The sequence below is a fragment of the Staurois parvus genome, unplaced genomic scaffold, assembly GCF_062004578.1.
Source record: "Staurois parvus isolate SC_StPar_1 unplaced genomic scaffold, SC_StPar_1.0 ptg001427l, whole genome shotgun sequence".
NCBI classification, from domain to species: domain Eukaryota; kingdom Metazoa; phylum Chordata; class Amphibia; order Anura; family Ranidae; genus Staurois; species Staurois parvus.
In genome coordinates this window covers 11,699-83,787 of record NW_028319223.1, presented here as the reverse complement: position 1 = coordinate 83,787, position 72,089 = coordinate 11,699, and the positions used below count along the sequence as shown (strand labels likewise).

Sequence of the window (72,089 nt, the reverse complement as noted above, 5' to 3'; positions counted from 1 at the left end):
CCCCGCCCCCTAGTAAAACACTCCCCTCACACAGTTAACCCTTTCAGTGAATAATAAAGTTAACCCCTTCCTCCCCAGTGCCATTAGTACAGTGTCAGTGGGTTTTTTTTTGCACTGATCACTGTATTGGTGTCACTGGGGATGTCAGTGACCCCAAGTCAGTACCTCCCAATGTCAGAATGTCTGCCGCAGTCCCGCCATAAGTCGCTGATCACCGCCATAAGTCACTGATTGCCTCCATTAATAGTATAAAAAAAAATTAAAAATTCCAGTATCTTTCCCGCCATTTGTAAACGCTATAACTTTCACGTAAACCAATTAATTTACACGTATTGGGTTTTTTTTTTAGCAAAGACATGTCGCAGAATGCATTTTGGCAGAAATTTATGACTAAATTTGATTTTTAATTTTTTTTTTTCTGGACATGTTTTATAGCAAAAAGTCCAAAATTTTTTTTTTATTTATTTCCTCAAAATTGTCAGCCTTTTTTTTTTTATAGCGCAAAAAATAAAAAATGCACAGGCGATCAAATACCACCGAAAGCTCAATTTGTAGGAAAAAAAAGGGTAAATTTAATTTATGTACCGTATTGCATGACCGCACAATTGTCAGTTTAGCGCAGCGCTGTATAGCAAACAAATGGTGTAAATTGCAGTATCTATACCATAGTTTGTAGACGCTATAACTTCACACAAAGCAATCAATATACACTTATTGGGATTTTTTTTTTTACCAAAAACATGGAGCAGAATACATTTTGGCCTAAATTTATAACCAACTTTGAGTTTACTATATATTTTTTATAGCTCAAAGTAAAAAATATCGTTTTTCTTCAAAATTTTTGGTCTTTTTTTGTTTATAGCGCAAAAAATAAAAAGCGCACAGGTGATCAAATACCACCAAAACAAAGCTCTATTTGTGTGAAAAAAAGGACGTAAATTTAGTTTGGGTGCAGCATTGCATGACCGCGCAATTATCGGTTGAATTAGTACAGTGCCGAGTAGCAAAAAGAGGCGTGGTCATTAAGGGGGGTAAATCCTCAGGAGGTCAAGTGGTTAGTCAGCAATTCCAGGATTTGTAGCTGCTGACTTGTTTTGTTTGGCAGATTACAGATACTGGATACATTGTCATGAACACAATACAAAAACTATAGAGATCCAGAAATGTGAAACCCGCAGCGTGGAAATCTTCACAATCTGGAAGTGGCTACCGATACATTCCAGTACAGTCAGGTAATCGTGAAAACCCAAACAACACAATGTGGGACTCTACGAGGAATCTGGAGCACATCGGGAGGAATCCAGACCCTTGAAGAACTGAGGATGGAGTACATTCACTGCAGCTTTCTAAGGGCTCTGCTGGCTTTTTTTTTATTTTTTTTTTATCCACTTCCCACCATGTCATGTGACATCCTAGAGTTTTGGTGGTTATACTAGGATCGTATGTGTAGTTAGTTATTTGGCCAGTGATGCTCTTTAACTTAAAAGCGATCCTGGTGGCTAAATAGCCACTTGATCGCTTTTACGTGTGGCAGAAGAGTTCCCCCCGCCACTTTCCGGTGCCTTTCTGGGCTCTCCTGTCCCTCCAGGGAACCCCGGACTGAAGCTGGCGGTTGTACCAGCTTGCCATAGAGACGGTTGAGGACTGGAGGTTCCCCAATCAGTGAGATCTATAATTCTAGTGCCAGACCTGTCTAAGGGCTCGTTCACACATTTCTAACTCTTGCCAAATGCCCCTATAGCCTTAGACAGGCGTTTGGGAAGTGTTTTTAATGCTCACCAAACGCCTTATGCGCATTTTTGTGGCGTTTGAGTGTGAAAACCGCACCAGGAATGGTATTAATGCTCCGTAAACGTCTGCCAGGCGTTTGAGGAGCATCGCCATAGACTTGAATGGGAGGCTTCATCTCCTGACTCCACATGAGTCGTCAATTTTGCCCCGACGCTAACGCTTCAGTGTGTAGAATTTCATTAAAGCGTTAAAAATGCTTCCCAAACACCTATCTAGCGCCTGCTAACAAAGCTAGTGTGAACTAACTCTAAACTGGTAACCTGTAGAGGCTTTATAAAACGTCAACTATGGAGATTTTTAGGTACCAGAATTTGGTGCCATTCCACTGGCTGTGCAATTTTTGGTCGTTAACCTCCCTGGCGGTAATCCCGAGTGTGGCTTGGGGTTAATTTTCAGTGCAAAAAGCGGTAAACCCCGAGCCACACTCAAGATTACACTGTAATGTAACTTACCTTGTCCTGCGATTCCCCCGATCCTTACCTTGTCCTGCGATTCCCCCGATCCTTACCTTGTCCTGCGATTCCCCCGATCCTTACCTTGTCCTGCGATTCCCCCGATCCTTACCTTGTCCTGCGATTCCCCCGATCCTTACCTTGTCCTGCGATTCCCCCGATCCTTACCTTGTCCTGCGATTCCCCCGATCCTTACCTTGTCCTGCGATTCCCCCGATCCTTACCTTGTCCTGCGATTCCCCCGATCCTTACCTTGTCCTGCGATTCCCCCGATCCTTACCTTGTCCTGCGATTCCCCCGATCCTTACCTTGTCCTGCGATTCCCCCGATCCTTACCTTGTCCTGCGATTCCCCCGATCCTTACCTTGTCTTGCGATTCCCCCGATCCTTACCTTGTCATGCGATTCCCCCGATCCTTACCTTGTCCTGCGATTCCCCCGATCCTTGCCTTGTCCTGCGATTCCCCCGATCCTTACCTTGTCCTGCGATTCCCCCGATCCTTACCTTGTCCTGCGATTCCCCCGATCCTTACCTTGTCTTGCGATTCCCCCGATCCTTACCTTGTCCTGCGATCCCCCCGATCCTTACCTTGTCCTGCGATCCCCCCCGATCCTTACCTTGTCCTGTGATCCCCCCCGATCCTTACCTTGTCCTGCGATCCCCCCGATCCTTACCTTGTCCTGCGATTCCCCCGATCCTTACCTTGTCTTGCGATTCCCCCGATCCTTACCTTGTCATGCGATTCCCCCGATCCTTACCTTGTCCTGCGATTCCCCCGATCCTTACCTTGTCCTGCGATCCCCCCGATCCTTACCTTGTCCTGCGATCCCCCCGATCCTTACCTTGTCCTGCGATCCCCCCGATCCTTACCTTGTCCTGCGATCCCCCCGATCCTTACCTTGTCCTGCGATCCCCCCGATCCTTACCTTGTCCTGCGATCCCCCCGATCCTTACCTTGTCCTGCGATCCCCCCGATCCTTACCTTGTCCTGCGATCCCCCTGATCCTTACCTTGTCCTGCGATCCCCCCGATCCTTACCTTGTCCTGCGATCCCCCCGATCCTTACCTTGTCCTGCGATCCCCCCCGATCCTTACCTTGTCCTGCGATCCCCCCCGATCCTTACCTTGTCCTGCGATCCCCCCGATCCTTACCTTGTCCTGCGATCCCCCCTGATCCTTACCTTGTCCTGCGATCCCCCCGATCCTTACCTTGTCCTGCGATCCCCCCGATCCTTACCTTGTCCTGCGATCCCCCCGATCCTTACCTTGTCCTGCGATCCCCCCGATCCTTACCTTGTCCTGCGATCCCCCCGATCCTTACCTTGTCCTGCGATCCCCCCGATCCTTACCTTGTCCTGCGATCCCCCCGATCCTTACCTTGTCCTGCGATCCCCCCGATCCTTACCTTGTCCTGCGATCCCCCCCGATCCTTACCTTGTCCTGCGATCCCCCCGATCCTTGCCTTGTCCTGCGATCCCCTCGATCCTTGCCTTGTCCCGCGATCCCCCTCGATCCTTGCCTTGTCCCGCGATCCCCCTCGATCCTTGCCTTGTCCCGCGATCCCCCTCGATCCTTGCCTTGTCCCGCGATCCCCCTCGATCCTTGCCTTGTCCCGCGATCCCCCTCGATCCTTGCCTTGTCCCGCGATCCCCCTCGATCCTTGCCTTGTCCCGCGATCCCCCTCGATCCTTGCCTTGTCCCGCGATCCCCCTCGATCCTTGCCTTGTCCCGCGATCCCCCCCCGATCCTTGCCTTGTCCCGCGATCCTCCCCCCCCGATCCTTGCCTTGTCCCGCGATCCTCCCCCCCGATCCTTGCCTTGTCCCGCGATCCTCCCCCCCCGATCCTTGCCTTGTCCCGCGATCCTCCCCCCCCGATCCTTGCCTTGTCCCGCGATCCTCCCCCCCCGATCCTTGCCTTGTCCCGCGATCCTCCCCCCCGATCCTTGCCTTGTCCCGCGATCCTCCCCCCCCGATCCTTGCCTTGTCCCGCGATCCTCCCCCCCCGATCCTTGCCTTGTCCCGCGATCCTCCCCCCCCGATCCTTGCCTTGTCCCGCGATCCTCCCCCCCCGATCCTTGCCTTGTCCCGCGATCCTCCCCCCCCGATCCTTGCCTTGTCCCGCGATCCTCCCCCCCCGATCCTTGCCTTGTCCCGCGATCCTCCCCCCCCGATCCTTGCCTTGTCCCGCGATCCTCCCCCCCCCGATCCTTGCCTTGTCCCGCGATCCTCCCCCCCCGATCCTTGCCTTGTCCCGCGATCCTCCCCCCCCGATCCTTGCCTTGTCCCGCGATCCTCCCCCCCCGATCCTTGCCTTGTCCCGCGATCCTCCCCCCCCGATCCTTGCCTTGTCCCGCGATCCTCCCCCCCCGATCCTTGCCTTGTCCCGCGATCCTCCCCCCCCGATCCTTGCCTTGTCCCGCGATCCTCCCCCCCCGATCCTTGCCTTGTCCCGCGATCCTCCCCCCCCGATCCTTGCCTTGTCCCGCGATCCTCCCCCCCCGATCCTTGCCTTGTCCCGCGATCCTCCCCCCCCGATCCTTGCCTTGTCCCGCGATCCTCCCCCCCCGATCCTTGCCTTGTCCCGCGATCCTCCCCCCCCGATCCTTGCCTTGTCCCGCGATCCTCCCCCCCCGATCCTTGCCTTGTCCCGCGATCCTCCCCCCCCGATCCTTGCCTTGTCCCGCGATCCTCCCCCCCCGATCCTTGCCTTGTCCCGCGATCCTCCCCCCCCGATCCTTGCCTTGTCCCGCGATCCTCCCCCCCCGATCCTTGCCTTGTCCCGCGATCCTCCCCCCCCCGATCCTTGCCTTGTCCCGCGATCCTCCCCCCCCGATCCTTGCCTTGTCCCGCGATCCTCCCCCCCGATCCTTGCCTTGTCCCGCGATCCTCCCCCCCCCGATCCTTGCCTTGTCCCGCGATCCTCCCCCCCCGATCCTTGCCTTGTCCCGCGATCCTCCCCCCCGATCCTTGCCTTGTCCCGCGATCCTCCCCCCCCGATCCTTGCCTTGTCCCGCGATCCTCCCCCCCCCGATCCTTGCCTTGTCCCGCGATCCTCCCCCCCCGATCCTTGCCTTGTCCCGCGATCCTCCCCCCCCGATCCTTGCCTTGTCCCGCGATCCTCCCCCCCCGATCCTTGCCTTGTCCCGCGATCCCCCCCCCCCGATCCTTGCCTTGTCCCGCGATCCCCCCCCCCCCGATCCTTGCCTTGTCCCGCGATCCCCCCCCCCCGATCCTTGCCTTGTCCCGCGATCCCCCCCCCCCGATCCTTGCCTTGTCCCGCGATCCCCCCCCCCCGATCCTTGCCTTGTCCCGCGATCCCCCCCCCCCCCCGATCCTTGCCTTGTCCCGCGATTCCCTCCCGATGTCCTCCCACTGTGTCCCCCGGCCGATGCCGGCATCCATCTTCCGGATTCCCGCCGTTTCCGGGGTGGAACTGACGGGAGATTCAAAAAAGTAAAAACATGAAAATACATTGTAATCTGTTAGGATCTCATTACTGTATGAAACCATTTCCCCTCAGTTTTTTCCTGCGACCTGCCTGCATTTTTACTGTTCTTTCTGCCTTGAAACTGAGAAACGTCCATGGCGTCCAAAAAGCGTCCCTTTAGGTCAAACGCGGTTTTAGACCGGCTAGAGAACAGCGATAGTAAATCAGAACCACTTGCAGAATTGAGTGATAATGATTCGTGGGGGAAATTCCTCATCAGACACTGAAAACGATTCTGCGACTGAGCTCAGCGATGTGCGAACTTGGCGCTATATTTCACATTTCAGTGTTTTTTGGTTTGATTACATTATTGAATTACATTTATTATATTATTTTTTTATAATGATTTATTATACTATCATTTATTTTGTGTTTCAAACTTTATCATCCCCGGGATGTTTACTAGATTCTTGTTTGGACAGATTTAAGTGAGTGATTCCTAAGAATTACAGGCCTACAATATAAAACAACAAATTTCCATGCACAACAATGTACCGCTTTGATATTCAAAAATTGACATCATAATCAGACCTCCAGGGAGGTTAAAGGGCTCATGTACACTGCAGCTGATAATCTCACGTTCAGGAGCTGTTCAGCGTTTTTTTTCTGCAGCCCCTGAACTCTCCCTAATGTTTTCCTATGTGTCCATGTACAGATCTTCGTTTACAGTAGTTTACAGGCATTTGAGTTTACAGTCGTTTTTTGAACGCACCAAACTTGCGTTCAGCAGTCGATTGCAAACGCAAAAGGCTTGTAAATGCGGCAAATCACGTTTATAAGCATTTGCATCTGAAATTTTTTTTTTAATGCTTCCAGTTCTCGATGCTGTCCTGAGCCTTTTTTCATCATGAAAAATGCATGTAAAGCATTTTCAAGGTACTCAGATTTGCAAAACACTGAACACAGGACGTTCCTTCCCCAAGCTTGTCACACATTGTAATGACCAATTCACACCTCAGACCTCTCCCACCCTTGGAAACAAAAGATATGTTAATGACCATTCACACCTCAGACCTCTCCCACCCTTGGAAACAAAAGATATGTTAATGACCATTCACACCTTAGACCTCTCCCACCCTTGGAAACAAGATATGTTAGTGACCATTCACACCTCAGACCTCTCCCACCCTTGGAAACAAAATATATGTTAATGACCATTCACACCTCAGACCTCTCCCACCCTTGGAAACAAAAGATATGTTAATGACCATTCACACCTTAGACCTCTCCCACCCTTGGAAACAAGATATGTTAATGACCATTCACACCTCAAATTCCTCATGAAGACCCCCTGCCAGGTGACCTTAATGTCTCCCTCCACCAGACACCTTTCCCACCCTTGGAAAGAAAAGAAATGTTAATGAGCAACTCCCACCTAAGCTAATCTCAACACATACTGCTGTCTCTGCTTCTACTCTCTGTATTTCTCTGAAACAGTCAGAAATAGTTAATAATTTACCACTTTTCAGTGTATTCTGGGCATTTGGGAGGTTCTCCTGTGCTTATATTTAAAATACGCTTCTAAACGCAAACGCACATAAATGCGCATAAACGCGGCTAAACAGACGTTTTTTAACCTACATTTTCCAGCAGTCAGTTTCCATCGTTCAGAAGTGCCCCGTGTACATGGAGCAAAAGGGTTAAAGTGAGTTAAGAGCTTGCACAACCGTTTCTTACTCATTCTCTTTGTAATAAATTGTCCATTCACCTAGGCTGTGGCTGGCTTCCGTCATCTGTCACCCCTGTAAATGATGAGTGACTGTGGTGTAGTGTAGGCAGACCTGTCAGACTGGTGCAGCCGGTGAAGGAGGATTACAGTAAACTGCGGCTGGTTTTGTTCCGGGAGTCGGGACGCTCAGCCCATTCATATTCTAGTCTTCAGCAATGCGCTGAATTTTTTTTTTTAAACCTTTTGTGTAACATTGAATGACGTAAAGGCTTTATTCTGGATCTTCGAGTAGAATTGCTTAAAGGATAGGTTCACCTTTTGAACAAAAATAGTAAATGCATATTTTTTTTTGCAGGTAAAAAAAAATGTGCATTGATTATTTTTGGTTACAGGAGCTTGTAAAGCAGTGCTTCTCAACCTGGGGGGTCGAACGACCCTTTCACAGGGGTCACCTAAGACCATTGGAAAACACATTTCCAATGTGTAGAGAGCAGCTACAGTGTAGAGAGCAGCTACTGTGTAGAGAGCAGCTACAGTGTAGAGAGCAGCTACTGTGTAGAAAGCAGCAGTATTGGAGGTAAAACGACACTCATGAATTATAATTACTGAGTAAATAATTTTATGGTTGGGGGTCACCACAACATGAGGAACTGTATTAAAGGGTCGCGGCATTAGGAAGGGTGAGAACCACGGCTGTAAAGCATCACACCAGTACAGGCAAGCAGACAGGATGAATCCAATGAACTACCAGGGTGCTCCACAATGCCATGGTAGTTCATTGAGAACTACAAACACTAAGGCTGCTGGGACTTGTAGTCCATTCACAGAACACTGAATGAATGATGCGGTCATGTGGGCGGAGCTTTCACTTGGATAAGGTCACCTTTGGGGAAAATGTCACTCGTTTTTAGGGTGGAACATGTAACGTTTCCAATGTTGCCCCCCCCCTTTCCCAACGGAAAAAAGTTCCCCATACTATCTGTCACTTTTTAAAAACAGAGCGGCCGTGCGGAGCTCCGCCCACACTGCCGCGTCATTTATTTCAGGTATTATTATTATTATACAGGATTTATTATTATTATTATTATTATTATTATACAGGAGTTATATATTATTATTATACAGGATTTATATATTATTATTATTATTATACAGGAGTTATATATTATTATTATACAGGATTTATATTATTATTATACAGGATTTATATATTATTATTATTATACAGGATTTATATATTATTATTATACAGGATTTATATATTATTATTATACAGGATTTATGGCGCCAACAGTTTGCTCAGCGCTTTACAATATAACGGGAGACAATACAGCAACAATACAGTTCAATACAAGAGGGTTAGGAGGGCCCTGATCCTGCACTTTAGCACTTTACATATATGTATTAAACTGGATGGGCTTTTGCCTTTTTTTCAGCCAGACTAACTATGTAACTATATATTGTACATTCACATCAGCCCCTAACCCTCAAGGGGCATACAATCTAAGGTCCCTAACTCACATTCATATATACACATACTAGGGACAATTTAGACAGGAGCCAATTAACCTACCGACATGTCTTTGGAGTGTGGGAGGAAACCGGAGTACCCGGAGGAAACCCACGTAGGCACAGGGAGAACATGCAAACTCCAGGCAGGTGGTGGTGTGGATGGGATTCGAACCAATGACCGGAGTACTGCCAGGCGGAAGTGCTAACCCTTTAGCCACTGTGCTGCCGTATCATTACACAATATTGATACATCTTGATAATTTGGAGGAATAGTGAGTCCTAATATAGTAGTTTTTACGTCAAGTGATTTTATGTGATAAAGGGTAACAAAAACATTGTGTAAATTTATTTTATGTTCAAGTCTTTTCCGTACGTTGCCTTAGAAAGCCATGTGAAAAATTGGAATTTTTGGGTCTATAGTTATCAGGGGTTGGACTCCATTATGGAAACACCAGGTAAAAGAATGAAATCGTTACCTAATATGGTGTTCAACCGCCTTAGGCATCCAAGATGAATTGACAAATAGAAGTCTTGGATGGTGGATAATGGAATCTGATATCACTCTTCATGCAAAAAGTGTTCCAGCACTCTGAGATGCCGGAGGCGTAAAACGAGCCTGGACCTTGTTCTCTAAAATTGACCATAGTGGCTCCATGATTAGGAGGTTCGGCGACTACGTCGGTTAGGGAAGGTATGATACTTTGCTCACCAGACCATAATTTAATGACGCCAGAGGTCAATCCAGTGACAATCGGAGAATTATCGTCCTGGTAAATGGCTCTTCAGGAAGCAATGTCTGCACCATGTGGTGCCCATGGTTGGCCAACATTTGTACATAGTCGCCGGCAGTGACTCTACCTTTCAAGGTGATGATGGGGCCTGCAGAATACCAAGATACAGTGAAGGAAATGCGTATTTGTTCCCCTGCTGATTTTGAATGTCCACTCATTTGGTCTAAAAATCGAATGTTTGGTGTATTGTAACACTGAGAGATAGAATAGCAACAAAAAATTCAGCAGAAATGCGTCTAACAAATGATGACTGATCTGCATGTTCATGAGGGAAATAAGTATTTGATCCCCTTCCCAACACATGACTTAGTACTTGGTGGCAAATCCCTTGTTGGCTATCACAGAGGTCAGACGTTTCCTGGAGTTGGCCCCCAGGTTTGCACACATCTCAGGAGGGATTTTGGCCCACTCCTCTTGGCAGATCCTCTCCAAGTCATTAAGGTTTGGTGGCTGACGTTTGGCAACTCGAACCTTCAGCTCCTTCCACAGATTTTCAGTCGGATTAAGGTCTGGAGACTGGCTAGGCCACTCCAGGATCTTAATGTGCTTCTTCTTGAGCCGCTCCTTTGTTGCCTTGGCCGTGTGTTTTGGGTGATTGTCATGCTGGAACACCCATCCATGACCCATTTTCAATGCCCTGGCTGAGGGAAGAAGGTTCTCACCCAAGATTTGATGGTACATTGCCCCGTCCATCGTCCCTTTGAGGTGGTGCAGTTGTCCTGTCCCCTTAGCAGAAAAGCATTCACTGTAACGGCTGACCAAGCCATGAATGCGACGTCACCACGCTTTACCGTTGGCACAAGACGGTCCTGATCATAAGCTTGGGATGGTGTTGTCCACATGTAGACCTGTCCGGTGGTTGGGGACAGTGTGAAGCTCGATTCATCGCACCATATTGCAGTCTTCCATCAATCGATCGTCCACGGTTTCTGGGTGTTGCACCACTCTCTCTTCTTCTGAGCATTAATATCGCTCACTAGTGGTTTGGCATCTGCAGCTCGCCTGCGATTGTTCTGCTTATGGAGTTCCCTCCCCATCGTTTTTGTGGACACGGTCTTTGGAAGACTGAGATTGAGCTCTGCAGTCACTTTTGCAACAGTTGTTTTCTTACCGGGTCACAATCCTGCGCAATGTCCTTTTAGTCTTTCAGTCAGTGGACCGCGTTGACTGCGCTTATGTTTATCTGATGATGTTTTCCTCGGAAACTGTATAAGCCGCCATAACCTTTTGAATACTGGACCTCGCGACACACCAAATAAATGGGTGACTTCACCCTAGGTTCACATCTGTGCGGGTGGTGCCGATGCGGATCTGCACGAAAATCCGTGCATCCGCACAGAGGACTGCGGACGGGGGTCATTAGTTCTAATGGCAAGCCGCCCGCACTGGAAAATGCAACCGCACTGGGAACCTCGGCTGCGTTTTCCAAAGAAGTGCAGGGACTTCTCTGCATGTGACAGGGCACGGGAGTGCATTCAAATGAATGGGCTCTTGTCCCCGTGCAAAACACGGCCCGCACGGCCGCATGATGTGAACCGGGGGTCATTCACAGAGGCACCAGCTAAGCTGCACCAACAATTTTCTCTCTTTGAAGCTCAGTAAGCTCTGACAGGACTCCGTATTACTAGCAACGCATGCAGTGAATGAGGAAAGTGAGGCTCCCCGTTTGTTAGCTAGGTGTCTCATCACACAGCGGAAGCAAAAGAATGTTGCATCATTTCCGCTTTCAACGTGAAACATGTCACTGTGACACCTGCATATAATGTAGTGTTTCCATTATTTTTTCCAACCCCAATTATACTATGATTTTTTTTTTGTTTACAATCTATGGGATTAGAGTTTTTGTGTGTGGTTTTTTTTTGTTTTGTTTTTTTCCTTTTAGTTTGTGTGGGAGTGCCTCTTGATGATAATTTCCATCGTGCTCAAATTTCCCTTTAGATAGTAGCAGGTCAACCTGTATGGCCATATGTATGTTTCGATGTGGTTTAATAAACACAACAGTAAATCTTTACCATTTTTTTTTTTTGCTTACAATCTATGGGATTAGAGTTTTAATGTGTGCTTCTTTTTTTTTTTTTGTTTGTTTGGGAGTGCCTCTTGATAATTTCCATCTCGATGCGCAAAGTTCCCTTTTAGATAGTAGCAGGTCAACCTGTATGGCAATATGTGGGCAGTACAGTGGCTAAATGGTTAGCACTTCCGCCTGGCAGTACTAGGGGTCGTTGATTCGAATCCCAACCACGGCACCACCTGCCTGGAGTTTGTATGTTCTCTCTGTGCCTGCGTGGGTTTCCTCTGGGTTCTCCAGTTTCCTCCCACACTCCAAAGACATGCTGGTAGGTGAATTGGCTCCTGTTCAAGTTGGCCCTAGTATGTGTATGTATGATTGTAAATAAGGGACCTTATATTGTACGCCCCTTGAGGGTTATGGACTGATGTGAATGTACAATATATATGTAAAGAGCTGCGTAAATTGACAGCGATATATAAGTACCTGAAATAAATAAAATAAATGTTTCGATGTGATTTATTAAACACAACACTAAATCTTTACCATTTTTTTTTTTTTTTTTTGCTTACAATCTATGGGATTAGAGTTTTAATGTGTGCTCTTCTTCTTTTCTTTTTTTTTTGTTTGTTTGTTTGGGAGTGCCTCTTGATAATTTCCATCACGATGCTCAAAGTTCCCTTTTAGATAGTAGCAGGTCAACCTGTATGGCCATATGTGGGCAGCACAGCGGCTAAATGGTTAGCACTTCCACCTGGCAGTACTTGGGTCGTTGGTTCAAATCCCAACCATGGCACCACCTGCCTGGAGTTTGTATGTTCTCCCTGTGCCTGCGTGGGTTTCCTTTGGGTACTTCAGTTTCCTCCCACACTCCAAAGACATGCTGGTAGGTTAATTGGCTCCTGTCTAAATTGTCCCTAGTATGTGTATGTATGAATGGGAGTTAGGGACCTTAGATTGTACGCCCCTTGAGGGTTAGGGACCTTAGATTGTACGCCCCTTGAGGGTTAGGGACCTTAGATTGTACGCCCCTTGAGGGTTAGGGACCTTAGATTGTACGCCCCTTGAGGGTTAGGGACCTTAGATTGTACACCCCTTGAGGGTTAGGGACCTTAGATTGTACGCCCCTTGAGGGTTAAGGACCTTAGATTGTACACCCCTTGAGGGTTAGGGACCTTAGATTGTACACCCCTTGAGGGTTAGGGACATTAGATTGTACGCCCCTCGGGGGCGGGGACTGATGTGAATGTACAATATATGGTTACATAGTTAGTCTGGCTGAAAAAAAGACAGCATGTGAATGTACAATATATATGTAAAGCGCTGCGTAAAATTGATGGCGCTATATAAGTACCTGAAATAAATACAATAAATATCTGTTTCAATGTGATTTAATAAACACAACACTAAATCTTTACCATTTTTTTTTTCCATTGCAGTGGTGCTGATCGGTGATTCTGGAGTTGGAAAAAGTAACCTCCTTTCTCGCTTTACCCGTAATGAGTTCAATCTAGAGAGTAAAAGCACCATCGGTGTGGAATTTGCTACAAGGAGCATCCAAGTGGACGGTAAAACAATCAAAGCTCAGATCTGGGACACGGCCGGACAGGAGAGATACCGCGCAATCACCTCTGCGTGAGTCACGATGATGTGGGACTGGCAGGGTGGGGGCAACACGGGGTATAATTCTGCGCATTTAGCAACTTTTTTCCTTTTTTATTTGCTGTGTTCATGCCAGATTCTGCACAGTTCTGCCTGTTGTTTCATAAGCAAAGCACCCATTAGATTCACTCCTTAGGAGCTGACTCGGCGTCTCCTCTCCTTCCAGGTACTACCGAGGAGCTGTAGGTGCTCTGCTGGTGTATGATATCGCCAAGCATCTTACCTATGAAAATGTGGAAAGGTGGCTGAAAGAGTTGAGGGACCACGCGGACAACAACATCGTCATCATGCTGGTGGGCAACAAAAGCGACTTGCGCCACCTGAGAGCAGTGCCGACCGATGAGGCCCGAGCATTTGCAGGTTATTTCACATTTTTATACATTATTCTGAAATGTACTATATGGTTTAACCCCTCGCCTACCGGGCACTTCTACCCCCTTCCTGCCCAGGCCAATTTCTAGCTTTCAGCGCTGTCGCACTTTGAATGACAATTGCGTGGTCATGCAACACTGTACCCATATGAAATTTTTAGCATTTTTTTGTGACAGATAGAGCTTTATTTTGGAGGTATTTAATCACCTCAGGGTTTTTTATTTTTTCTTAAACCAAAAACCACTGAAAATTTTGAAAAAAACAATGTTTTTTTTAGTTTTTTGTTATAAAACTTTGTAAATAAGTGATTTTTCTCCTTCACTGATGTGCGCTAATGAGGCTGCACTGATGTGCGCTAATGAGGCTGCACTGATGTGCGCTAATGAGGCTGCACTGATGTGCGCTAATGAGGCTGCACTGATGTGCGCTAATGAGGCTGCACTGATGTGCGCTAATGAGGCTGCACTGATGTGCGCTAATGAGGCTGCACTGATGGGCACTGATGAGGAGGCACTGGTAGGCGGCACTGATGGGCACTGACAGGCAGCACTGACATAGGTGACATTGAAAGGCAGCTCAGATGGGCACTGATATGTGGCATTGATGTGCACTGATGGGCACTGGCACAAGGCACTGATGAGCACTGACACAAGGCACTGATGGACACTGACAGGTGGCACTGCTGGGGCTTCACTGATCATCAGGGCACACTGATCATCAGTGCCCTGATGATCAGTGTACATGTCCCCTCCGCGGAAAGCCGATTACCGGCTCTCCTCTCCTCTGTCAGCGTGACAGCTCGTGAAGAGAGAAATGCAGATAACCGGCATTTCCCTGTTTACATGTGATCAGCTGTGATTGGACACAGCTGATCACATGACTGAGCCGACATCATCGGCTCTTTCTGTGATCGGTGATCCGCTGTGTCCAAGGGAGACACAGCGCACCGCCGATCGCCGCGCTGCACGCTCCCGAAGCCGCGCATGCGCAGTGAGAATGGGAGGGCATCATATGACGTCCTCCCAGAAAGAGAGAACCACCTTGCACCCGTCATATTACTATATGGCAGGCGGTAGGCGGTTAAATTAACCTCTTTGCGCCGGCCGCACGCATATGGGCGGCCTCCCGGCGTCTGGGCCTTGACGCCGAGCGGCCGCACATTTACGTGCAGTTAAGAAAAACATATGTGCTGAGAACGCTTCCTGCACACATGTCCAGGCTGGGGAAAGATCCTGGCTTTAAAGTCGGGATCCACCCCAGAGCCTAGAGCGGCACCTGGCTCAGCCTCTCAGCGAGCCGCTCCCTCGCCTTCCACAGCCCAGCACTCCAGTGAGCGCTGGGGGGGGGGGGGGGGTCAGAGTAGACAGCGGCAACTGACAGTCCCACTCTGTGTTCAGAGCAGCTGAGAACTCAGCGATTGGCTGTCATGTGGTCACTGAGATCTCACACTTATAGCTGGCGGGGGACAGATGCAGCGTCGGCAGAGAGATGGAAAACATTTTTTATCTTTATGCAAGGGATGCATCGGGTTAAAATCGTTTTTAAGGTTTAGTATCACTTTAAATTGGCTGCAACATGGATCCTTGCTTGTGACATTTTAAGAAGCGAATAACAGCCATGGAGCTTACACAATGCAAGTTGGCAGTTCCCATTTTTGTCCTCTGAGGTTTCCTTTAATGGATTGCTGTAACTTTAAAGCACGGGTTGCCAAACCTTTTTTGCCCCATAAAAGGTATCAGTGGGAGGAATAGTGTCCCATCATTGGTGTCATTGGGAGGAATAGTGCCCCATCATTGGTATCAGTGGGAGGAATAGTGTCCCATCATTGGTGTCAGTGGGAGGAATAGTGCCCCATCATTGGTATCGGTGGGAGGAATAGTGCCCATCATTGGTATCAGTGGGAGGAATAGTGCCCCATCATTGGTATCAGTGGGAGGAATAGTGCCCCATCATTGGTGTCAGTGGGAGGAATAGTGCCCCATCATTGGTGTCAGTGGGAGGAATAGTGCCCCATCATTGGTATCAGTGGGAGGAATAGTGCCCCATCATTGGTGTCAGTGGGAGGAATAGTGCCCCGTCATTGGTGTCAGTGGAAGGAATAGTGCCCCATCATTGGTGTCAGTGGAAGGAATAGTGCCCCGTCATTGGTGTCAGTGGGAGGAATAGTGCCCCATCATTGGTGTCAGTGGGAGGAATAGTGCCCCATCATTGGTGTCAGTGGAAGGAATAGTGCCCCATCATTGGTGTCAGTGAAAGGAATAGTGTCCCATCATTGGTGTCAGTGAAAGGAATAGTGCCCCATCATTGGTGTCAGTGAAAGGAATAGTGCCCCATCATTGGTGTCAGTGAAAGGAATAGTGCCCCATCATTGGTGTCAGTGGGAGGAATAGTGCCCCATCATTGGTGTCAGTGGAAGGAATAGTGCCCCATCATTGGTGTCAGTGGAAGGAATAGTGCCCCATCATTGGTGTCAGTGGAAGGAATAGTGCCCCATCATTGGTGTCAGTGAAAGGAATAGTGCCCCATGGTCCGTTAGTGTGGGGAATAGCGTTTCAGAACTGTGGGAGGAATTCTGGAGGGCTGGATAAAGGCATGCAAAGGGCCACATCTGGCCTGTGGACCACAGTTTGGAGAGCTTTGTACTATAAATTTACCTTTTGTAACATGTTAAACCCGTATTTATGGTGTATCATTTTACTTTGGAACAGTCCCCCGCACTCACCTGATTGTGGGTAATGGGGGCGCCTTCTCCCTGCACCTGCTGTCATGTTTTAACCACTTGCCAACCGTGCTATAGCTGAATTATGGCTACAGCGCGGTTGTCCAGGTCTGGGAGGGCGTCATTATTATACAGGATTTATAGCGCCAACAGTTTGCTCAGCACTTTACAATATAAAGGGAGACAATACAGCAACAATACAGGAGGGCCCTGATCCTGGGAGCTTACAATCTAAGAGGGAGGGGCTGGTGGTACAAAAGGTAATAACTGTGGGGGATGGACTGGTAGGAGGAGTAGAAGATTCCATTATTAGCTGAGGGCAGGATAGGCTTCCCTGAAGAGATCGGTTTTCAGAGATCGCCTGAAAGTGAGCAGAGTAGGCGATAGTCTGATAAATTGGGGTAGAGAGTTCCAGAGGATGGGGGAAGTCATATGATGTCCTCCCAAAACGCGCCCTCCCATGCAAACACAGCGGCCTTTTACCACGGGATCAGCTGTGTCCAAAGACTTTCATTTCCAGCAGTTGTACTTGCCTTTCCAGCAGTGCGTCCCAGCAGTGACACCCATCATTGCTGCCCAGCAGTGCCGTCAGTGCAGCCAGTCAGCGTTGCCCATCAGCGCTGCATATTAGCAGCATCATCAGTGCCTCCTCATCAATGCCCATCAGTGCTTCCTATCCATGCCACTTCATCATTGCCCATCAGTACTGCCTATCAGTGCTTCCTATCCATACCACCTCATCATTGCCCATCAGTGCTTCTAATCCATGCCACTTCATCATTGCCCATCAGTACTGCCTATCCATACCACCTCATCAATGCCCATCAGTGCTTCCTATCTGTGCCACTTCATCATTGCCCATCAGTACTGCCTATCAGTGCTTCCTATCCATGCCACCTCATCATTACCCATCAGTGCTTCCTATCCATGCCACCTCATCATTACCCATCAGTGCCGCCTCATCAGTGTTTCCTATCCATACCACCTCATCATTGCCCATGAGTGCAGCCTAATCAGTGCTTCCTATTTGTGCCACTTCATCATTGCCCATCAGTACTGCCTACCAGTGCGTGCTATCCATGCCACCTCATCATTGCCCATCAGTACTGCCTATCAGTGCTTCCTATCCATGCCACCTCATCATTGCCCATCAGTACTGCCTATCAGTGCTTCCTATCCATGCCACCTCATCATTGCCCATAAGTGCAGCCTCATCAGTGCTTCCTATCCATGCCATTTCATCATTGCCTCATCAGTGCTGCCTCATCAGTGCTTCCTATCCGTGCCACCTCATCATTGCCCATCAGTACTGCCTATCAGTGCTTCCTATCCATGCCATTTCATCATTGCCCATCAGTGCCGCCTAATCAGTGCTTCCTATCCATGCCACCTCGTCATTGCCCATCAGTGCCGCCTAATCAGTGCTTCCTATCCATGCCACCTCGTCATTGCCCATCAGTACTGCCTATCAGTGCTGCAAAATTTTATAACAGAAATAAAGAAAATCGTATTTTCTTTCCAATTTTTTTGCTATTTTTTTTTCTATAGTGCAAAAAATAAAACCCCCAGCGGCGATTAAATACCACCAAAAGAATGCTCTATTTGTGTGAGCAAAATGATAAACATTTCATATGGGTACAGTGTTGCACGACCGCACAGTTGGTCATTCAAAGTACGACAGCACTGAAAGCTGAAAATTGGCCTGGGCCCCGTGGGGGTAAAAGTGCCCAGTAGGTAACTGGTTAAAAACAGAACTGTGTGGGGCTCCGCCCAGACAGCCACGTCATTTATACACAGAGATCGACGAATGAATGAACTACAAGTCCCGTCTGCCACTGTGGCAGTCTCCTTGTTCTAAATGAACTACAAGAGGGCTGGTGAATGCTCTCCTAGTTCACTGACTCTTCCTGCACTTCAGTAACTGTGCTAGTCTGGCGTTGTACCTGCGATCCAATCCCCTCCGGTGCAATGCTTTCCAGGCTGCGGTGTTAATAATTATATGCACGCTTTTTTTTTTACCTGCTAAATTATGTGCATTTATTATTTTTTTTAAAAGGTGAACTTATTCTTTAACCACCTCCAGCCCGCCATATAAGGAAATGATGGGCGGTTCTCTCGTTCTGGGAGGACCTCATATGACATCCTCCCATTCTAACCGCGCATGCGCGGCGAGCGGCGGTGCACTGTGTCCCTCAGACACAGCGGATCGCCGATCAACAGAGCCGCAGATTTCGGCTCGGTCATGTGATCAGCTGTGTCCAATCACAGCTGATCACATGTAAACAGGGAAATGCCGGTTATCGGCATTTCTCTCCTCACGAGCCGTCACGGTGATAGAGGAGAGCCGGTAATCGGCATCCCTCGGAGGGGACATCTACACTGATCATCAGGGCATTGATGATCAGTGTAGCCCCAGCAGTGCCACCTGCCAGTGTCCATCAGAGAAGACAGGATCAAACAGCATTTTTACACAATGCAGAGGATTAACCCCTAAGGTTCCACAATGAGAATAACAAGCATGCTTTACTGCAGACAAATGTTACTGTTGTGGGTTCAGTAACACTTTAAGGTATGCCAGGTTAAGACGGAGCCAAATTTCGTATATTCGGGCACACTTTAGGGCTCATAGGGTGTTGTACAACTAAATGATGAGCGGGCACTTATTGGCTGCCTGCTATAAAAGTCCCGCTTTAATCACACTTTAAATTGGACATCTTCACATGTAAATAGCCGTATATTTCCACACACGCAACTCCTGTGTGAATGGATTGTTCAGAGCTTTTCTTTCACAATTCAGGATGTGATTTGCAGATTCTTTGCTCGCTCTTCGCTTGTGAAAATCGCTCACACCATGCCCAGAAGAACTCTACCACACTGCCTCTAGTGGCAGAACTTGTCTTTGCATGCTGTGTTCGTGTTCTAGGAAAGCTGCTAAAAGTCGATGACATCATCTCACTACCATGCTTCCGAATGACCTTACCTCCTCCTTTTTTTTTTGTCAGGCTATGCTTTTTATTTATTTCAGGTACTTATATAGTGCCGTCAATTTACGCATCGCTTTATTATTATTATACAGAATTTGTATTATTATTATTATTATACAGGATTTATATTATTATTATTCAGGATTTATATTATTATTATACAGGATTTATATTAATCAGGATTTATATTATACAGGATTTATATTATTATTATTATTATACAGGATTTATATTATTATTATTATTCAGGATTTATATTATTATTATTATTATTCAGGATTTATATATTATTATTATTCAGGATTTATATTATTATTATTATTATTCAGGATTTATATATTATTATTATTCAGGATTTATATATTATTATTATTCAGGATTTATATTATTATTATTATACAGGATTTATATTATTATTATTATACAGGATTTATATATTATTATTATACAGGATTTATATTATTATTATTATACAGGATTTATATATTATTATACAGGATTTATATATTATTATTATTATACAGGATTTATATATTATTATTATTATACAGGATTTATATATTATTATTATTATACAGGATTTATATATTATTATTATACAGGATTTATATATTATTATTATTATACAGGATTTATATATTATTATTATACAGGATTTATGGCGCCAACAGTTTGCTCAGCGCTTTACAATATAAAGTGAGACAGTACAGCAACAATACAGTTCTATACCAGAGGGATAGGAGGGCCCTGATCCTGGGAGCTTACAATCTAGGTTTACATATATATTGTACATTCACATCAGTCCCTAACCCTCAAGGGGTGTACAATCTAAGGTCCCTAACTCACAGTCATACATACACATACTAGAGACAATTTGGACAGGATTCCATTAACCTACCAGCATGTCTTTGGAGTGTGGGAGGAAACTGGAGTACCCGGAGGAAACCCACGCAGGCACAGGGAGAACATGCAAACTCCAGGCAGGTGGTGCCATGGTTGGGATTGAAATGGACGACCCTAGTACTGCCAGGCGGAAGTGCTAACCATTTAGCCACTGTGCTGGATTAGGTTCTTAAATTTCAGGCATGGTGGCTTTTTCTATAAGTAGATGGTATGTTGTAACAAACAAACGTCTTTTATATCTAAAATATACTTTATAATAAACAGATTAGCCAGTTTTCTCAAAGTTTTAGGAAGTTTATAATGACATTGTGAGGTTTTTCAAAATGAGGAACTGTCTGATAGTTAATGGTTGAGTTTAGGACACTTCCTCTTACTAAAAGCCTTTGAATTTTACCGTTTATGTAAAAACTAAACCCACACCCGCCATCTCATCTATGTTACAATCGTAACCACTTCCCGTCCGGCCCCTGTATATAAACGGCCAGACGGTGGCAGTGCAGGGGCGGGTTGCCATTCATAAACGGCGCCCTCCATTTTGGATTGTGCGCGCTCCCTGGGAGCGCTCGGCACCGCGATCGCTGTACGGGACCTCTGTGTGAGGTCCCGATCATGTGATCACTGATTGGCCAATCAGTAATCACATGAATAGGTGTAAGCAAGATGTCACTTCCTGACATTGCTTACTACGTGTGAAATCTGTGAATGATCACAGAGGTCACATGGTACAGGGCTATTCACAACAGCCTTGTACCATGTTTCAAGCTGTGACCAATCACAGCTCACACAGTATTTCTCAATGGCTGCAAGAATGCAGCCAGAGAGAAGGAGAAATGTTTGCTTTTACAGCCTTTATGGGTGTAAAAGCACTCGGTGTAAAAAAAAAAAAAAAAAAAAAAAAATCTTCATCACCCTCCACAAGTAGTATGTGAAAAAAATATTAATATAAAAAAAAATAAATGGAAATTTTTTTTGAAAAATTATGATTTTTGGTTATAAACTAATTTGGGTTATTTATTTATTTTACTAAAAAGACAACTGAATAAATTTTGGTCGAGATTTATGATGAAATATTATTTATTTGCAAAATTTTATCAGAAAAACTTTTTTTCTAAATTTTTGGATTTTTTTTCATTTACATAGCAAAAAAAATAAAATTCCCAGCGGTGAATAAATACCACCAAAATAAAGTTTTATCTGTCTCAAAAAAAAGGGTACAATGTTGCATGACCGCGCAATTGTCATTCCAAGTGTGATAGCGCTGAAAGCTGAAAATTGGCCTGGACTGGAAGGGGGGGAAAGTGTCCGGACTGGAAGGGGGGGAAAGTGTCCGGACTGGAAGGGGGGGAAAGTGTCCGGACTGGAAGGGGGGGAAAGTGTCCGGACTGGAAGGGGGGGAAAGTGTCCGGACTGGAAGAGGGGGAAAAGTGTCCGGACTGGAAGAGGGGGAAAAGTGTCCGGACTGGAAGGGGGGGAAAAGTGTCCGGACTGGAAGGGGGGGAAAAGTGTCCGGACTGGAAGGGGGGGAAAAGTGTCCGGACTGGAAGGGGGGAAAAGTGTCCGGACTGGAAGGGGGGGAAAAGTGTCCGGACTGGAAGGGGGGGAAAGTGTCCGGACTGGAAGGGGGGGAAAGTGTCCGGACTGGAAGGGGGGGAAAGTGTCCGGACTGGAAGGGGGGGAAAGTGTCCGGACTGGAAGGGGGGGAAAGTGTCCGGACTGGAAGGGGGGGAAAGTGTCCGGACTGGAAGTGGTTAAGTAGCCTCTTCTATAAAAAATGGGATTTCTATCCCTGGTTTCTGTTCACCCTGTAGGCCCTGCAGACTCATAATTGTATCAGAAATCTGAGCAAAACATCCCCCCCCCCCCCTTCAAAAAAAAAAAAAAAAAAAAATATACTGCACCTAATCTAGAGGACAGACTCAGAACATCAACATTCATAACCACCATTGCCCCCTTCACACAGGAATCCCCTATTGGTATTCCAGAATGTAGCCGGTGAATTACAAAGTTATAAAGATGTACAATGTTTCTATTTTATCATTATAAATGACCCGATACAATGTAACAAAAAAAAAAAAACAATCCATAACCGAGCAAGCATCTCTAATATAGCCAGATTTCCAATAATTCCATCCAAAAACAGGTGAAAAGTAATCTGATATACAGACAGATCCCGAGTTACAAACATCCAACCTACATATGACTCAAAGAGGAACTTGAGTGGAACCCCTGCAGCAGTCACAGATGTTGGTGATGACATTTAGGGAACAGGCTGTATTTTTCATGTCATTCCTAATAGCACACTGCTCACCTGTGCTGTGTGGGCGGCCATTTTAGGTAAGGGCAGGTGAAGCCAGTGGCTGTTTCTTCCGGGATAGGTATAACATGTATGGCACCTGCAGATCTTATCCTACAATGACAGAAGTAGCGATCTCCTATGCTGCCAAAGACCTGACTGTTGGAGCTCTGTCATGCAGGCAGCAATATGCTTTTTACCCGACTGGTGCAATCCACCCCCAACAAACATGCGGGGTGACCTGTCAGTGGTGCGTTGCCTTAGAACCCAACTCCTTTCTTCCAGGAAACTGCACCTCGGTTTTGCATAGAAGTGGAAAGTCTAAAGGCCACATATTTATTTATTTTAGTTATTTCAGGTACTTATATAGCGCTGTCAATTTACGCAGCACCAGGGGCGGACTGACCATTTGGAAACTCGGCACTGCCCGAGGGCCCGGGGTCAGTAGGGGGCCCCATGAGATGCCCCTGGTACCTTTTTTCGTAGACTTTTTAGAGTTTGGGCAAGGACACAGGGACCCCATGATCCCCTATTGCCCGGGAGCCCCATGATCCCCTATTGCCCGGGAGCCCCATGATCCCCTATTGCCCGGGAGCCCCATGATCCCCTATTGCCCGGGAGCCCCATGAGTTGTCAGTCCACCCCTGCGCAGCACTATATATAGATAGAGAGAGAGAGAGAGAATAGAGAGAGAGATAGAGATAGATAAGAGATATAGATAGATATATAGATATCGCATTCCCATCAGCACACTACATGCGTTTCAGTTGCTTTTTTTTTTCTGCATCCAAAACGCACAAAGTAGGTGATATGGTGGTCAGTGTCATAGTTCACATCAGTGCTTGCCGTTCTGGGTGCAAAAAAAAAAAAGAGTAGAATAGGCTGAATTTTTCCTGCTCAGAACTGTACTGGAATGCGGTAAAACGCATCAAAACCGCACCGGAACACATTTGTCTTTATTTAAATTAAGAGAAAGGAACAGGGCAAAAACGCACTAGAATGCGCATGCTGAAACGCATCCAGAATGCATCTGGACTGCGGTTTCTATAGTGTGAACCAGCCCTAAGGGCCCATGTACACTGGGCATTTGGGAAAACTCTTCTGAACGCTGGAAACTGACTGCTGGAAAACGTAGGTTAAAAAACGTCAGTTTAGCCGCCTTTGCATACCGCGTTTATATGCATTTGTGTTTAGAAGCTTTTTTAAAAGATAACCTCAGGAGACCTTCCAAATGTCCAGAATGCACTGAAAAGCAGTAAATAACTATTTCAGACATTTTGAGAGAAATAGAGAGAGCAGTATGTGTGGAGATGACCGGTCTTTTCTGGTTGTATTCACTATGGATCCCATCATGAGTATAATGCGGCGCGTTCTACCATTTTTTTCCTTCACGCGAAACCTGGAACTGACTGCGCTGGTGTACCGGGTCCATTTGAATACATGGAAAACACTTTGCATGCATTTCTGATGATGAAAAAAAGGCTCTGGACAGCATCTGCGGTTAGAAGCGTTTAACTGTTCCATATCCAAACGCGGTGAGCCGCGTTTACAAGCGTTTGGCGTTTGAAACGGCGGTAAAATCTACTCCTGTACGCAAGTTTGGAACTGACTGCGCTGGTGCACCGGGTCCATTTGAATACATGGAAAACACTTTGCATGCATTTCTGATGATGAAAAAAGGCTCCGGACAGCATCTGGATATGGAACAGTTAAAAAAAACGCTTCTAAACGCAAACGCGGTGAGCCGCGTTTACAAGCGTTTGGCTTTTGAAACGGCGGTAAAATTACTCCTGAACGCAAGTTTGGTGCGTTCAAAAAAACAACTGTAAACCCAACTGCCTGTAAAGGACGATGTGTACACGGACACATAGGAACACATTGGGGAGAGTTCAGGGGCTGCTGAAAAAAACGCAGAAAAGCTCCTAAACGTGAGTTTATCACCTGCAGTGTACATGGAGCCCTAAAGCTTCCTACTCATTTTATGACTTTTATTTCCATATTTTATGAACGGTCAAGTCCAAGAAGAATTGTCTGTTTGTATTGCCTATACCAGCCAATCCGTTTGTTTTGTTCTCCAAGTACATTATGAGAGAATGACAGGAAGAACGCACTCAGCCATAGCACAGCGGCTAAATGATTAGCCTTTCCGCCTGGCAGTACTCGGGTCGTTAGTTCGAATCCCAACCACGACACCACCTGCCTGGAGTTTGCATGTGCTGTCTGTGCCTGCGTGGGTTTCCTCCCACACTCCAAAGACATGCTGGGAGGTGAATTATCTCCTGTCTAATTTGTCCCTAGTATGTGTATGTATGAATGTGAGTTAGGGACCTTAGATTGTACGCCCCTTTAGGGCGGGGCCTGATGTGAATGTACAATATTTATGTAAAGCGCGGCGTAAATTGACGGCGATATATAAGTACCTGAAATAAATAATAGCTGACAGACATGGTTTCTTCTGTAGTTCCTAACTAAGGACCGGTGTTATGAAGGCAGTAAAGAAGTGTGCTGAAGGTTAATCAATAATGATGCCATCTAATTGGTGAGCCTGGGCCGGCAGTCTGGGTAGGTGGGTGCGTCTTTTGGGGAAACCGGCGCAAGATATGTCATTGTTATGAATCTTAATGATCTATTCAGTTGTGAATTCTGAATGGTGACATTTATTACATTCCAGCAACATGTAGAAGATTTATTATAATCCCCCTGGCGGTATTCCCGAGTGTAGCTCGGGGTAAAGTTTCAGCACCACAAGCGGTAACCCCCCCGAGCTACACTCGGGAATACACTGCAGCGTTGCTCCGGGATCTCTTCTTCACTTACCTTGTCCTTCACTCCCGCGATGTCCCTCCTGCAGTGTCCCCGGCAATGTCCTCCGGCCGATGCCGGCATCTGTCTTCCGGGTTCCGTTCCCTGCGACATCGGGACGTACGGGGGACAGAACTGGCGGGAAATTTTTAAATTTTAAAAGTGACATTCACTAAATACACTAAAATCACATAGTATAACATTCCTGTATCAAACCATTTCACATACATTTTGTCCCGAGTGCTTTGTCCGGCGCCCTGCCTGCATTTTTACTGTTCTTTCTGCCTGGAAACTGAGAAACGTCCATGGCGTCCAAAAAGCGTCCCTTTAGGTCAGACGCGGTTTTAGACCGGTTAGAGAACAGCAATAGTAAATCAGAACCACTTGCAGAATTGAGTGATAATGATTCGTGGGGGAAATTCGTCATCAGACACTGAAAACGATTCTGCGACTTTGCTCAGCGATGTGCGAACTTGGCGCTATATTTCACATTTCAGTGTTTTTGGTTTGATTATATTATTGAATTACATTTATTATTATTTTTTTTTTTTGGATTATTTATTAAATTATAATTTATGATTTCGTGTTTCAAATTTTAACATACCCGGGATGTTTACTAGACTCTTGTTCGGACAGATTTCAGTGAGTTATTCCTAAAAATTACAGGCCTACAATAAAAAAAAAAAGACATATTTCCATGCAAAAAAATGTACCGCTTTGAGCACAGAAATACTGACATAATCAGACCGCTAGGGAGGTTAAGAACCCGAGCTTGTCCTGTATGTTATAAAGTAGAAATGCTGATTACCGTCAGTCGGGGGTCCTATGCAGGGGGCTTGTGCTTTGTTGCTGTGAATTCCTGTTTTATCAGCACTATTAATGTATTCTCTATGTTCTCGCTTAATCTGGCTTTCAATCTTTCTCTTGTACAGAAAAGAATGGTTTGTCCTTCATCGAGACTTCAGCCCTGGACTCTACAAATGTGGAGGCTGCTTTCCAGACCATCCTGACAGGTAAAGACATAAGAGCACTGCTTCCATTCAGCTGGACACTTGTCAGCTATGCTCTGGGTGCTCGTATTTGGCATGGCACCACGGAGGGCAATATAGTTGCATTAAACAAAAGGGCAGCACAGTGGCTAAATGGTTAGCACTTACACCTGGCAGTACTTACACCTAGCACCACCTGCCTGGAGTTTGCATGTTCTCCCTGTGCCTGCTCCGGGTACTCCGGTTTCCTCCTACATGCCAAAGATATGCTGGTAGGTTAATTGCCTCCTGTCTAAATTGGCCCTAGTATGTGTATGTATGAATGTAAGTTAGGGACCTTAGATTGTACTCCCCTTGAGTGTTGGGGGCCTTAGATTGTACACCCCTTGAGGGTTGGGGGCCTTAGATTGTACTCCCCTTGAGTGTTGGGGGCCTTAGATTGTACGCCCCTTGAGGGTTGGGGGCCTTAAATTGTACGCCCCTTGAGGGTTGGGGGCCTTAGATTGTACTCCCCTTGAGGGTTGGGGCACTTAAATTGTACGCCCCTTGAGGGTTGGGGGCCTTAAATTGTACGCCCCTTGAGGGTTGGGGGCCTTAGATTGTACGTCCCTTGAGGGTTGGGGGCCTTCGATTGTACGTCCCTTGAGGGTTGGGGACCTTAGATTGTACTCCCCTCTAGGGTTGGGGACCTTAGATTGTACTCCCCTCAAGGGTTGGGGACCTTAGATTGTACTCCCCTTGAGTGTTGGGGGCCTTAGATTGTACCCCCCTTGAGGGTTGGGGGCCTTAGATTGTACGCCCCTTGAGGGTTGGGGGCCTTAGATTGTACGCCCCTTGAGGGTTGGGGCACTTAAATTGTACGCCCCTTGAGGGTTGGGGGCCTTAAATTGTACGCCCCTTGAGGGTTGGGGGCCTTAGATTGTACGTCCCTTGAGGGTTGGGGGCCTTAGATTGTACGTCCCTTGAGGGTTGGGGGCCTTCGATTGTACGTCCCTTGAGGGTTGGGGACCTTAGATTGTACTCCCCTCTAGGGTTGGGGGCCTTAGATTGTACGCCCCTTGAGGGTTGGGGGCCTTAGATTGTACGCCCCTTGAGGGTTGGGGGCCTTAGATTGTACGCCCCTTGAGGGTTGGGGGCCTTAGATTGTACGCCCCTTGAGGGTTGGGGGCCTTAGATTGTACCCCCCTTGAGGGTTGGGGGCCTTAGATTGTACCCCCCTTGAGGGTTGGGGGCCTTAGATTGTACCCCCCTTGAGGGTTAGGGACTGATGTGAATGTACAATATATATGTAAAGTGCTGCGTACATTGATGGCGCTATAGAAGTACCTGAAATAAATAAGAAATCCAACAGCAGTCTCCACTTTTAGGCCCCCTTAGGCACCAGTTACATCTGTACAAAAATGTGCAGGGCACTAGCGGTACCATTAATGACTCCCCAAATGCCGGCAGCAGATGCATGTTTTCGCATGCGAAAAACACACGCAGCTTAAAGTAGGCAACTTTTTTCATTTTAGAGTAAGGGAGGGTTATAACCCCGATCAGATTTTTTTTTTTTTTTTTTTTCACCATTCGCGTTCCTTTGCGGAGGAAATCCCTGCAAATTAAAGGAATTGGGGACCCCCAGGTCACAAGATTTAGTGTCCCCTTTTGCAAGATTCCCCCTCTATTACTTTTCAGGGATATCCCAAAATTTTGAGGATTTTCTTTTACTTTCAGTGATCATAATAAACAGGACAAATAGAAAGGGGGAACCTCCCTAGCGGGGGCACAGACAGTAGTAATTGCTTTAAATTGATTTTAGGTTTAAAAAAAAAAAAAAAAAAAAAGATACATTTATAATAGTGCCAAATGCCTGTTATTTCAAAGAATATAAAAAAGATTTATGATTATTATAATACAGGATTTATATTATTATTATTATTCAGGATTTATATTATTATTATTATTCAGGATTTATATTATTATTATTATTCAGGATTTATATTATTATACAGGATTTATATTATTATACATGATTTATATTATTATTATTCAGGATTTTTATTATTATTATTATTATTCAGGATTTATATTATTCAGGATTTATATTATTATTCAGGATTTATAAATCCTGAATAATAATAATAATATAAATCCTGTATAATAATATAAATCCTGTATAATAATATAAATCCTGAATAATAATAATAATATAAATCCTGAATAATAATAATATAAATCATGTATAATAATATAAATCCTGAATAATAATAATATAAATCATGTATAATAATATAAATCCTGAATAATATAAATCCTGAATAATAATAATAATAATATAAATCCTGAATAATAATAATATTAATCATGTTTAATAATATAAATCCTGAATAATAATATAAATCCTGAATAATAATATAAATCCTGAATAATAATAATATAAATCCTGAATAATGATGATAATATAAATCCTGTATAATAATATAAATCCTGAATAATAATAATAATATAAATCATGTATAATAATATAAATCCTGAATAATAATAATATAAATCATGTATAATAATATATTATTATTCAGGATTTATATTATTATACATTATTTATATTATTATTATTATTCAGGATTTATATTATATAAATCCTGTATAATAATAATAATATAAATCCTGTATAATAATAATATAAATCCTGTATAATAAATCCTGTATAATAATATAAATCCTGTATATTAATATAAATCCTGTATAATAATAATATTATTATTATACAGGATTTATATTATTATACAGGATTTATATTAATATTATAATACAGGATTTATATTATACAGGATTTATATTATTATAATACAGGATTTATATTATTATTATTATTATACAGGATTTATATATTATTATTATTATTATACAGGATTTATATATTATTATTATTATTATACAGGATTTATATATTATTATTATTATTATACAGGATTTATATATTATTATTATTATACAGGATTTAATATATTATTCTTATTATACAGGATTTATTATATTATTCTTATTATACAGGATTTATTATATTATTATTATACAGGATTTATATATTATTATTATTATTATTATACAGGATTTAATATATTATTATTATTATACAGGATTTAATATATTATTATTATTATACAGGATTTATTATATTATTCTTATTATACAGGATTTATATATTATTATTATACAGGATTTATATATTATTATTATACAGGATTTATAATATTATTATACAGGATTTATATATTATTATTATACAGGATTTATATAGCGCCAACAGTTTGCTCAGCACTTTACAATATAACAGCAACAATACAGTTCAATACAAGAGGGTTAGGAGGGCCTTGATCGTGGGAGCTTACAATCTAGGAAAAGATTTGACCAAGCCTGACATTTGTAGTGTCACCAACTATTTGGAAAGGTCTTTTACTGTTGTGTACACTTCCCTTTTCCTGTTCTTAGATCTTGCGCTGTGTTGTATGTACTTTGGTGAGGAATACGGCATCGCTTTCAGGACACAAATATTCTGAAGGTCATACGATAGGGAGAGCCGTACACACAGTGCTGACTTCACACACATGCCAGCAGTGATCCTTGGATAGATGTCCTTATTACATCTTAAAGGGCTTGCACATATCGAGCTGTGTTGAAGTAGGCCGCTGTTTTGTTTTGGGTTTTTTTAAAATATATTTTTAATATTTTTTTACTATTAAAAAAAGTCACAAACTTTTATAAACGTTTAAAGAGGGAATCTTCGGGATTTTGCTCTCTGATGTGCAAATGGCCATTTTGTCTTTCTGAAGGATCTTGGCAGGAGTGAAGTTCGGTAGAAATAAGAAGTGCAGCACTAGTCAGTTCATAAAATATAAATAATAATATATAAATAATGAATATAAAGCTCATATACGAGTTCGTATAATATGTGTAGATATACGCTCCCTTCCGTAGCAGATTTCAAAAAGACTTGTGACTGGAAACAATAGTAAAATTGCGCACTCACCGGAAGCGCAGGTAATGCGCATGTAAATATAACCACCAAGGATCACTTAGGCAGGCAGAGTGTATCAGGTGTCTGGTGAGCTTCCTTCTAAGGATTGGTCAGCAAAGCAGTAAGTCTTGGGATTTAAGGTAGAAATCTGCTAGGTCCAGAGGTCCCCTTTAGGATGGATGGGTGCTCAGCCTGGATACAGGGCTCCCTTCCTCTGGATACTCGGTTATATGAGGGTTGTCTGTGGGCTTAATAGCAGGAGGTTGACATCACGCCTAGCACAGATACCCCGATAGGTGCTCACTCCTGATAGGTGCTCACTCCTGATAGGTGCTCACTCCTGATAGGTGCTCACTCCTGATAGGTGCTCACTCCTGATAGGTGCTCACTCCTGATAGGTGCTCACTCCTGATAGGTGCTCACTCCTGATAGGTTTTCATGCGAGTGAAGTTCAAGCACAGCTGGACAAGTAAAGTTCTGTTCACACTCGTGCGACTTGTCATGCGACTTTGGACACACAGCGGTTGATTTACTGAGATTGGAGAGTAAAAAATATGCTGTGTGTGGTAGCCAATCAGCTTCTAACTTCAGCTTGTTATTACCTTAGGTTCACATATATGCGGCCGTGCGGGCTGCGTTTTGCGCGGGCACGAGAGCCCATTCATTTGAATGGACTCCCATGCCCCGTGACACGCAGGGAAGAAGTCCTTGCACTTCCAAAAATGCAGCCCGCAGGGGAAACTCGGTTACCAGTATGGCTGCGATTACCAGTGTGGGCGGCGTGCCATTAGAAGTAATGGCACCCGCCCTCGGGTCCGCATTCTTCTGTGTGGACGGTGCGGATTTTCGTGCAGATCCACAGCCACACCACCAGCAGATATGTGAACCTAGGGTTAGACCTGGAAAATTAAAAGTCCTACTTTTACTTGAACACCCCTCCTTTGTATAATTGCCCTTGTGGTGTCATTCTGAAAACGCAGCCCGCAGTGGAACCTCAGTTCCCAGTATGGCTGCGTTTTCCAGTGCTGGCGGCGTGCCATTAGAACTGACACCCACACGCGGGTTCGCATTCCTCTGTGCGGGTAGTGCACGGATTTTCGTGTGGATCCGCAGTCGCACCACCAGCACAGATGTGAACCTAGCCTTAGTCCTCACGCACACGGGACGTTTTTACAACGGCTGTTATTGGCTTTTGAAGTTTTTTTTTTTCTACAGCCAGTAAACCCCCCAACATGTTCTCCTATGTGTCCATCCCCGGCATGTTCTCCTATGTGTCCATCCCCGGCATGTTCTCCTATGTGTCCATCCCCGGCATGTTCTCCTATGTGTCCATCCCCGGCATGTTCTCCTATGTGTCCATCCCCGGCATGTTATCCTATGTGTCCATCCCCGGCATGTTATCCTATGTGTCCATCCCCGGCATGTTATCCTATGTGTCCATCCCCGGCATGTTATCCTATGTGTCCATCCCCGGCATGTTATCCTATGTGTCCATCCCCGGCATGTTATCCTATGTGTCCATCCCCGGCATGTTATCCTATGTGTCCATCCCCGGCATGTTATCCTATGTGTCCATCCCCGGCATGTTATCCTATGTGTCCATCCCCGGCATGTTATCCCGTGTGTCCATCCCGGCACGTTATCCCGTGTGTCCATCCCGGCACGTTATCCCGTGTGTCCATCCCGGCACGTTATCCCGTGTGTCCATCCCCGGCACGTTATCCCGTGTGTCCATCCCCGGCACGTTATCCCGTGTGTCCATCCCCGGCACGTTATCCCGTGTGTCCATCCCCGGCACGTTATCCCGTGTGTCCATCCCCGGCACGTTATCCCGTGTGTCCATCCCCGGCACGTTCTCCTATGTGTCCATCCCCGGCATGTTCTCCTGTGTGTCCATCCCCGGCATGTTCTCCTGTGTGTCCATCCCCGGCATGTTCTCCTGTGTGTCCATCCCCGGCATGTTCTCCTGTGTGTCCATCCCCGGCATGTTCTCCTGTGTGTCCATCCCCGGCATGTTCTCCTGTGTGTGCATCCCCGGCATGTTCTCCTGTGTGTCCATCCCCGGCATGTTCTCCCGTGTGTCCATCCCCGGCATGTTATCCCGTGTGTCCATCCCCGGCATGTTATCCCGTGTGTCCATCCCCGGCATGTTATCCCATGTGTCCATGCACACATTTATTTATTTCAGGTACTTATATATCGCCATCCATGTACACAGCGATTTACATATATATTGTACATTCACATCAGTCCCTAACCCTCAAGGGGGGTACAATCTAAGGGCCCTAACTCACATTCATACATACACTATGGACGTAGACTGTAATCAGCATTTTTTGGCTGGAAAAAAAAGCCCCCAGAACTAGTGGGTTTCTTTTAACATTGAAAATAAAACTTTATTGAAAGGAAAAAGCAGAGATTGGACATAAAATGTATACAAACGGAAAAAAAAAGGATACAGGGAAAAGAAGCACAATCAGCATGGTACATCAAGAACACAAATAATTACCCGGGTCACAAAATTGGGTACATGTTCAGGGGGTGAGTAGAACAAAGAACAATCCATGAGCAGCAAAACAGGTCAGACAACAGGAGTGAATATCAAAGTACCAGGAGCCCATGGAAAAAATAGAAGGATGGGTTTGGGGGAGGGACGGGGAAGACTCCTCTCCCAACAACCCCGTCTCATCAAGCCAGGTAGGTATTGGGTGAAGATAGCCGTGTATCTCATATTTTGTTATATTTCGTGGGACCTCCTCTGCACATTATTATTATTATTATTATACAGTATTTATAAAGCGCCAATAGTTGGCTCAGCGCTGTACATTACAAAGGGGGACAGAACATGTGACAGAACAATACCAATAGAATGCAAAACATGAGGGGATCGAGGGCCCTGCTCTTTCGAGCTTACAATCTAGGAGGGAGGGGATGGTGGCACAGGAGGAGATAGCTGTGGGGGATGGGGTGGTAGGAAGAGTGGAGGAGGTCGGTCAAGTTAGCAGGGGGTGGGGTAGGCTTCCCTGAAGAGATGGGTTTTCAGGGTGCGCCTAAAGGAGAGGAGAGTAGGTGATAATCTGATGGGTTGGGGCAGGGAGTTCCAGAGGTAGGGTGACACCCTGGAGAAGTCCTGGAGGCGGGCATGGGAGGAGGAGACCAGGGAACTAGAGAGAAGGAGGTCTTGTGAGGAGCGGAGTGTGCGTGTTGGGTGGTACTTGGATATTAGGTCGGTGATGTAGTTCGGGGCAGTATGGTGGACGGCTTTGTACGTCAGTGTTAGGATTTTGAATTTGATCCGTTGAGGGATTGGCAGAGGGGGGTGGCGGAGACGGAGCGGTTGGAAAGGTGAATGAGTCTGGCAGCCGTATTCAGGATAGACTGAAGCGGGGATAGCCAGCGGCGAGGCAGGCCAGTGAGGAGGGAGTTGCAGTAGTCGAGTCGTGATATGATGAGGGAGTGGATGAGCTGTTTAGTGGTTTCTGGGGTTAGGAACGTGCGGATTTTGGCGATGTTGCGGAGGTGGAGTCGGCACGAGTTTGTTAAAGATTGGACTTGGGGCTGGAAGGATAGGTTGGAGTCCAGAATGACACCAAGTACTCTGGCCAGCGGGGCGGGTTTGATGGTAGCGTTGTTCGATGTGATAGAGAAGTCAATGGGGGGTGCGTTGTTCGATAAATATGTTTCTTGTACGGTAGAGTGGAATTGACCTCGATCAACCATGTCTGTAGGGTGGGAACAGTTGCCTGCATCCAATGGCTCGCCAGTAATTTACGGGCACTGAACAGAGTTTTGTGTAAAAGGGTAACCAGAAATTTATCCTCGGGTATATCGGGGAGAGAGCCAAAAAGGCACACCCTGGGGTCTAATTGCAAAGGTGAGCCCATACGATCATGCAGAAATGTAATGATTTGTGCCCAGTATGTCTGAACAATGGGGCAGATGGAAAAAGGTACCTGTCTCGCCAAGGCAACGGGGGCAGAGGGGACTCTGCTCGGGACAATATCTAGAGACCCAGAGTGGAGTGAGGTAGGCGCGGTGTGAGACATAGAGCTGGGTGATATAAAAAAGAAGAAAACCAAGGGAAAGAGATCCTGATGGTCAAGGGGTCCCAATGAGGACAAACTGCGGCTTAGAAAAAAACAATTTTTCTAAGCTGCAGTTTGTCCTCATTGGGACCCCTTGACCATCAGGATCTCTTTCCCTTGGTTTTCTTCTTTTTTATAGCTATGACTGGTTCTGAGGACACCACTTTGGGTAATCCATAAGTGAGTCGGTTAGAATGATATACAATTATTTGGGATTATCCTTTTTGGAACCCTACTATTGATATTTCATCACTATTTGTGGTTTAGGGCATCCCGGTTTTTATTTTTGTTCCTTGGATAGAGCTGGTTGAGCCTGTCAGAGTCTCGGGGACACCAATTTAACATTCTCCAACACCTCATCCCAGATTTCTGACTCCAGGGGCCCCACATCCGGCTCCAGGACTAGTGGATTTCTAGAGGAGTTTTTTCTTATCTGTAAAAACGTTCTAATGCGGTAAATCGCTGCAAATTGGCATTTTTTGGACGACTTTGACCCAAACTTGGAAACTGATTGGTTTCTGTGCAGAGCTGCACCAGATTTTGCACACTCCAGTTTTAGTAAACCCCCCCCCCATGCGACTTACTGATGCAGTAACTTAAAAAAGGTTCCTGCACTACTTTTGATGTGACTTTAGTGCCATAGACTACAATGTAAATTCTCCAAAAGTCACATGCTAGTCAGATTCTAATGTCCTCAATGTGACTGTTGTGCAACAAAGCCAAAGTCACATCCACGCAACCGGTCCCACCCTACAGACGTGGTTGATCGAGGTCAATGCCACTGTACCGAAAAAGAAACTTATTTATGTACATAGAGGATGTCCCACAAAATATGGGATAGATGGCTATCTTCCCCCAATACCTTGGGGGAAGATAGCCATTCTGCTCTCTCCTGGCTCTCATCCTACCTGTCACAACGCTCTTTCAGCGTTACCTATAATGCCACCACCTCCCTCTCACTCCCCCTCTCTGTTGGGGTCCCCCAAGGCTCTGTCCTCGGGCCCCTTCTCTTCTCCATCTACACCTCCTCCCTTGGCCAACTCATACACTCTCACGGCTTCAACTACCACCTCTATGCCGACGACACACAAATCTATCTCTCAACCCCCCACCTCACCCCCTCGGTCTCCGCCCGAATCACACACCTGTTGAGCGACATATCAGACTGGATGTCGCTCCACTTCCTTAAACTGAACCTCTCCAAAACCGAGTTTCTTGTCTTCCCTCCAGCCCGGACACCACCCCCCATTGACTTCTCCATCATGTCCAACAACGCCACCATCAAACCCGCCCCGCAGGCCAGAGTACTTGGTGTCATTTTGGACTCCAACCTATCCTTCCAGCCCCAAGTCCACTCTTTAACAAACTCATGCAGACTCCACCTCCGCAACATCGCCAAAATCCGCACGTTCCTAACTCCAGAAACCACTAAACAGCTCATCCACTCCCTCATCATATCGCGACTCGACTACTGCAACTCCCTCCTCACTGGCCTGCCTCGCCGCTGGCTATCCCCGCTTCAGTCCATCCTGAATACGGCTGCCAGACTCATTCACCTTTCCAACCGCTCCGTTTCCGCCACCCCCCTCTGCCAATCCCTCCACTGGCTTCCGATTGCGCAACGGATCAAATTCAAAATCCTAACACTGACGTACAAAGCTGTCCACCATACTGCCCCGAACTACATCACTGACCTAATATCCAAGTACCGCCCAGCACGCACACTCCGCTCCTCACAAGACCTCCTTCTCTCTAGTTCCCTGGTCTCCTCCTCCCATGCCCGCCTCCAGGACTTCTCCAGGGTGTCACCCATCCTCTGGAACTCCCTGCCCCAACCCATCAGATTATCACCTACTCTCCTCTCCTTTAGGCGCACCCTGAAAACCCATCTCTTCAGGGAAGCCTACCCCGCCCCCTGTTAACTTGCCGACCTCCTCCACTCTTCCTACCACTCCATCCCCCACAGCTATCTCCTCCTGTACCACCATCCCCTCCCTCCTAGATTGTAAGCTTGAAAGAGCAGGGCCCTCGATCCCCTCATGTTTTGCATTGTATTGGTATTGTTCTGTCACATGTTCTGTCCCCCTTTGTAATGTACAGCGCTGAGCGAACTATTGGCGCTTTATAAATACTGAATAATAATAATAATAATAATAATAATACCTACCTGGCTTGAGGAGACAGGGTTGATGGGAGAGGAGTCTTCCCCGTCCCTTCCCCAAACCCATCTAAAGTCCCAACAAAGTTGCATAATAAAGTCGTAATCGAAATCGCGTGACTTTGGAGTGACACAAGTGTGAATGGAGCTTTTAGTGGCTTTGTGTGAATTTGAAGTCTCCCCTTCCCTAGGGACTATGTGAGCCCCATCAGCAGAGAATAATTCCAAAGATTTCAGAAGACATTTCACAAACATTTCAGTCCTGTCTGTACCTACCTAGAAATGCTCACGGGGTGATTTATGTAGAAGCGGGTAAGTTGTAGAGTATAGAGCAGGGTTTCTCTGCCAGGATTCCATAGAACCCTATGGTTCCTCCAGAGGGTGAACAATGAGCAATTCCTGCCTCTCAAATTCCCACTGACACAATTGAACTATTTAGTGGTCTGTTAGGGGTTAATTCATCCCAATGACCGCAAGTGTAAGGAGCATTCTTCCCACCGGCCATCATACTAATGTATCAGGAATTGCAGATCTAGTTATTTGTAGCAGGGGTTCCCTGAGTCCGGATAGTAATTTAATTTCAAGGGTTCCTCTGTGTTGAAAAGGTTGAGAGAGGCTGGATTTTTTTTTTTTTCCTTAGTGCATACTGCGATGTATGTGTACACTGATCAGCCATAACATTATGACCATCCACCATAGCCCATCAAGGCATGGACTCCACTAGACCTCCAAAGGTATGCTGTGCTATCTGGCACCAAGCCGTCATCCTTTAAGGTCCTGTAAGTTGTGAGGTTGGGGCCTCCATGGATCATGCTTCCAGCACATCCCACAGATGCTCAGTTGGATCGAGATCGGAAGAATTTGGAAGTCAAGGCAACTCCTCAGTCCTGCCGTCGTCCCTCAAACCATTCTTGAATTCATTAGACCAGGCCAACTTCTTCCATTGCGTGGTGGTCTAGTTCTGATGTTCATGTGCCCATTGTAGGTGCTTTTGTCTGAGGACACGGGTCACCATGGACACCCTGACCAGTTTGCAGCTACACTGCGATGCTCTGTGTGTTCTGACACCTTTCTATCGGAACCAGCATTCACTTTTTCAGCAATTTGAGCTCCAGTAGCTCTTCTATTGAATTGGACTACATGGACCAGCCTTCGCTCCCCACACACATAAATGAGTGTTGGTCCCCCATGATCCTGTTGCTAGTTCTCTAATTTTCCTTCAAACTTGTCATCGTTCCCCAGACCCCTCGTTCCCCAGACCCGTCGTTCCCCAAGGCATTCTTGGTCTAGTTCTGATGCTCATGTGCCCATTGTAGGTGCTTTTGGCTGAGGACACGGGTCACCATGGACACTCCGACCCGTTTGCAGCTACACAGCCCCCATACACAACAAACCGCGGTGCTCCGTGTGTTCTGACACCTTTCTATCGGAACCAGCATTCACTTTTTCAGCAATTTGAGCTCCAGTAGCTCTTTTATTGAATTGGACTACATGGACCAGCCTTCGCTCCCCAAACACATAAATGAGAGTTGGTCCCCCATGACCCTGTTGCTAGTTCTCCAATTTTCCTTCAAACGTGTTGTCGTTCCCCAGACCTGGCGTCTTTCCCCAGACCCGTCGTTCCCCAAGGCATTCTTGGTCTAGTTCATAGGCTCATGTGCCCATTGTAGGTGCTTTTGGCTGAGGACACAGGTCACCATGGACACTCCGACCCGTTTGCAGCTACACAGCCCCATACACAACAAACTGCGGTGCTCCGTGTGTTCTGGCACCTTTCTATCAGAACCAGCATTCACTTTTTCAGCAATTTGAGCTCCAGTAGCTCTTCTATTGAATCGGACTATATGGACCAGCCTTCGCTCCCCACACAAATAAATGAGAGTTGGTCCCCCATGATCCTGTTGCTAGTTCTCCAGTTTTCCTTCCTTGGACCACTGTTGGTCAGTCCTGACCACTGCAGACCTGGAACATCCCACAAGAGCTGCAGTTTTGAAGTTGCTCTGACCCATTCGTCTAACCATTTGTCAAAATCGCTCAAATCCTTACACTTGGCCATTTTTTTCTGCTTTCAGCACATCAGATTCAGGGACAACATGTTCACTTGTCTATTATATCCTACCGACGTTCAGATGCCATTCTGACGAGAAAATCAATGTTGTTCACTATCAATGGTCATAATGTTATGGCTGATCGGTGTAGAAGTGTATTTACATTCAGCTACAATGTGATTATTGGATGATGAACAGTTGCATTGTTAGGACGATTGCAAGAGAAGAGTGACAGGTCCTCATTGTGTCCGAATTTTACCACAGTTCTAATTTTTTTCTTTTTTTTTTTCTTTTTCAGAAATTTACCGCATTGTGTCTCAAAAGCAGATGTCTGACAGACGTGAAAACGACATGTCCCCAAGTAACAACGTTGTCCCCATCCATGTCCCACCCACCACTGAAAATAAACCAAAGATGCAGTGCTGTCAGAACATATAACGGCCGCTGCCTGCACAGTGCCAGGCTTCGATTTCCTGTGTCCAGCTCTGGAGGGGGGGCCAGGCCCAATACCTGAGCCCCAGTTCTAGAGGTGCCAGGCTCTGTATATTCCCCACGTCCTGCACTGGACTCTTTGGAATTCTTTTTTTTTTTTCTTTTTTTTTTTTTTTGTTAATATATATTTTTTTTTTTGTTTTGAGTGTATGTGTGTAAGAACTTTAATTTTACTATTCCATCTGGATTTTTACATGTCTTAAATTCTTTTGATTTTTGACTTTCTGTATTAAGGAAATGATCTAATCCTCTTTCACGCTCTTTATCTCTCTTCCTGTGCTCTGCCTTCTCCCCTCTTCTTTCTTCTTTACAAATACAATGATTCCAGGTCTGCCCTAGTCCCCCCCCCTTCCCCTTCCTGTCTCCACTCAGAGATGTCTGTATAATATATGAAATAAACGCATGTTGCCTGCTGGAGGCACCCTCTCCTGATACCTTGTGACTCAACAGATCTTCTTTTGTTTTTTTTTTTTGTTTCTTTTGGTTTTTTGGTTTTTTTTTTCCCCCCACTCTTGACCAGTAATAGATAATGTCACTTGTATGTCACTCATTGCTAGATCCGCTGTTTTGATCTCTAGAAACTACATGAAAAAAAAACAGGTGTGATGTGTAATAAAGTGTTTATACTGTTGAACCATGCTACGTCAGGTGGATCTGTTCATATACTGTTGAACCATGCTATGTCAGGTGGATCTATTCATACAGTTGCAAGAAAAAGTATGTGAACCCCTTGGGATTACGTGGGGTTTTGCATGAATTGGGCATAAAATGTGCTCTGAACGTCATCTAAGTTACAACAATAGAAGAACACAGTCTGCTGAACATAATACTACACAAACATTAGATGTTGCCATGGTTTAATTGCACATAACATGTAAACATTCACAGTGCAGGGAGGAAAAAGTATGTGAACCTTTAGACTTAATAACTGGTTGACCCTCCTTTGGCAGCAATAACCTCAACCAAACGTTTCCTGTAGTTGCAGATCAGACCTGCACAACGATCTGGAGTCATTTTGGACCACTCCTCTTCACAAAACTGTTTCAGTGTAGCAATATTCTTGGGATGTCTGGTGTGAATCGCTCTCTTAAGGTCATGCCACAGCATTTCAATCGGGTTGAGGTCAGGACTCTGACTGGGTTACTCCAGAAGGCGTATTCTGTGCTGTTGCAGCCATTGTTTTGTTGAATTACTTGTATGCTTTGGGTCATTGTCCTGTTGCATCACCCATCCTCTGCGGAGCTTCAGTTGGCGGACAGATGGTCGTACGTTTTCCTGCAAAATGTCTTGATAAACTCTGGAATTTATTTTCCCATCAATGACAACAATTACATGTTATGTGCAATTAAACCATGGCAACATCTAATGTTTGTGTAGTATTATGTTCAGCAGACTGTGTTCTTCTATTGTTGTGACTTGGATAACGTTCAGAGCACATTTTATGCCCAATTCATGCTAAACTCCATGTAATCCTAAGGAGTTCACATACTTTTTCTTGCAACTGTGTACTGTTGAACCATGCTACGTCAGGTGGATCTGTTCATGCTCTTCTTCTATGTAGCACCATTCAGCCAGAAGATATGTAGGAAGGCTGAGAGGAGGCGGCGGTGGCGGCTTTCACATTCTAACAGGATTAGCAACTTCTTTTTGCTGTTTTTCCTTTGCCGTTGAATTAGCTGCAGCTGACGACACATTCAGCTCCATGCATTGGTCTCCAAACTGCTGCCCGGGAGCTGGATGTGGCCCTTTGCTTGCCTATATCTGGCCCTTGAGGCATTTTCCTCCCACTGACATTAACGATGGGGTGTAATTCCTGCCGCTGAAATCAACCATAGGGCGCTATCATTCCTATTGACAGCAACAATCGGGCACTTTTCCTTCTACGGATACCAATGAGGAGACACCAACAATGGGGAACAAAAGATGGGACATTGTTCACTCCCACTGGGCACAGTCTGGCCCCCTCCTAAAGTCTGAAGGATGGTAAACTGGCCCTTTTGGAGACCCCTGCATTAAGCTATAATGAATTATTTTCAGCCATTCGACCTTACTATGGTCTTTATCTGATCTCACTGTTGAAAATAAAGCTCATCATGGCAGCAGGGTCGGTGCTAGACTAGACCAGCTACTAGCCCCCCAAAAAAAGGCTGAAGATGCTTTGGGTGCTTTCTCACCTGCCAAAGTCATCCTTTACATCGGCGTCCCCCAGAGCCTCCCTCCTTAAAGTGGAGTTCTACTCACCCTGTCAAAAAATAAAAGCAGCTAAAAAAACCTGTAGCTGCTGACTTAAAAAAAACAGCCACTTACCTGTCCCCCAGTCCCGTGGTGTGTCCCCCGCAGCCTGTTTTACCGGCAATCCTCAGTTTGGGCACCCAGCTGTGATAGCTTGCGGCTTCACAGCCGGGTGCCCACTTCGCATGCGTGAGTAATGAATGGTCCTGTAGTCTACTGGGACCTGTCACATGTCCCAAAAGACTACGGGGAGGGAGGGAGGACACCTTCCGATCGCCTAGGTGATTGGACTGGAAGTGGGAGTGGTTACCTGTCAAATTCAGGTACCCGCCCCCAAAGATGCCAATCCTTAATGGGGAGCGGGGGAGCAGTCCTTAAAGTAGAACTTCCCCTTTTGGGTGGAGCTCTGCTTTAAATTGGGGTCCCCCAGAGCCCCCTCCTTAAATTTGGGTCCACCAGAGCCGTTCCCTGTCAGTAGGGTCCCTCAGAGCCCGTTCCCTTTCAGTAGGGTCCCCCAAGCCCGTTCCCTTTCAGTAGGGTCCCCCGAGCCCGTTCCCTTTCAGTAGGGTCCTCCGGAGCTCGTTCCCTTTCAGTAGGCTCCTCCCCGAGCCCGTTCCCTTTCAGTAGGCTCCTCCCCGAGCCCGTTCCCTTTCAGTAGGCTCCTCCCCGAGCCCGTTCCCTTTCAGTAGGCTCCTCCCCGAGCCCGTTCCCTTTCAGTAGGCTCCTCCCCGAGCCCGTTCCCTTTCAGTAGGCTCCTCCCCGAGCCCGTTCCCTTTCAGTAGGCTCCTCCAGAGCCCGTTTCCTTTCAGTAGGCTCCCCCCGAGCCCGTTTCCTTTCAGTAGGCTCCCCCCGAGCCCGTTCCCTTTCAGTAGGCTCCCCCCGAGCCCGTTCCCTTTCAGTAGGCTCCCCCCGAGCCCGTTCCCTTTCAGTAGGCTCCCCCCGAGCCCGTTCCCTTTCAGTAGGCTCCCCCCGAGCCCGTTCCCTTTCAGTAGGCTCCCCCCGAGCCCGTTCCCTTTCAGTAGGCTCCCCCCGAGCCCGTTCCCTTTCAGTAGGCTCCCCCCGAGCCCGTTCCCTTTCAGTAGGTTCCTCCAGAGCCCGTTCCCTTTCAGTAGGTTCCTCCAGAGCCCGTTCCCTTTCAGTAGGTTCCTCCAGAGCCCGTTCCCTTTCAGTAGGTTCCTCCAGAGCCCGTTCCCTTTCAGTAGGTTCCTCCAGAGCCCGTTCCCTTTCAGTAGGTTCCTCCAGAGCCCGTTCCCTTTCAGTAGGTTCCTCCAGAGCCCATTCACTTTCAGTAGGTTCCTCCAGAGCCCATTCACTTTCAGTAGGTTCCTCCAGAGCCCATTCACTTTCAGTAGGCTCCCCCCGAGCCCGTTCCCTTTCAGCAGGGCTCCCCCTAGAGCCCGTTCCCTTTCAAAGTACATTCAGGGTCAGCTCTAATTACTGCATAGCCTGTGGCGTAGCTGTGGCAGTAGGGACAGTAGCCGTGGCTGCGCCCTGGGAAGCTGCCTAGGGGAAGCACTGGCCCTGCATGGCAGATAACACATAAGTTGTAGCTTAAGCAGGTCATAGAAGATACAATTTTCTTTTCACCACAAGTAGTAGGAAAGAAAGTTGCTCGATTCTTCCCCCCCTATCAACACTTACTGTATCAAAGCCTTCCTGCAAAGCTATTGTACTCTCCTGGTGGGGAGCCTTCCCTGCTGACAGAACACAATGATCACTGCTAACGGCTATAGTCAGTGGCAGTGATCGCATGCTAAAAATCCAACAGGCTGGTTGTACTGAAGTCGATTGATGGATCGACTTCAGAACAACTAGCCTGCTCATAGATGCTTTGATCCATGTATGGCCTGCTTTAATGACTAAAGCCTATTGGACTTTAGAGTTCACTTTGTACTTGTAGTATCTGTTGGCAGCCATGCTAGGTACTAAGGTAGTGCACCAAAGTGAAAATTCTGGACCGGAACCAGAAATTCAGGATGCACTTGGCCAGAAATCGAAATGGACAGTTTTAAAAAAATATATATTTTTTATATGTACTTGTATTATTGCATTTGGCTTTTTAACAAATATTAATTTACATATGAATTAAAAAATACAATCCAGTAACGTAAAATAACTTTTTATTAAAAAAAGTTATTTTACGGGGGGGGGGGGTATTTTTGCTTTGAAGTGGATGGGGGGGCATTTTTGTTTTGAAATGGATGGGGGGCGTTTTTGTTTTGAAGTGGGTGGGGGGTGTTTTTGCTTTGAAGTCGATGGGGGGCATTTTTGCTTTGAAGTGGGAGGGGGGCATTTTTGCTTTGAAGTGGTTGGGGGGCATTTTTGCTTTGAAGTTTGTGGGGGGCATTTTTGCTTTGAAGTGGATAAGGGGCATTTTTGCTTTGAAACCTATGGGGGGCCATTTTGCATTGATGTCCGTGAGGGGCATTTTTGCTTTAAGTCAATGGGGGGCCATTTTGCATTGACGTTGTTGGTGATTTGGACTTCTTTTTTTTTCCCATCGGAAAAACGCCGCTTCCAGGCCACCCCGTTTACGTCCATTGACTTAGAGCTGGCAACTCGGCCCCGCCTCCTGCTCCCGTATCACAACATTTGATTGACAGCAGCAGGAGCCAAGCTGCCAAGGAGCCAGACCTTCCTTTCGGGCGACAAACGCGCATAGGGAATAGATTGGCTCTATGCGACATGCAAAATCGTGTGAAAATCTTGCTGTCAGAAGAACTGCATAGTGGAAACTCTCATTCCTGTTATGTGATAATGTGAATGGGTCCTTAGGGCTGCATTCACAACCCATTGCCTTGATTGGGCTGCCTGTCGCGTGACAAACACGCCAAAAAGCTCAAGTACCAATTTTTGGAGTCAAGTGTGATTGGTGATGCATGTTTGTGGAAATCGTGCAACTAGTACCTGTGTTTGGGCTGCCAGTACCAATGCAGCCTTAGTGTTTCCTATGTGACCAAGGGAAAAAAAAAGATGCAAGGAAAATGACATGGAGTGTCCTGATTGCCACACCTTACCCGGCTATGTAGCAGACTGGTAAAAGCAGTCCTAGTTCAGTCCATCAAGGCCACGCCTCCAGTGTGTTTCATCCCACCCCCAGGGCTTAATCTTGGATCTCCTTGGTTAAGACCCAGGGCTGGGGCGAAACGCGTTGGGGGTCTTTGACTGAGCTGAGGCTGCTTTTAATTGTCTGCTGCATAGCCAGATGAGGTGTGTGGCAACTGGGAAACCACCTCTTCTTTTGCTTGCATGCTTTTAGTCTGGACATACCCAGCTCCAGCCCGCACCATCACTGTTTCAGCAGCATCCATCCCATAGGACAGCAGCCCGAGCGGGGATCCCCAAGCAATAATCTAGGGTCAAAGGGGAAAAAGGGAGCCTAAATCCATGACTGGCTCCTGGCAGAAGCATCAGTGGGACTCTCAATACCTACATCTATCTTCTATCTAAGGCTCCATGTACACTGCAGCTGATAAAGTCACGTTTAGGAGCTTTTCTGCGGTTTTTTTTTCTTCAGCAGCCCCTGAATTCACCCTAATGTTCTCCTATGTGTCCATGTACACATCTTTGTTTACAGGCATCTTCGTTTACAGTTGTTTACAAGCATTTGAGTTTACAGTCGTTTTTTTGAACGCACCAAACTTGCGTTCAGGAGTAGATTTTATCAGCGTTTCAAGCGCTTGTAAATGCGGCTCACTGCGTTTATAAGCGTTTGCAATTTTTTTTTTAACTCTTCCATTTCCATATGCTGTCCAGAGCCTACTTTCATCATGAAAAAGCATGCAAAGCAGTTTCCCGGTACTCAAATGGGCCTGGTACACCATACTTTGAGGTTTCGCATGAAAGAAAATATGTTAGACACTGCTGCAATAATTTCTGCATAGAAATGAGCCGGAACACATACAAACACCACAAAAAAAAAAAGACGGCTAATCAACAAATACTGCTCTCTCTGCTTCTACTCTCTATTTCTCTCAAAATGTCTGAAATAGTAAATTTTTTTTTTACTGTTTTTCAGTGCATTCTGGGCATTTTGGAAGGTCTCCTGGGGATCTCTTTAAAAAAACGCTTCTAAATGCGATATGCAAACTCGGCTAAACAGACGTGTTTTAACCTAAGTTTTCCAGCAGTCAGTTTCCATCGTTCAGAACCGTTTTCCAAACGTCCCGTGTACATGGGGCCTTAACCTCTTGGTGCCGGCCGAACTCAAATGTGCGGCCTCCTGGCGTCTGGGCCTAGACGCCGAGTGGCCGCGCAATTGCGTTCTATTAAAAAAGAAAAGACGTTCTGAGAGCGCACGCGCTTCCAGCACACGTGCCCGGTACTCACGGAAAGGTCCCGATCTCCTCTTTCGATGGGGAACTTTCCCGATCATGTGACAGCATGTCATGGCGGTCTAGGCCCAGACGCCGGGATGCCGCACATTTGCGTTCTATTAAAAGATGTGTAGAGAGCGCACACCCAGCACACGTCCGGTACTCACGGAAAGGTCCCGATCTCTTTCGATCGGGACCTTTCCCGATCATGTGACGGCGTGTCATGGTGGTCTATGCCCAGACGCCGGGAGGCCGCACATTTGCGTTCTACTAAAAAAAAAAAAAGCGTGCTGAGAGCGCACGCGCTTCCAGCACACGTCCGGTACTCACGGAAATGTCCCGATCTCCTCTTTCGATGGGGAACTTTCCCGATCATGTCATGGCGGTCTAGGCCCAGACGCCGGGAGGCCGCACATTTGTGTTCTGCGTGTTGAGAGCGCACGCTCAGCACACTTCCGCTACTCACGGAAAGGTCCCGATCTCCTCTTTCGATCGGGATTTTTCTCGATCATGTGACGGCGTGTCATGACGGTCACATGACTCTATACCCCGCCTCCCAGCTTCTGAAACCCTTAAAGGCACCAAGGGGTTAAGGCAACACCTGCAAAGAAACTTCTATATAGTTGAGCAGCTCTTGCAGCATTTATGTGGGTTCTCATGACTGTTTGTGAAAATCTTCATATGCATTTTCATGGCTCGTTCATGTAAGCGCTGTTTAGTTTGACTGTCCTTGTAAGGTTCTAGAAGTGCATGTCCTTGAAATGGTTTTGGATAGTGGAATTTTTTTTTAGGTGATCGTCAGAGTTGTGTCATTTGGTGCTAGGTGAAAGGATCTTTGCCAGCCTTGCTTGAAGGGTTCACCGCACTTTGCATACACGTGGGCGTTCAAAGCCAGTGCTAAAGAGTATGTGTCCTTTCATCTTGTATATATTATTCAAAGCTCTCATTTAGGCTACTTTCACACCGCTCTGCGAAAACCGCATCAGAAACACTTATGTGCTTTTTGCAGTGTTTTTTTTGTTACATGGTGTTAAATTTTACACAACGCATTATGCATTTTTGATGAGTTTTTTGTCGCATTTTGCTTTTTTTCCCCCATATCACTTCCCACTATTATAATGTGATTTGCATGCGACTGTTGATGCGACTTATCAAGTTCTCAAGCTTTGGGTTCACAGAATTGCATGACAAGGGAAATCACATTCTTTTCCAACTTCAGTGCGATTTTGGGAAAGGTTCCTGGTTGACTTTCAGCCGCATAGACTTTTCTTGTTATCTCACAGACGTCGCAGCTGCTTAGATGAGAAGCATTTCTATGTGACTATGAAGGATCAGTGTTTTGGGTTTTTTGTTTTGTTTTGTTTTGTTTTTATTATAAACCTTCACTTCTCCTTCCTTGCCATCCTTGTTGCTTAAAGGCTAGGTTCACATTGAAGCAGTTTCGATCCTCCCTTCCATGGTCCCTTCGATCTTTCCTTCCATGGACCCTTCGATCCTCCCATGGACCCTTCGATCCTCCCTTCCATGGACCCTTCGATCCTCCCTTCCATGGACCCTCCGATCCTCCCTTCCATGGACCCTCCGATCCTCCCTTCCATGGTCCCTTCGATCTTTCCTTCCATGGTCCCTTCGATCTTTCCTTCCATGGTCCCTTCGATCTTTCCTTCCATGGTCCCTTCGATCTTTCCTTCCATGGTCCCTTCGATCTTTCCTTCCATGGTCCCTTCGATCTTTCCTTCCATGGTCCCTTCGATCTTTCCTTCCATGGACCCTTCGATCCTCCCTCCCATGGACCCTCCGATCCTCCCTTCCATGGACCCTCCGATCCTCCCTCCCATGGACCCTCCGATCCTCCCTCCCATGGACCCTCCGATCCTCCCTCCCATGGACCCTCCGATCCTCCCTTCCATGGACCCTCCGATCCTCCCTTCCATGGACCCTCCGATCCTCCCTTCCATGGACCCTCCGATCCTCCCTTCCATGGACCCTCCGATCCTCCCTTCCATGGACCCTCCGATCCTCCCTTCCATGGACCCTCCGATCCTCCCTTCCATGGACCCTCCGATCCTCCCTTCCATGGACCCTCCGATCCTCCCTTCCATGGACCCTCCGATCCTCCATTCCATGGACCCTCCGATCCTTCCTCCCATGGACCCTCCGTTCCTTCCTCCCATGGACCCTCCGTTCCTTCCTCCCAGGGACCCTTCGATCCTTCCTCCCAGGGACCCTTCGATCCTTCCTCCCAGGGACCCTTCGTTCCTTCCTCCCAGGGACCCTTCGATCCTTCCTCCCAGGGACCCTTCGATCCTTCCTCCCAGGGACCCTTCGATCCTTCCTCCCAGGGACCCTTCGATCCTTCCTCCCAGGGACCCTTCGATCCTTCCTCCCAGGGACCCTTCGATCCTTCCTCCCAGGGACCCTTCGATCCTTCCTCCCAGGGACCCTTCGATCCTTCCTCCCAGGGACCCTTCGATCCTTCCTCCCAGGGACCCTTCGATCCATCCTCCCATGGTCCCATCGATCCATCCTCCCATGGTCCCTCCGATCCTCCCTTCCATCGGACCCTTCGATCCTTCCTTCCATCGGACCCTTCGATCCTTCCTTCCATCGGACCCTTCGATCCTTCCTTCCATCGGACCCTTCGATCCTTCCTTCCATCGGACCCTTCGATCCTTCCTTCCATCGGACCCTTCGATCCTTCCTTCCATCGGACCCTTCGATCCTTCCTTCCATCGGACCCTTCGATCCTCCCTTCCATCGGACCCTTCGATCCTCCCTTCCATCGGATCCTTCGATCCTCCCTTCCATAGAAGGGTCCAAATTCGCAGCTATATCGAAATCGATAGATGAAGGATGACCAGGCGGACGAGGTGAGGGTTAAAAAAAACCAAAAAAAAAAAAACCTATTGAACTTATCAAAGTCTCATAGGAACACTTCTTGTCTATGCTCATGTGACTTCTGTGAGGTAACGTCTATGGGACTGTAGTCCACCAGGAACCTTCACTGGGCGTGGCCTATTAGCAGAGCACCATTGAATATAATGTGATTTCTCTTGTCATGCGATTCTGTGAACCCCACTTTGAGAACTTCCCACAGGTGTGTTGTGTGTTTGATGCTTTTTTCCATTCATTTCAATGAAGGGATGCATTTGTTATGGGTTTTTTTTTTTTTTTTGTAACCACAACTAAAGCAAAACAGACCAGTGTGAAGCGCTACAGAGGATTTAAAGGGATGCAGTTTTCTTCCGCTTTTTTTTTTTTTAATTGAACAGAAACGGATCAATGTGAAAGCAGCCTGTGCATACACTGGCTGGCCCACCCCACGGTAAGGTCTGACAACCTTCCACGTAAAATCAGCCGGGTTCTGCAGACCCCAAGCCCAATGTAGTAGAAGGCATTCAGACTCTCAGAAAGCAGTAAACCCGATGCCCCCAGTGATCAGAAGAGGAGGAAAAGAAAACTGTATTTTTTTTTTTTTTTTTTTTTTTTTCCCTATTGCAGAATTGTTTCATTCAAAGAACAAACACAGCGCTTGTTGAATGAAAGTCAATTTATTTTGTACATGGAAGTTGGCCTTGATAAAATCAGCCAGAGACGTTTCAACTCCCGGTTAAAAATAAAAGCTGCGCTCGAGTAAGAAATCGCTAAAGCAAATTTTTTATTTTACAAGTGCAGAGTTGTAACATTTCTAAAAGCTACAGCGTTCTTTGCTCTGTCATCCAATACCGAACAGCGCCTCCCACAGGTGACAGATGGAAGCACGGTACTTGGTCACGGTAACAGATTGCTTGGCTGTGAATAGATCAGGTTGAGAGGCCCCCATAGCGGACGTCTAGCTTCATTCTCACTCCAGTCTTCTCATTCTGAGTTCACTTTTCTGGCTGCCCTACTTTACCTTCCCGGAGATAATTTGGGTGTACCTCTTATCTGGCTGAGTCACGGATCCTTTTATTATTCACCTCTTGTCTTCATATGCAGCGCTAAACCTGCTTCACAGGCTTGAAACATTCATTACCCAACAGTTATGGGCATGTCAAAGGGAATTCTCATGAATCTTCGTGAAGCACATGTGCATTACGCCTACTTACCTATGTATCTAATGCTCATCTGTGTAAAGGGGGTTCTTGAATATTCTTTGTATCCAATGTTATGGGTGGCAGATTTATGTCATGCTCACCATACACTAACAGATTTATGTGAACGGTATGTTTATTGTGTTCTTCATGTGATGGTGATGAAAAAGTCAAGTGTTTTCTGTGGTTTTAATGGCCGTGTCTGCTATGGTCTAGGGCAGGGGTAGGCAACCTGCGGCTCTATAACTGTTGTGGAACTACATTTCCCATGAGGCATTGCAACATTACAAAACTGACAGTTACAGCTATGACTTGCAGAGGCATTATGGAACTTGTAGTCCTTCAACAGCTGGAGAGCCGCAGGTTGCCTACCCCTTGTCTAGGGACAGAGTTTTTCCAACCAGGGTGCCTTTAACAAAATGCCTATCAAGTGCCCAAAAGTTATATACAAGCCAGCGGGTGCATCAACCTTGCAAAGTAGGTTTGGTCTGGTTCTGTGCTCTGTATGCCCACATCCTCTATTGAACATGCATCACATCAAAAAAGAATTTGTTTTTTTGGGGTTTTCTTTGTTTTTTTTTTTTTTCTTTTTAGGGCATATAGAAAATGACAAAACGAGGGAGGGGTGTTCAAGTCAAATTAGAACTTTTAATTTTCCAGGTCTAAAAGGGATCCTAGAGTGGCGGTACTACATGCAGTAGTAAGTGGCAAGTGCGTCCTATTACTGATAGGCGGTGCACATGTCGCGGGCCAGTCCAGGGACCGTTAATCAAGATGGCAGACACCAGTGTTAGTGCGTGCATGGAGCAGCAAGGTTTTAGGTTTTGTTTTTTTCAGTTTGGTTTATTTTTTTTTGTTTGGTTTTTGTTTTTTTTTGGGGGTTTTGCTTTTTTTGGGGGGGGGGGGTTGTGTTTTTTTTTTTTTGTTTGGGTTTTTTTTGGGGGGGGGGGGCAGGGGGTTGGGTTTCGTTTCATGCATATAGAAAATGACACAAGGGAGGGGTGTTCAAGTCAAATTAGGACTTCTAATTTTCCAGGTCTAAAAAGGGATTCTAGCGTAGCGCTACTACACGCAGTAGTAAGTGGCAAGTGTGTTCTATTACTGATAGTCGGCGCACATGTCGCGGGTCAGTCCAGAGACTGTTAATCAAGATGGCAGACACCAGTGTTAGTGCGTGCATGGGACAGCAGGTTTTTTGGTTTTGTTATTTTTTCTTTGTTTTGTTTGGGTATTTTTTTTTTTTGGTTTGGTTTTGTTTGGGTATTGTTTCTTTTGGGGGGGGGGGGTTGTTTTGTTTTTTTTGGTTTTGTTTTTTTTGGGTTTTGGTTTTTTTGGGGTTTTTTTTTTTGTTTTTGTTTTTTTGGGTTTTGGTTTTGTTTTTTTTGGTTTGGTTTTTTGTTTTTGGTTTTTTTTGGTTTTGGTTTGGTTTTCTTTTAGTTTTGGTTTTTTTTTTGGTTTTGGTTTTTTTTTTTTTCTTTTTTTTTTTTTGGTTTTGGTTTTGGTTTGGTTTGGGTTTGTTTTGTTTGGGTTTTCTGTTTTTTTTTTGGGGGGGGGGGGTTGTTTTTTCTTTGTGTAGTTTTTTTTTTTGTGGTTTTTTTTTTTTTTGTGTGGTTTTTTTTTTTGGGGGGGGGAGTGTTGGGTTTCGTTTCGTGCATATAGACAATGACATGAGGGAGGGGTGTTTAAGTCAAATTAGGACTTTTAATTTTCCAGGTCTAAAAAGGGATGCTTGGGTGGCGCTCATGCATGCAGTAGTAAGTGGCAAGTGTGTCCTGTTACTGATCGTCACATGTCGCGGGTCAGTCCAGAGACTGTTAATCAAGATGGCAGACAGCAGTGTTAGTGCGTGCATGGAACAGCAGGTTTTTTGGTTTTGTTATTTTTTCTTTGTTTTGTTTGGGTATTGTTTTTTTTTTTTGGTTTTGTTTGGGGTTTTTTTTGGGTATTGTTTCTTTGGGTGGGGGGGGGGGTTGTTTTGTTTTTTTTGGTTTTGTTTTTTTTTGTTTTGTTCATTTTGGTTTTGTTTATTTTGGTTTTGTTTTTTTTTGGTTTTGGTTTTTTTGGGGTTTTTTTTTTGTTTTGTTTTTTTGGGGTTTTTTTTTGTTTTGTTTTTTTGGGTTTTTTTTTTGTTTTGTTTTTTTTTGTTTTTTTTTTTTGGTTTTGTTTTTTTTGGTTTTGTTTTTTTTGGTTTTGTTTTTTTTGGTTTTGTTTTTTTTGGTTTTGTTTTTTTTGGTTTTGTTTTTTTTGGTTTAGTTTTTTGGTTTTGTTTTTTTTTGGGTTTGGTTTTCTTTTAGTTTTGGTTTTTTTTTGGTTTTGTTTTTTTTTTTTTTGGTTTGGTTTGGGTTTGTTTTGTTTGGGTTTTCTGTTTTTTTTTTTTTGGGGGGGGGGGTTTGTTTTTTCTTTGTGTAGTTTTTCTTTGTGTAGTTTTTCTTTGTGTAGTTTTTTTTTGTGTAGTTTTTTTTTGGGGGGGGAGTGTTGGGTTTCGTTTCGTGCATATAGACAATGACATGAGGGAGGGGTGTTTAAGTCAAATTAGGACTTTTAATTTTCCAGGTCTAAAAAGGGATGCTTGGGTGGCGCTACTGCATGCAGTAGTAAGTGTCAAGTGTGTCCTGTTACTGATAGTCACATGTCACGGGCCAGGCCAGAGACCGTTGATCAAGATGGCAGACACCAGTGTTAGTGTGTGCATGGAACAGCGTGTGGAGATGACGTATCTTGTGAACGAAGGCGTAAAACCTGCGGAGGTCTACAGAACACTTCAAGCACGGTCCGATGATGAGATGCTCAGCCCTGTAAGACATTTGAATGGTGTAAACATTTCAGTGATGGCCATCCGTACATCCTTCAGTGACCATCGGCCGTGGGGGTTCCCAGCCCACAGCAGTCATTCCTGTGAATGGTCAGTGGGGGGGAATGCCTGATTCTGGATAATTGATTGTGAAATTGCAGAAGAGACAAATCTTTGTGTGGGAACAGTGAATACAATGAGGAGGAGGTGAAGCCGGCTGTCCTAGGATGGTTCAGGCGTACTGACAAATCTTTCTATGCCGAAGCTTTCCAGGCATTAGTTAGACACTGTGATAAGTGTATAAATGTAGCAGGGGAGTATATCAGAAAATAAATGCAGTTTCCACTTCCAGAAATGTGTTCTTTTATTATATAAACTCAAAAGTCCTGATTTGACTTGAATGCCCCTCCTATAAAACCACCAAATTTTAAAAAGACAAAAAACAGAACCACACCCATACAGTTACCAGCCGCTTTATTAAGCACACCTTGCTAGTTCCGGGTTGGACCCTTTTTTGCCTTCATTCTTGGTGGCATAGCTTCAACAAGGTGTTGGATACATTCCTCAGAGAGTTTGTTCCATATTGAAATGAGTTTGTTTCCTTTCTATCATCTTGAACCAGTCTGCCCATTCTCTAACATCAGCATTTTCATCCACACAACTGCTGCTCACTGGATGGTTTTTTTTTTTTTGGACCATGCTCTGTAATCCCTAGAGATGGTTGAGCGTGAAAATTCCAGTAGATCTGCAGTTTTTGAACTACTCAGACCAGCCCGTCTGGCACCAACAACCATGCCACGTTCAAAGTCACTTAAATCCCCTTTCTTCCCCATTCTGATGCTCGGTTGGAACTTCAACAAGGCGTCTTCACAACGTCTAGATGCCTAAATTCATTGAGTTGCTGCCATGTGATTGGCTGATTACCAATTTGTGTTACCAAGCAGTTGAACAGGTGGACCTAATAAAGTGGCCGGTGAGTGTATAGCACCATTTACATTGTAAGATTCGTATATTATGATTCATCCAATAATTCACATGTAGGCTCAGTGCGTTTCGTTTGCTGTGTGATATGGGACACGACTGGATGCCATGCTGTATATCACAAAAAACCCCGCCGTATTAACCCCTTGGTGCCGGTGCCTCCCGGCCCTTTAAGGGTTTCAAAAGCTGGGAGGCGGGGTTTAGGGTCCTGTGACCGCCATGACACGGCGGTCACATAATCGGGAAAGGTCCCGATCGAAAGAGGAGATCGGGACCTTTCCGTGAGTACCAGACGTGTGCTGGGAGCACGTGAGGCGCGCGCTCTCAGCATACATGGGGTTTTTTTTTTAGTTGAACGCAAATGTGCGGCCGCTCGGCTTCTAGGCCCAGACCCTGGGAGGCCACATATTTGCGTTCGGCTGGCGCCAAGAGGTTAAACTTAGTTTAGACTCCACCTACCTTCCCTTAGTGTGATCTGCATATACCAATGCCAGCACTAAACCAACACTCCAAACAAAGACAACTTTATTCATACAAAATTGTGCCGAGACAAGCAATCCCCATTAAAAACACAATAATAAAACCAAATCCACCCCGCCCTATCCGATTTGTAGGACCTTATAAATAATTATGTGCATACTGTACAGTATACCCAATATGTGTGCATATACACATACAGTGGGGGGGATATAATTCTTTGATTCTCCGCAGATTTTGTAAGTTTTCCCACTTACAAAGAAATGAAGAGTCTATAATTTATATCATAGGTGTATTTTACATGATAGAGACAGAATATCAACCGAAAATCCAGAAAAACACGATACAAATGTTATAAATTGAGTTGCAGTTCAGTGAGTAAAGTGTTTGATCCCCCACCAAGCAAAAATAATTCTGGCTCCCACATTCTAATAATTCTGGCTGTGTACCACATGGCTATGTGCTCATGTGGTACACAGGTTAGTCCTGTCAACGTTAGAAGGTGCTCCTAAAGACAACTCCATTATGTGTATAGAAGACCTGTCCACAGAATCTTTCTTCAATTCAAACCTCACCACCATGGGCAAGACCAAAGAGCTGTCAAAGGACATCAGGGACAATATATTAGACCTGCACAAGGCTGGAATGGGCTACAAGACCATCAGCAAGAAGCTTGGTGACAACTGTTGGAGCAATTATTTGGAAGAAATACAAAATAACCATCAATCACCCCCGGTCTGGAGCTCCATGCAAGATTTTGCATCATGGGGTAAGGATGATAATGAGAAAAGTGAGGGATCAGCTCGGAACCACATGGGAGGAGCTTGTGAATGATCTCAAGGCAGTTGGGACCACAGTCCCTAAACAAACCATTGGTAACACAATACGCAGCTATGGGTTGAAATTCTTCAGTGCCTGCAAGGTCCCCCTCTTCAAGAAGGCACATGTACAGGCCTGTCTGAAGTCTGCCAATGAACATCTAAATGATTCAGAGAAGGATTGGGAGAAAGTGCTGTGGTCAGATGAGACCAAAATTGAGCACTTTGGCATTAACTCGACTCACCGTGTTTGGAGGAAGAAAAATGCTGACTATGACCCTAAGAACACCATCCCTACAGTCAAGCACGGAGGTGGAAACATTATGCTTTGGGGCTGTTTCTCTGTTAAAGATACAGGCTGACTTTGCCACATTGAGGGGCCAATGGACATGGCCATCTATCGTTAAATCTTGGATGAGAATCTTCTTCTCTCAACCAAAACACTGAAGATGGGTCGTGGATGGGTGTTTTCAAGCATGACAATGACCCAAAACATATCGCCACGACAACAAAGGAGTGGCTCAAGAAGAAGCACATTAAGGTCATGGAGTGGCCTAGCCAGTGTCCAGACCTTAATCCTATAGAGAATGTATGGAAGGACCTGAAACTTCGAGTTGCCAAGTGACAGCCAAGAAACCTTAAAGATTTAGATCTGTAAAGAAGAGTGGAACAAAATCCCTCCTGAGATGTCTGCAAACCTGGTAACCAACTACAAGAGACGTCTTACCTCTGTGCTCGCCAACAAGGGATTCTCCACCAAGTACCAAGTCATGTTTTGCTTGGGGATCAAATACTTATTTTACTGACTGAACTGCAACTCAATTTATAACATTTGTATCGTGTTTTTTTCTGGATTTTTGGTCGATATTCTGTCTCTACCATTTAAAATACAACGATGATAAAAATTATAGAAAAAAATTAATTTATTTATTTATTTAAAATGTATTTATTTACATTTATTTATTTAACCGCCTCCTGCCCGCCATATAGTCCAATGACGGGCGCAAGGCGGTTCTCTCGTTCTGGGAGGACTTCATATAACGTCCTCCCATTCTCACTGCGCATGCGCGGCTGCGAGAGCGCGCAGCGATTGGCGGTGCGCTGTGTCCCTTGGACACAGCGGATCACCGATCCACGGAAATAGCCGAAGATGTCAGCTCAGTCATGTGATCAACTGTGTCCAATCACAGCATGTAAACAGGGTAATGCCGGTTATTGCCATTTCTCTCCTCACGAGCTGTCACGCTGACAGAGGAGAGCCGGTAATCGGCATTCCGCGGAGGGGAGATGTACACTGATCATCAGGGCACTGGTGATCAGTGTGCCCTGATGATCTGTGTAGCCCCAGCAGTGCCACCTGTCAGTGTCCATCAGTGCCAGCTCTCAGTGCTCATCCATGCCACCTGCCAGTGCCCATCAGTGCCCATCTGAGCTGCCTTTCATTGTCACCCATAAGTGCCAGTCAGTGCCACCTATCAGTGTCATATATCAGTGCTGCCTTTCAGTGCCCAACAGTGATGATTATCAATGCCCATCAGTGCCACCTACCAGTGCCTCCTCATCAGTGCCATATATCAGTGCTGCCTTTCAGTGCCCATCAGTGATGATTTTCAATGCCCATCAGTGCCACCTACCAGTGCCTCCTCATCAGTGCCACCTATCAGTCTCCATCAGTGCAGCCTATCAGTGCCCATCACTGCAGCCTCGTTAGCGCACATCAGTGAAGGAGAAAAATCACTTATTTACAAAATTTTATAACAAAAACTAAGAAAAAACTTTTTTTTCAAAATTTTCAGTGGTTTTTGGTTTGTTTAAGAAAAAATAAAAAACCCCGAGGGGATTAAATACCACCAAAATAAAGCTCTATCTGTAAAAAAAAATGATTAAAATGTCATATGGGTACAGTGTTGCATGACCGCGCAATTGTCAATCAGAATGTGACAGTGCTGGAAATTGGCCTGGGCAGGAAGGGGGTATAAGTGTCCTGTAGGCTAGTGGTTGAAATGTATTTATTTAAAAAATTGTTTATTTATTTAAAATAATAAAAATGAATTTATAATAAAATAAAATGATAGAAAAACATTAAAAAAATTATACAATTATAGACTCTTCATTTCTTTGTAAGTGGGCAAACGTACAAAATTTGCAGGAGATCAAATCATTATTTTCCCCACTGTATACACGTTAGGAAGGATTCAGGACTGGCTTCAACTTGGAGGATCCTGTGGCTTATATATCCATCCAAAACGTTCATAAACCATCCACCGTGTTATGAATGGACAACAAAGTCCAGGAATCCTCTCTTATATAACTGACTGTAGAGTCCCAGTAGGCTGGGGTGTTTGGCTGATAATCATATTCCGGAAGGTGTGTCAAATGTATGAATATTTACTTGTGAGCCACTGTGATTATAAATTATTAAATATTGTGGTTCGCTGACATTAATCACATCCTCATAATCATGTGCAATATTATAATACCAAAAAAACAAAAATGTCGGGCTCCAAAATTGAAATTAATTAAAATATATCCAAAATCTTAAAATCGTTTTTGGATCACAATTAGGACTTATGGGACTGTCACAATTATAAACATATTTATTTATTTGAGTTTATCACATTTAAGTTGTAATAGTTTTTAATAAGGCACAGTTGATTTTTATTATTAATTTTACAAATTAATTGAAATATTTATCACATTAATCATATAATTGAATTGATGGCAAATATGGAACAAGGCACAATTGATTATATATTTGGTTGAGTATTTAAATCACTGGGAATTTTTTGGAGATATTTAAATTAATTTCAATTTTGGAGCGCGACATTTTTGTTTTTTTCATACTCGGGAAGGTGTTCCGGTAGCATGGTCTAGAGGAGGATGTATAGAAGGAGTAACGTCCAGTGGAATCAACTCAATAAGGGCAAGCTAATGGCAGCCTTGCCATAACCTCCCTCACACGCCAGCTAGGCAGTCCTTGACAAGTACTGGGGGTTGAATGAACATGGGCCAGTATATGGGAAGAGTCCTCTCTTGTATGAATAACTAACCATATGGTCCCAGTTGGCACAGGCACCCTTCGTGAATACAGTAGTATATTGTTCAGCTGTTAATGCCCCAGATGGTGATCAGGCGGCATGGTGTTCAGGTGCTATGGTGTTCAGGTAGCAAGGTGTTCAGGCGGCATGGTGTTCAGGTGCTATGGTGTTCAGGTGGCATGGTGTTCAGGCGGCATGGTGTTCAGGCGGCATGGTGTTCAGGCGGCATGGTGTTCAGGTGGCATGGTGTTCAGGCGGCATGGTGTTGAGATGGCATGGTGTTCAGGTAGCATGGTGTTCAGGTGGCATGGTGTTCAGGTGGCATGGTGCTCAGGTTGCATGGTGTTGAGGTACCATGGTGTTCAGGTAGCATGGTGTTCAGGTGGCATGGTGTTCAGGTGGCATGGTGTTCAGGTACCATGGTGTTGAGGTGGCATGGTGTTCAGGTGGCATGGTGTTGAGGTACCATGGTGTTCAGGTGGCATGGTGTTCAAGTGGCATGGTCTAGAGTAAAATCCAAAAATATCAACTCAGCACGTTTAGAGCACAACCTTCCTTGCACACGAGCTAAACAAATGATAGTCCTTTAAGAAATTGGGGGGCTGAACGACCATGGGTCAGCACATGGAACAGTCCCATCAGAATTGATTGATTGCCTAGACTAGGGATGGCAAACCTTTTAGAGACCGAGTGCCCAAACTGCAACCCAAAACTCATTTATTTATCGGAAAGTGCCAACACTGCAATTAAACTTGAATACTGAGGTTTTCGTTTAGAAAGAACAACCCGTACAAAAACACAATAACAGCTTCCACTGACCACCAGCACAAGGGAGCAAAGTTCTACTGACCACCGACATAAGAGGACAACGTGCTGATGACCACCAGCACAAGGGGGCAATGTTACACTGGTCACCAGCACAAGGGGGCAAAATTTCACTGACCACCAGCATAAGAGGGCAACGTTTCACTGACCACCAGCACAAGGGGGCAAAGTTCTACTGACTACCAACACAAGGGGGCAAAGTTCTACTGACCACCAGCACAAGGGGGCAAAGTTATACTGATCACTAGCACAAGGGGGCAAAGTTCTACTGACTACCAACACAAGGGGGCAAAGTTCTACTGACCACCAGCACAAGGGGGCAAAATTCTACTGACCACCAACATAAGGGGGCAAAGTTCTACTGACCACCAGCACAAGGGGGCAATGTTCCACTGGTCACCAGCACAAGGGGGCAAAATTTCACTGACCACCAGCACAAGGGGGCAAAGTTTCACTGATCACCAGCACAAGGGGGCAAAGTTTCAATGATCAATAGCACAAGAGGGCAAAGTTTCACTGACCACCAGCACAAGGGGGCAAAGTTTCACTGACCACCAGCACAAGAGGGCAAGGTTTCAATGATCAATAGCACAAGAGGGCAAAGTTCTACTGATCACCAGCACAAGGGGCCTAAGTAATTTTCTAGCAAAAAAAAAATGCAGATTTTTACCTGTATGTGAGAAATGTCAGAATTTATGTTGGGTGATGGTGTTTAATTTTTCTGTAAAGGGTATGAGTTTTGTTCAGTTGTTCACTAGGACACCAAATCTGCAGTAGCAGAGGGGAGCAAGGACTTGCTGCTTTGCCTCCTACACTATGGACTGGATTTTATTCAGGAAATTGTGTTTCTGGAAATAACTGATCTATTGAGAGAAAAATTTGTTGGCTTCCATTGCATTGCTGACCTCTCCCTAAAATGCTGGACTCTCTGGTTTTACTGCTTCGTAATTTACTGACCCCAAACAAGTGAAATCAATATTGAGGACCGTGAATTCTTGTTCTGGATCAGTGACTTGGAATGTGTTAAAGAAATATTTCACCTCTTAAAGGAAACCTGTTCTAAAATACGTAGACTGCCATTGCTGACCTCTCTTCCTGAAAATGCCGGAGGACTGGCCCTCATGCTGATCTAATGTCTTTAAATGAAAAATATGTAAATAAAAAAATAAAACATTCATACTCACTTAAATGACTGCAGCTGTCGCCCTTCAGCTCTACGCTGAGAACTGAATGATCAAAGGTGGCTGATCGCTCAGTTCTTGTTCCGCTCTGAGAAGAGAGCGGTGGCTGTTTGTCACTGCTCTCTGCTCTACTCCTCCAGTGCTGTGGAGGGAGGGGGGCTGGCTCAGGCTCTCAGTGGCATTTTGAGAGGTCGAGCCAGCTGCCGGTCAGGTATCTTGGCGAATCCTGACATGACTTTCAGGATCCCTGCAGAAGAGAGAGGTGACTGTTGGTCACTGCTCTAAGCTCTGCCCCTCCAATGCTGTGGAGGGGGGGGGGGCTGGCTCAGGCTCTCAGTGGCGTTTTGAGAGGTCGAGCCAGCTGCCGGTCAGGTATCTGGGCGAATCCTGACATTACTGTCATGATCCCTGCAAAAAAGAGCGGTGACTGTTGGTCACTGCTCTAAGCTCTGCCCCTCCAATGCTGTGGAGAGAGGGGGGGCTGGCTCAGGCTCTCAGTGGCGTTTTGAGAGGTCGAGCCAGCTGCCGGTCAGGTATCTGGGCGAATCCTGACATTACTGTCATGATCCCTGCAGAACAGAGCGGTGACTGTTGGTCACTGCTCTCTGCTCTGCCCCTCCAGTGTTATGGAGGGAGGGGGGCTGGCTCAGGCTCTCAGTGGCGCTTTGAGAGGTCGAGCCAGCTGCCGGTCAGGTATCTGGGCGAATCCTGACATTATTGTCAGGATCCCTGCAGAGTCTGGACAAGTTATGTGACGTCAGCCGACAGCAGGCTTTAGCCCACTGGGTCACAGGAGTGCAGAACTAAGCGCACTCCTGTGACCTAGAAGACAAGTATGGCCATAAGAGCTTTGGCCGTACTTCTCCTTTAACCCCTTCACGCCTTTAAGGGGTTTCTGACTCCGAGAGGCGGGGAGGGGTTTACCTGTGATTGGCTGTCACGGCAGTCACATGATAAGAAAGGTCCCGATCACAAGGAGCGATCGAGACCTTTCCGTGGGAGGCCGACACGTGCTAGGAGCGCTCTCAGCGCGTTTGTTTACATATGGTATGCAAATATGCGGCCGCTTGGCATCAAGGCCCAGCCGCCGAGAGGCCGCATATTTGTGTATTGTGGGCGTGAAGAGGTTAATACTGTGAGTTGCACCCCCCCCCCTTCACACAGCACACAAAAATAGAGCTGAGGCTGTCAATCACAGGCTGTGTGCTGGAGCTCCCTCCCCTGTCACCTTTTTTTCTGTTGGTGTCAGAAAAACTTGTCAGAAGTGACTATGACCATAGCAGAGAAACAAGGCAACAGACAGAAATGTCACTTACTGTAGCTCCCATTCGCACCTGAGCGATTTGTAGCTCGAAGCTCCAAAATGCTTTTTTTCACCTGTAAAACCTGGGTGCGTCTTATGAAGCGACAAATACGGTATATACATGACTAGATTAATAGGAGGGAAAGAGAGGATAAAACGAAATTGGACAGCGATGTTTTGGGGAGGGAATGGGGATAAATTGTACGTGTATCAGGGGCGGACTGACAACTCATGGGGCCCCCGGGCAATAGGGGATCATGGGGCCCCTGTGTCCTTGCTCACACTCAAAGCACACCCAAAAAAGCCTATAAAAAGGTACCAGGGGCATTTCATGGGGCCCCCTACTGACCCCGGGCCCTCGGGCAGTGCCCAAGTACTCGAATGGTCAGTCCGCCCCTGACGTGTACGATGTAATAAGATTTTATGGCTGTTTTGTAATGTATTTTTTTTTTATAAAATTTAATAACAGATATAATAAAAAAAAAAATAGAAAAAATAAATGAACACCCTAACAATAAATAAATAATAAGAAAATAAATAAAATATTAAACCTAACCCCTAACCTGAACTCTAAACCCTTACCCTAACAAAAAGAAATAATAAAAAATTAAAATCTGATAAAAAAAGATAAAAAAGATGAAAAACCTAGCAACAAATGACGAAACAGATGATATTTTTCTTTGTTGGCTATTAAAATAAAAAATGCTGTTCAAAAAAGCACATACACTCGTGCAACAAAACAATTGAAAAAACTCAACTCTCGAGTGTGAATGCAGCCTCAGGGCTCTAGATTGAGGCAAGCACACACTATAGAGGGATATGCTTTGTTCATATTTCATGTCTGAGGTTTGCAGTCACTTTAGGTATGGATACAGAGTTGTCTCCTTACAGCAGAAGTCATTTTTTCTATTTTGAGAACTTTTGAGCTGCACTTATTGCACTTAGTGACTGTGGGACTCTAAACGGTATGAGAAATCTCGCATGATATGTATTATTATAAATTAACCACTTCCTGTCCGGCCGCTGTATATAAACAGCAGGGCGGTGGCAGTCCAGGGGCGGGTGGCTGTTCATAAACGGCACCCACATTTTCAAGCTGTGCGCGCTCCCTGGGAGCGCGCAGCACCGCGATCCGGTGCCCGCTGTCTACTCCGGACACAGTGGAACACCAATCGTTGTACCTGACCTCTGTGTGAGGTCCCGATCATGTGATCACTGATTGGCCAATCAGTGATCACATGCAGAGTAGTGAGCAAGATGTCACTTCTGACATCATTGCTTACTATGTGTGAAATCTGTGAATGATCACAAAGGTCACATGGTACAGGGCTATTCACAACAGCCTTGTACCATGTGACGAGCTGTGACCAATCACAGCTCACACAGTATTTCTCAATGGCTGCAATAATGCAGCCAGAGAGAAGGAGAAATGATTGCTTTTACAGCCTTTATGGGTGTAAAAGCAATCAGTGTAAAAAAAAAAAAAAAAAAAATCTTCATCACCCCCCACAAGTAGTACAGTGTCACCATGGTGACACTGTACTGCTAGAGTGACAGTATGTAAAAATAAATAAATATTATAAAAAATAAAATAAAAATGTAAAAAAAATTTTAAATTATAATTTTTGCTTATAAACTAATTAGGGTTATTTTTTTTTACTAAAAAGATAACGGAATATATTTTGGCCAAGATTTATGATGAAATATTATTTATTTGCAAAATTTTATAAGAAAAACACTTTTTTTCAAAATTGTTCATTTATATAGCAAAAAAAAAAAATCTCAGTGGTGAAAAAAACCCCCACCAAAATAAAGCTTTGTCTGTCTCAAAAAATGCTAAAAAATTCATATGGGTACAGTGTTGCATGACCGTGCAATTGTCATTCAAAGTGTGATAGCGCTGAAAGCTGAAAAGTGTCCGGACTGGAAGGAGGTGAAAGTGTCCGGACAGGAAGGGGGTGAAAGCGGCCGAACTGGAAGGGGGAAGGGAAGTGTCCGGACTGGAAGGGGGAAGGGAAGTGTCCGGACAGGAAGGGGGTGAAAGTGTCCGGACAGGAAGGGGGTGAAAGTGTCCGGACTGGAAGGGGGTGAAAGTGTCCGGACTGGAAGGGGGTGAAAGTGTCCAGACTGGAAGGGGGTGAAAGTGTCCGGACTGGAAGGGGGTGAAAGTGTCCGGACTGGAAGAGGGTGAAAGTGTCCGGACTGGAAGGGGGGGAAAGTGTCCGGACTGGAAGGGGGGGGAAAGTGTCCGGACTGGAAGGGGGGGAAAGTGTCCGGACTGGAAGGGGGGGAAAGTGTCCGGACTGGAAGGGGAGGGAAAGTGTCTGGACTGGAAGGTGGGAGGGAAAGTGTCTGGACTGGAAGGTGGGAGGGAAAGTGTCTGGACTGGAAGGTGGGAGGGAAAGTGTCCGGACTGGAAGGGGGGTGAAAGTGTCTGGACTGGAAGAGGGTGAAAGTGTCCGGACTGGAAGGGGGGTGAAAGTGTCCGGACAGGAAAGGGGTGAAAGTGTCCGGACTGGAAGAGGTTGAAAGTGTCCGGACTGGAAGGGGGGGGGAAAGTGTCCAGACTGGAAGGGGGATGAAAGTGTCTGGACTGGAAGGGGGAGAAAGTGTCCGGACTGGAAGGGGGTGAAAGTGTCCGGACTGGAAAGGGGTGAAAGTGTCCGGACTGGAAGGGGGGGGAAGGTGTCCAGACTGGAAGGGGGTGAAAGTGTCCGGACTGGAAGGGGGGGAAATTGTCTGGACTGGAAGAGGGTGAAAGTGTCCGGTCTGGAAGGGGGGGGGAAGTGTCCGGACTGGAAGGGGTGAAAGTGTCTGGACTGGAAGGGGGTGAAAGTGTCTGGACTGGAAGGGGGGGAAAGTGTCCGAACTGGAAGGGGGTGAAAGTGTCCGGACTGGAAGGGGGTGAAAGTGTCCGGACTGGAAGGGGGTGAAAGTGTCCGGACTGGAAGGGGGTGAAAGTGTCCGGACTGGAAGGGGGTGAAAGTGTCCGGACTGGAAGGGGGTGAAAGTGTCCGGACTGGAAGGGGGTGAAAGTGTCCGGACTGGAAGGGGGGGAAAGTGTCCGGACTGGAAGGGGGGGAAAGTGTCCGGACTGGAAGGGGGGGAAAGTGTCTGGACTGGAAGAGGGTGAAAGTGTCCGGACTGGAAGGGGGGGGGGGAGTGTCCGGACTGGAAGGGGTGAAAGTGTCTGGACTGGAAGGGGGTGAAAGTGTCCGGACTGGAAGGGGGGGGGGAAGTGTCCAGACTGGAAGGGGGGGAAATTGATTGGACTGGAAGGGGGTCAAAGTGTCTGGACTGGAAGGGGGGAAAGTGTCCGGACTGAAAGGGGGTGAAAGTGTCCGGACTGGAAGGGGGTGAAAGTGTCCGGACTGGAAGGGGGTGAAAGTGTCCGGACTGGAAGGGGGTGAAAGTGTCCGGACTGGAAGGGGGGGAAAGTGTCCGGACTGGAAGGGGGTGAAAGTGTTCAGACTGGAAGGGGGTGAAAGCGCCCGAACTGGAAGAGGGTGAAAGTGTCCGGACTGGAAGGGGGTGAAAGTGTTCAGACTGGAAGGTGGTGAAAGTGTTCAGACTGGAAGAGGGTGAAAGTGTCCGGACTGGAAGTGGTTAAGTGCAGTTACCCCTAAGGAGAAGCGCACTTCTGGGCATGTGCACAGCTACTTCTAAAGAAAGCGAGCTGGAAATCTCTGGACATTTGTCAAACGTTTTGCTCTCTGAAAACACTTGGTGATTGTGAACGATCCCTTCAGACTGAACACAAATCTCATTTCGGGATGACGGCACCACGGAGGGAACTTCACACATATGAAATGATCTTTTAATGACTATAATGTATTTAGTCCCATAATGTCTCCGACGCGCTGCATGAGTTCAGCGGGGATCGAAGCGCTTTGCTGCTGATTTTGGTTTGTATTCGCCGTCCGGCGCATCTCACTGTGAAAAGTCCGCCGGCCATCATGGAGTTCAGCTGTCCTGGAGAAACCTTTCATCATGTTCATCTCTGGCCACACCTAGATTTTCAGGAAAGAAGTCCAAGGGCCAATACCAACAATGAATCTTCAGTGACATGCTGCACTCCATGGTCTTGTATGCTGCAAGGGTCCTTTCACCCGGGCGTTCCGTATGTCCGTATTTTCATCTGTCCGTTTACAGATGAAAAATGGACCCCCATGTATTTCTATGGACTTGCGGATGTAAACGGATGATCATCGGTTTACATCCGTTAATGTCCGCATCCGTTAACCTCCGTTTTTTTGAACAGAAGAAAACCCTATTTTTCTTCCATTTAAAAAAAACGGAACGGATGGGAAAGAGATGTAAATGGAAAAAAAGCATGTAAACGGATGAAAAACTTATGTAAATGGACAAAACCGGCTGTAAACGGACAAAAACGGCTGTAAACGGACAAAAACTGATGTAAACGGACAAAACCGACTGTAAATGGACCAATAAAAACAATGTAAACTGACGAAAAACATGTAAACGGACAAAACCGACTGTAAATGGACAAAAACGGCTATAAATGGACAAAATAAACAATGTAAACAGACAAAAACTGATGTAAACAGATGAAAAATGGATGAAAAACTGATGTGAACTGATCCATTTTTTCTTGGAAAAAATGTGACTGAACTGATGAAAAAAACAGAACGCCCGCGTGAAAGGGGCCTAAGGGTCCGTTCACACAGGCGTTCCGTATGTCCACTTTTCATCTGTCCGTTTACGGATGACAAACGGACCCCCCATGTATTTATATGGACTAGCTGATGTAAATGGATGAACATCTGTTTACATCTTGTAATGTCTGCATCCGTTAACATCCGTTTTTTTGAACGAAAGAAAATCCTATTTTTCTTCCATTAAAAAAAAAACAGAATGGACGAAAAACAGATGTAAACAGATAAAAATGGAAGTAAACAGACAACAGATGTAAACAGATGAAAAACTGATGTAAACTGATGAAAAATGGATGTAAACTGACGCAAACGGATGAAAAACTGATGTGAACTGATCCGTGTTTTCTTGGAAAAACCGTGACTGAACTGATGAAAAAAACAGAACGCCTGCATGAAATGGACCTAAGGGTTCTTTCAAACGGGGGAGGGGGGGGGGGGTCAGTTTTTTTCAGATCCCGGAAAGGATCAGTTCACATCAGCTCTTCATCAATTTGCATCCAATTTTCATTAGTTTTTCCATCAGTTTCCATCTGTTTTTCATCCGCATACATCCATTTTCATCCGTTTACATTCGTTTTTCGTCCTTTTACATAAATTTTTTGTCCGTTTACATAAATTTTTTGTCCGTTTACATCAATTTTTTTTCTGTTTATATCCTTTTATGTCCCTTTTTGTCCATTTACTTCAGTTTATATCCGTTTTCTATCAGTTCGCATCAGTTTACATCAGTTTTTCATCAGTTTACATCAGTTCACAACAGTTTACATCAGTTTTTCATAAGTTCACATCAGTTTTTCATCCGTTTGCATCCGTTTTTCATTTGTTTTCCCATCAGTTTCCATCTGTTTTTTGTCCGCATACATTCATTTTCATCCGTTTACATACATTTTTGTCCGTTTACATCCGTTTTTTTGGCCGTTTACATCAGTTTTTTCCCATTTATATCCTTTTATGTCCCTTTTTCATCCATTTACATCAGTTTACATCAGTTTTCTATCATTTATCATCAGTTTACATCAGTTTCTCATCAGTTTGCATCCGTTTTTCATTTGTTTTTACATCAGTTTCCATCTGTTTTTCATTTGTTTTTACATCAGTTTCCATCCATTTTTCATCAGTTTTTCATCAGTTCACATCCCTTTTTTTATCAGTTCACGTCAGTTTACATCAGTTTTTCATCAGTTCACATCAGTTTGCATCCTTTTTTCCATCAGTTTCCATCTGTTTTTCATGCGCTTACATCCATTTTCATCCGTTTACATCTGCTTTTTTGTCCATTTACATCCGTTTTTCATCCTTTTACATCATTTTTTTGGCTGTTTACATCTGTTTTTTCTGTTTATATGCTTTTACATCCATTTTTCGTCCTTGTACATCAGTTTACATCCGTTTTTCATCAGTTCACATCAGTTTACATCAGTTTGCATCCGTTTGTCATTTGTTTTTTCATCAGTTTCCATCCTTTTTTTGTCCGCTTACATCCATTTTCATCCGGCAAGTTCTCCCACTTAAAAAGATGAGAGAGGCCTGTAATTGGCATCATAGGTAGACCTCAACTATGAGAGACAAAATGAGAAAAAAAATCACATTGGCTGATTTGGAAAGAATTTATTTGCAAATTATGGTGGAAAATAAGTATTTGGTCACCTACAAACAAGCAAGATTTCTGTCTCTCACAGACCTGTACCTTCTTCTTTAAGAGGCTCCTCTGTCCTGCACTCATTACCTGTATCAATGGCACCTGTTTGAACTTGTTATCAGTATAAAAGACACCTGTCCACAACCTCAAACAGTCACACTCCAAACTCCACTATGGTGAAGACCAAAGAGCTGTCGAAGGACACCAGAAACAAAATTGTAGACCTGCACCAGGCTGGGAAGACTGAATCTGCAATAGGCAAGCAGCTTGGTGTGAACAAATCAACTGTGGGAGCAATAATTAGAAAATGGAAGACATACAAGACCACTGATAATCTCCCTCGATCTGGGGCTCCACGCAAGATCTCACCCCGTGGGGTCAAAATGATCACAAGAACGGTGAGCAAACATCCCAGGACCACACGGGGGGACCTAGTGAATGACCTGCAGAGAGCTGGGACCAACGTAACAAAGGCTACCATCAGTAACACACTACACCGCCAGGGACTCAGATCCTGCAGTGCCAGACGTGTCCCCCTGCTTAAGCCAGTACATGTCCGGGCCCGTCTGAAGTTTGCTATTGAGCATTTGGATGATCCAGAAGAGGATTGGGAGAATGTCATATGGTCAGATGAAACCAAAATAGAACTGTTTGGTAGAAACACAACTCGTCGTGTTTGGAGGAGAGAGAATGCTGAGTTGCATCCAAAGAACACCATACCTACTGTGAAGCATGGGGGTGGCAACATCATGCTTTGGGGCTGTTTCTCTGCAAAGGGACCAGGATGACTGATCTATGTACAGGACAGAATGAATGGGGCCATGTATCGTGAGATTTTGAGTGCAAACCTCCTTCCATCAGCAAGGGCATTGAAGATGAAACGTGGCTGGGTCTTCCAACATGACAATGATCCCAAACATACCGCCCGGGCAACGAAGGAGTGGCTTCGTAAGAAGCATTTCAAGGTCCTGGAGTGGCCTAGCCAGTCTCCAGATCTCAACCCCATAGAAAACCTTTGGAGGGAGTTGAAAGTCCGTGTTGCCCAGCGACAGCCCCAAAACATCACTGCTCTAGAGGAGATCTGCATGGAGGATGGGCCAACATACCAGCAACAGTGTGTGCCAACCTTGTGAAGACTTCCAGGAAACGTCTGACCTCTGTCATTGCCAACAAAGGATATATAACAAAGTATTGAGATGAACTTTTCATATTCACCAAATACTTATTTTCCACCATAATTTGCAAATAAATTCTTTCCAGATCAGCCAATGTGATTGTCTGGATTTGTTTTCTCATTTTGTCTCTCATAGTTGAGGTCTCCCTATGATGCCAATTACAGGCCTCTCTCATCTTTGTAAGTGGGAGAACTTGCACAATTGGTGGTGGACTAAATACTTTTTTGCCCCACTGTATATGTATGAAAAAAATTAATTTTATATATATATATACACAGCACAGAAGTATTTGAACACCCTGCGATTTTGCAAGTTCTCCCACTTCTCCATCATGGAGGGTCTGACATTCACATTGGAGGGGATTCCCACTCTGAGAGACAGAATTCAGGAAATCCCATTGTATGATTTGTAAAGAATGTATTTGTGTTGCACTTCTGAACAGAAGGATTTGAACCCCTGAGAAACAGCAAAGAATTCTGGCTCTCAAAGACCTGTTACTGCGCCTTTAAAAAGTCCACCTCTACTCCACTCATTAATATAACTTAGTAGCACCTGTCTGAGCTCTTTAAAGACACCTGTCCACCCCACAGTCAGTCAGATGCCAAATACTACCATGGGCAAGACTAAAGAGCTGTCAAAAGACACCAGAGACAAAATTGTGGACCTTCACAAGGCTGGAAAGGGCTACGGGGCAATTGCCAAGCAGCATGGTGAAAATAGATCAACTGTTGGAGCAATTGTTAGAAAATGGAAGAGGCTAAAGACGACTGTCAGTCTCCCTCAGACTGGGGCTCCATGCAAGATGTCACCTCGTGGGGTATCACTGATGAGAAGAAAGGTGAGGAATCAGCCCAGAACTACAAGGGAGGAGCTGGTCAATGACATGAAGAGAGCTGGGACCACAGTTTCAAAGATCACTGTCGGTAGAACACTGCGCCGCCATGGTTTCAAATCATGCATTGCACGGAAGGTTCCCCTGATCAAGTCATCACATGTCCAGGCCCGTCTGAAGTTTGCCAATGACCATCTGGATGATCCAGAGGAGGCATGGGAGAAAGTCATGTGGTCAGATGAGACCAAAGGAGAACTTTTTGGTCTAAACTTCACTCATCGTGTTTGGAGGAAAAAGAAGGATGAGTTGCATCCCAAGAACACCATCCCTACTGTGAAGCATGGGGGTGGTAACATCATGCTTTGGGGGTGCTTTTCTGCGAAGGGGACAGGATGACTGCACTGTATTAAGGAGAGGATGAATGGGGCCATTTATTGTGAGATTTTGAGCAACAACCTCCTTCCCTCAGTCAGAGCATTGAAGATGGGTGGTGGCTGGGTCTTCCAACATGACAACGACCCGAAGCACACAGCCAGGATAACCAAGGAGTGGCTCCGTAAGAAGCATATCAAGGTTCTGGAGTGGCCTAACCAGTCTCCAGACCTAAATCCAATAGAACATCTTTTCAAATTTTGAAAAAACAAATATTTTTTACTTTCATTTTTAAAACAAAAACAAATGTATTCGTAAATTTAGACCAAATGTATTCTGCTACATGTCTTTGTTAACTCCCCCCCAAAAAAAACAGTATATCGATTGGTTTGTGTGAACGTTATAGCATCTACAAACTATGGTGTATATATTGTGATCATTGCTAATACTATACACGGTCACTGTACTAATGGCACTGGCTGGGAAGAGGTTAACATATAGGGCAGGGGCGGACTAAAAATAGGGGATCATGGGGCCCCTGGGTCCTTGCCCAAACTCAAAAAAGCCTATGAAAAAGGTACTAGGGGCATCTCATGGGGCCCCCTACTGACACCGGGCCCTCGGGCAGTGCCCGAGTTTCCAAATGGTCAGTCCGCCCCTGGTCTAGGGCTGATCAGAGGGTTCACTGAGTTCCCAACAAGTGTTAATATGTGTATTGTGTGCTGCTTTTTACTAAAAATCTCTTTGTTCCTTCTCCCTGCTTTCCAGGAAGAAGAAACAAGGAGATCGTTCCCTCTGTACAGAGCCCTGTGTTGATTGTCAACACAGAGCTCTGGGCTGTGATTGGACACAGACCATCAGCAGGTCCTAGCAATGAATCGTTGGCCGGGATCTGCTGACGGAATCCCACTGTTCTCAGAAAAGGCTAGCGATGTAAAGGTATGTCGCTGTGCCCGTCCGCAGTACATTGCAGGCAGAGAGTAATTAAAGTGATACTAAAGTCTTGTTTAAAAAAAAAAAAAAAAAAAACGAACATGTTATACTTACCTGCTGTATGCAGTTGTTTTGGACAGAGCAGTCCCGCTCCTCTTCTTCTTGGGCTTCTCGGCATGTAGCAGAGGGAGGTGCCACTCCTGGCACCTCCCTCCTGTCAGGTGCCCCCGCAGCAAGCAGCTTGCAATGGGGGCACCTAAGCAGGCATGCTCCCGAGGCCAGATCAGTCACAGAATACCACGGTCATGCTTTTCTACTATTTCCTTCTTCAACTCAGTCGTTACTTTCTTCACCACCTTATTCTTACCATTCTCGCTCTGCATTTTCTTTTTACTACCATGCTTGTTCTGCACGTTCTTGTCACCTTCATTACCACTCTGCACCATTGGTGTCACTGGAAGGAATAGTGCCCCATCATTGGTGTCAGTGGGAGGAATAGTGCCCCATCATTGGTATCAGTGGGAGGAATAGTGTCCCATCATTGGTATCAGTGGGAGGAATAGTGCCTCATCATTGGTATCAGTGGGGGGAATAGTGCCCCATCATTGGTGTCAGTGGGAGGAATAGTGCCCCATCATTGGTGTCAGTGGGAGGAATAGTGCCCCATCATTGGTGTCAGTGGGAGGAATAGTGTCCCATCATTGGTGTCAGTGGGAGGAATAGTGTCCCATCATTGGTATCAGTGGGGGGAATAGTGCCCCATCATTGGTATCAGTGGGAGGAATAGTGCCTCATCATTGTTATCAGTGGGGGGAATAGTGCCCCATCATTGGTATCAGTGGGAGGAATAGTGCCCCATCATTGGTGTCAGTGGGAGGAATAGTGCCCCATCATTGGTATCGGTGGGAGGAATAGTGCCTCATCATTGGTATCGGTGGGAGGAATAGTGCCCCATCATTGGTGTCGGTGGGAGGAATAGTGCCCCATCATTGGTGTCGGTGGGAGGAATAGTGCCCCATCATTGGTGTCGGTGGGAGGAATAGTGCCCCATCATTGGTATTGGTGGGAGGATTAGTGCCCCATCATTGGTATCGGTGGGAGGAATAGTGCCCCATCATTGGTATCAGTGGGAGGAATAGTGCCCCATCATTGGTGTCAGTGGGAGGAATAGTGCCCCATCATTGGTATCAGTGGGAGAAATAGTGCCCC

General features: G+C 45.7%; 1 protein-coding gene across 1 annotated transcript; it reads left to right on the top strand.

Moving 5' to 3' along the window:
• Positions 1–13,150: 13,150 nt before the first annotated feature.
• On the top strand, positions 13,151–39,852 carry LOC149436079 (ras-related protein Rab-11A; the record flags this gene model as incomplete). Its single annotated transcript, XM_089662082.1, has 4 exons — positions 13,151–13,346; positions 13,540–13,733; positions 26,379–26,459; positions 39,025–39,852. Coding segments are annotated over 4 exons (611 nt in total), but the record flags the coding sequence as incomplete, so codon positions are not given.
• Positions 39,853–72,089: the final 32,237 nt, after the last annotated feature.